Source organism: Lissotriton helveticus, chromosome 5_1 (genome assembly GCF_964261635.1).
Source record: "Lissotriton helveticus chromosome 5_1, aLisHel1.1, whole genome shotgun sequence".
Taxonomy (NCBI): Eukaryota; Metazoa; Chordata; class Amphibia; order Caudata; family Salamandridae; genus Lissotriton; species Lissotriton helveticus.
In genome coordinates this window covers 1,844,418,546-1,844,490,634 of record NC_136065.1, presented here as the reverse complement: position 1 = coordinate 1,844,490,634, position 72,089 = coordinate 1,844,418,546, and the positions used below count along the sequence as shown (strand labels likewise).

At 45.3% G+C, this 72,089-nt stretch overlaps 1 pseudogene; it reads left to right on the top strand.

Annotated features, from left to right (window-relative positions):
* Positions 1-30,106: 30,106 nt before the first annotated feature.
* On the top strand, positions 30,107-66,215 carry LOC144752815 (uncharacterized; annotated as a pseudogene).
* Positions 66,216-72,089: the final 5,874 nt, after the last annotated feature.

Here is a 72,089-nt window from a genome sequence, read left to right as displayed (position 1 = left end):
CCGCACACACACACACAGAGCCCCCCTCACACACACACAGAGCCCCACACACACACAGAGCCCCCCCCACACACACAGAGCCCCACACACAGACACAGAGCCCCACAACACACAACGAGCCACACACACACACAGCGAGCCACACACACAGCGAGCCACACACACAGCGAGCCACACACACAGTGAGCCACACACACAGCGAGCAACACACACAGCGAGCCCCACACACACACAGCGAGCCCCACACAACACAGCGAGCCCCACACACACACACAGCGAGCCACACACACACACAGTGAGCCACACACACACACACACACACACAGCGAGCCACACACACTCACAGCGAGCCACACACACACACAGCGAGCCACACACACACACAGCGAGCCACACACACAGCGAGCCCCACACACAGCGAGCCCCACACACACACACAGACCCCCCCCACACACACACACACACAGAGCCCCACACACACACACAGAGCCACACACAGAGCCCCACACACACACACAGAGCCCCCCCCCACACACACAGAGCCCCCCACACACACATGTGTGTGGCTTAAAATGAAATGCAAATACTGTGTTAAAACTGTGCACAATAATGTATGTGTTTTTTGGACAATGTAAGTGTTTATGATAAAACTAAATTATAAAACATGCTGATTGTATGAAGGCCTCGTACCTGCAGTCAATGGGAACAAGGTGTGGTTTTTGGGCCTAGTGTGTATGAGTGCTTTAATGCAGGTTTCACCTTTTATGAGTGTCAATATGTAGCCAGAGGTCCACGTAAAATGAGTAATTTTAGTTTAGGGACTGAATGTTCTTGTAAGAACCCCCGATCACAGGGTCCTCACTCCAGACCTCAGTGTTCTCACTCCAGTCCTGAGGGTACTCACTCCAGACATCAGCATCCTTAGACTGAACGCTCGCAGCCTCACCCACAGCCCGAATGCCCCACTTCCAGCAGGTGGAAGGCCTCATATAAATACGAAATCAGAGTTCTCTCATTCAGGTGACCTCTGTAGAGAGGCGACGGAGTGAACCACAGCAGTCATTCACATCTGCAAGCATGTGTAACTGACAAGCTAGATAGATAGATAAATAGCTGCCCTTTGAAAACACTGCTCGCAAACTCACAACGACAGCAAACACAACTAGAACAGCGCATCTGCTTTGCTTTTCCAAAGATGCGGCCCTGGTGCAGTCACAAAAGCATCTTTAAGATCGCAAGGCCAATGAAACAGGCAGTTAAGTACCAATATCTCTAGACTCACTCACTGGCACTTTCGGGTGTTTGAATGCAAAGTCCTCTCTTGCCCCAGTATATGTAGGAAAACTTCTTAAAAGGTTTACAAGAGCTGCATTTTGACAGTGATTCCAATAGGCATCGCTGGGTGGAGAGACAAAGGAGAAGGGTCCGTTTTTTTCAGATTTATATAGCGCGATCTCGACCCTATAGTACAGGAGGCTTTACTTGAGCACCAGTTACGTTACACGTGGTCACCTTCATTTTTGTTAGGCGCAGGAAAACTTGCCCAGAATCAGAGGATGCTGAGCCGACGCTGAGGCTCGTAGCCAATTCCCCAGCTCCCCAACTCCAAACTCGGCAGCTCTAGCCGTAAGGCTATATCCTCTCTCTTTTAAGATCCTTCCTGTGAGTACAATTGCCTTCATGCAACTTAACGTGTCGGATGCAGCGAGGCTGCGGATGGTCCTGCGGCTTCCACTCTGGTTAAGAGCCCTGTGCTTCACGAGAACGAGGGAGAAAAAAAGGTTGACGGGCACAGTGCCTGATAACGGATTACACTGGGAGTGAAAAGCTGACCCGCCGTCAGCAAATGTTAATCATTTATACACCGAAGTGAGTGTAATGTTTCTATAGGGAAATGACTTCAATCAGGTCGGTGCAAGGAGCAGTTTGCATAATCGTATTGCATATACGGTTTGATCGCTCTCCAGCCGTTTAGGGCACTAAATCAAGGCCCGGGAAGCTGCAGGTGCGGTTTTACTCCCATGACACCCTAGGGGCTGGGGCATGGAAGCAGCGGGCTTGGCGACTGCGGGGCATCTCTGATTATGCAGCCGTCTGGTGGCGCAGCGTCGCTCTGCCCTCGTGTCGCAGATTCTAGGGCGGCGGCATAAACGTTTTCCCGATTTTTCCCCTCATGTGTGTTTATCATCTGCGCACCCACTGCGGTGAGACGAGGTTCCTTCGAGCATAATTCTTGGATAGACCCACTTTAATTACAGAGCACGTTAAAACCGCCACCAAAACACGTTGCGCCCGCCCCCCTCTATACCTTTTAGCCAATTTCGCCTCCATGTCTCCATTGTCCGTGGGTGGCGTTGAGACAGCCAGCAGAGGGTGGTAAAGCGGTGGGCACCGCAGGTTCTGGCATGTAATAGCAGGGAAGGAAAGAGGACACGCGAACCAGGAAACAAGAAAAAAAATGGCTGCTGCAAAGCTCCGACATTTTCGCGATTCGGGGCGTGTTTTTTGTTGAATGACGGATGACGTCACAGATAGAAAGAACGCAAAAAAGACACCCCCCGATTCGCAAAAAGACAGGGATTAAAGGGAGTGAAGCCCCTCTCCTCCAATGGCTGGCCTCCGTTTAGGAAGCAAGCCAATGGAGAAGAGGGGCGGGTTAATGCCCCGCTCTAGGAGACATTAATTCTCTGACCGAGAATGCGCAAGCGCAGCCTGCGGTTCTCGACCTAAAAACAGACTAATCGGCATCGATGCATCAATTTACTTGCGCCTGTACTAAATGTCCTTGCAACACCATGGATGTGCTGTATTTACAATACAGGGCTCCATGGTGCAAGGATTAACAGATGCATCTGTTGGCGCAAAAGTGACGCATTGCTGGAGTTGGTCATAAAACTGATGCAACTCCAGCAATGCGACAAAACTCATAGGCAAATCCAATTGTAAAAGCCCTGCATCATTCCTTACGCCTGGTCTGAGCAAGTGTAAGGATTTTGACGCAGTCAAGTCGTAGAGTGACAGTGAAATGTTGTACATTTTAATGTGCCAATTCTACATGCCTTTTTGGCGTGGGAAAACCTACTCTGCATACATTATACCTGGTGCAGGTCTAATGTGATGCAAGGCTCTACATACTGACACATTGAATCCAATGCGTCAATCTGTAGATATGGTGCAGTATGGCGCATGGTAAATCAGTACGGGAAAAGCAACACATCTGACATGGGACAACGTGGGAAATATTACATCTTAAAACTGTATACAATGAAATGCTTCATGTACTATTCACATACAGCTACAAATCAGATGTTTTAGAGTTCTTGAAAAGTATGGCTATTTTTCTCGAGCTTCTTGCTAAGTTTTTAACTTTTTGGGAAGAGTACCATTTTTATGTGCACTGGTTTCCATCTTGCGCTGATGAAATATTTTGAATCTTGTGGAAATATTTTTGAATGGTAATCCTCGTCGCATTTTAATTGCAGATGGCGCTGCCTAACCCTCAATTCTTACTCCAAAATGTCTGCATCCCAGATGTATATAGCAATCACTGGGTCTAGCGAAATTACAACTGTAAATACGATTCGGTAAATAAAGACAATATTTAAGTATGTTTGGCTCCAGAACAGTAAATATTCCAGCAAGATGTCTTAGTAAGGTAATGAGGCCAGCATAATGAAGTAGCGACCAGACCATTGCAGCTACGGACTGGATTCCGTTTGGGACTTAAAAATATCATATTCGATTCTAAAAAAAATGGATTAACGTCATAGCAAAGAAGCTATCCGTAGAGGCAGGCGAGGCAATGTTGACTAAAAGATCTCATGCTTGGATGCTGCTTCAGAACCATAAGACTCTAAAAGCTCAGCCATATTTTGCATCAGGATACCCTAAGGGGGATATTATCAAGAACGGCGTTAAAAATTATTGCTGGTTTAGCTGCAGAAAACGGCCGCTAAAACGGCGATAATGGGCTTGATAATATGCCCTGGAGAATTCCAGTAAAAGTCGATGTTCTGGTGTCAACATGGGCTTCTATTGGAATTCTCCAGGGAATATTATCAAGCCCATTATTGCCGCTTTAGCAGCAGTTTTCTGCCACTAAACCGGCTATAATTTTAACGCCGATCTTGATAATATGCCCCTGTGTTCTTAAAATGGAAGTTTATGACATTTCGTTTTGGTCCTTTAGAATCTTTGTTGGACAGACTTAGATTGGTTAAAAACCAGTGATTCAATCAGTTGTCGTGCAAAGAGGATATAGTTCACTGGGTTTGCATATGCCCAGTTCTCATGCAAGACAGAAGACACATTTTACGGGTGGCATTCATTGAACACGGTATTCTTTCTTGCCGTCACTCTATTCTTGCATGCTTTAATCCAAAGGACAAAAATATATAAAATATTTATTATGGGTTGACGGCAAAATGAGAACATTTTAACTGTATACTTTTATGTATTGTCTGCTTACTTAGTTTCTTATTTGTGTGTAATGATTTAAATTTATCGCACATAATTAATACTTGTCTCAAATGTGACTTTTTAAGGGAAAACACTGTCAGCTATCTGGGATGTGCTCTGGTCACTCTTTGGGTTCTGGTGACCTACCACATGGCTCTGCAAACTTGCAACGTTGACCCCACATGGCTCTTGCAAAAAAAAGTTATAATGTGGTTCATGAACCAGGAGGGATGGTTTATCAACCAGGAATTATCCAATGGTGGTAAGCAGTAGCAGCTGCTACCGATCCAGCGTTGGGTGGCAGAAGGAGGAAGCGGAGAGAGGTGGGAGGGAATGAATAATACATTTTAAAATGTCCACTTACCTGGATGTGGCCGGCCGACACCATTTTTCAGTCCCCTCTTCTTGGCTTCTGTGGAAGCAGGAAGCACCCAGGCTCCCATGAGCGTTGTGATTGGTCTGAGCGCCATGGTTTCGGCACTCAGACAGGGAATGGGACCCTGGAAATGTTCTCCACCCAGGCTGGAATGCAGCCTGAGTGGAGAATATGAAAGTGCTCATGAATTTTTCAGTCAGCCCCAGAGAGACGGCCAAACATTCATGCACAGTTAGCAGGGTGCCACCACTCCTCCCCCAGCCTCTAAACAGCCCAGCCCCACCCGCCCTCAAACAATGGAGCCAGTACATTTAATAAACTAACTTTTGGGGAACAGTTTAGCGGAGTTGTTTCAACAAGCTTCTCTCTCCTCAGAGTTTTGAGGAAAATAAAATTCTTTCGACCTGAGGATAGTTTTAGGACGGAAGTTACAGTGCTCATTTTGTCCCAGCTGGACTATTTTAATAGTCTATATTTGAACATTCACAAAAAACATCTAAACAGACTCCAGCTGTTGCACAAATATGGCAGCCAGGCTGCTAACCGGTACACCTAGGTTTGTCTCTATTAGGAAGGAACTTAGACAGCTTCACTGGCTCCCAGTGAAACAGCGTGCACAATTCAAAGTACTTTGCATGGGTTTTAAGTCTCTGACAGGCAGGGGCCCTGAATATCTAAGGAAACGCCTTCAATGGTATGTCCCCGGGAGAACATTGCGATCTGCGGAGGCAAAGCAAGTGGCCGTCCTCCGAGTTAAAAAAGCCAATTGGGGTGGCAGAAGTTTCATCGCTTGTGCTGCTAAGCTTGGAACAACCTACCATTACATCTCAGGAATGATACTGAGCACCTCTCTTTTAGGGGGGGTACAAAACTTGGCTGTTTTCCGTATAGCCATGTTGTTTTTTGGTAACCCGTTAGGCACGGCTCAGCGCCGGGACACCTTTGGGTAGAAGTGCGCTTTAGAAGCTTATTAACATAACATAACAACATAATAAATAAAACGGTAATAACATTAAGTTACTATCATTTTATTTTTTTGTTTTTAATTGTTCACTAAGTGAGCAGTGGGGCGATGCTCCTCTGCCTTAGCCGCCATTGCTTCAGCCACTGCTCCAATGTTTATCCTTGTGTTTTCCCCGTTTATTTTAGGACATTCTATTACCAGCTAGTGAAATGTTCTAACAGCAACATAGCCCTTCTGCTTCAGGCTACACCAGTTGTAAAAGGCCCTCTCTCCAGGAAGAACGATTTTAACTATAGTTATAGCCCTTGCCAGCGGAACGTAATGCTATATTATATGATGGAAATAGAAAATTACTGAAATACCCTTGAACACGTTTGCAAATGTAAAAAATGCATCTAAAAATAATTATGATATGGTATGGAAAGAAGTCAATATGTTTTACTTCCACAGAATCTATGAAATGAGTATTGGAAATGTGGAGTGGCATTTCTATTGATCCTCTGGTTGCAGAGTTGTCTTGGCTGTCACTGTTCTAAGATGGATGCCATGGGTTTGTGTAAGAACTTGGACTTTTACTTCGATCCTGCACATAATGTTTCAAGAGAGTGTGCAGGCATATGCATATGTATGCATATGGTATTTCCGTAGCACAAACCTAGCCAAAAAGCAGTCGAGCTCAGCACAGGTTCAAAGACAAGCATAAAGTCAACAAGTGACATGAGAGGTGGCCAGTTTGTGGACTGTTCATGCACTGTGATGTAGTGTTACTTAAAGTGGTGAGTCTTCAACTCTTTTGTAGATTGGACCAGCGTCGGAGAGGTCCTTATGGATATGGGGATTTTGTTCCCGATCCTGCATGCATAGAAGGAATGCAGGTTTGTGGAGCTCTCCTGGTGTTAGAAGAGTAAATGAAGTGTGTCAGATGGCAGCTGGGGGTTGAGGTGCTGCGGAAGAAGGGAAGGAGGTGTAGCACATATGGTGTTCAAGCTCCGGCTGTGACATAAATTAGCAGGAGGACATAAGGCTTGGGGCATTTGCAAAGTCCAGATGCTGTACGTGGATAGTATGCAGAAGAAGATGGGACACCAGGACTGTTCATGTTGATTCAAAGCCATGCCTGCTGCTTCCATAAGATGAGATAGGGCAGCAGGCTTAGGTCGTCTCCTAGCCAAGGATGGCCTTTCCAAAAGACGAGATAGGGCCGCTGTCTGGCAATGTTTCCTTTGCATGATCTGCACTTACATAAGATGAGGTAGGGTAGCAGCCTTCCGATGTCTTCTAGCCAGAACTGGCGCTTCCATCAAGCGGGGTATACAGGCACTTCCATAAGGCAAGGTAGGTCAAAAGCCTTAGGTCATCTTCAGCAAGGATTGGCGCTACGATAAGGCAAAGTAGGGCAGCAATCTTAGGTTGTCTCCTAGCTAGGGTCGTTGCTTCCGTAAGGTGAGGTAGGGCAGCAGCCTTAGTTCGTCTTCTAACCAGAGCCTGTGCTTACAGAGAGCAAAGTATGGAAGCATATGATGATGCTACCTTGCAGTGGTGCTAAATTGCTACAAAAGGAAAATGCCCTTTTCAGTCTAGGGGGAGTTCTCGAGTAGGACATGTTTTTTTTCCTGGCGCCATGCAATTCCTCAAGCTGCTTCTGCTTTTAACTAAGGTGAGAGAAACTGAGAAGAATAACAGAATAACAGAAAGGAATGATATGGGGGTGTAAGCAAAAGTACACATGAAATGTGTCTTCTTTCTAGTTATCTACTAAAGCAAATTCAGAAAAATAAGGAGAAGCGGAAGGATGGAAGAAAATAAGTACAGAATCAAAGAGAATGGTGGAAGGGTGGGGAAGAAGGAAAACAGAGAAAGGAAGAAGGGAATGGAGGGAGGGTGAAGGGGAAAGATGAAGGAAAGACAAGGCAAGGGAAAGATGGCTATAAACCAGGACAGTAGGCAATAAAAAAAGAAGAAAAGAAAGAAAGACATAACAAAACAGAAATAATAATAGAAAGGTTGAAAGGAAAAGAAATAGAGGTGGATGGAATAAGAAAAAAGCATGAAAAAGAAGTGAAATGAAGGTTGACATGAAGGCAGACAAGCAAGTAAACGGATGGATTGAAGTAGGAGATTAAGAATGTATAGACAATGTGAGAGAGGGAGGGGCTGGCGAGAAGGAGCCAGGTGAAAAATAGGTGGGGAAGGAAAATAGGAAGAAAAGGGTAGGAAGAGGGTTGAACCAGAAGAGTGATGGGAACCAAACATCCAACGAAGATCAGAGGTGTGCAGAAACAGTAGTTTGACTGGTAAGGAGGAACAAGTGACATACAAAAGTTATAACAAAGTATATAGAGTATATAGAAAGGTCAAGATTCAGGCAAGAGAGAAGCTCGGAAACTGAGCAGAGAGGTAGTGATGACAGGGATGCCTGCCGATTGAGTTGAGAGCGATACTGATAGAGATTGCGTAGGACAGTCTCTGCATTATGGTACCTTGTCAGAAGGTGGCTCTCCATGGTGCATTTGGGCATTCTAGTCATTAACTTAGCCATGTGTGGCATAATAGGTTCATTATAGTCGTTACAGAGGCCCTCGCAATAGGTGGCCGATGCTTGGCATACTGTTGACATTCTAGTCAACAGGCGTGCCCTCCTTGGCTTACCGAGGACATTGTAGTCATTAGCGTGGTCCAAGCAAAATGCTGACCTTTTTGGCACAATCTGGGCTTTATAGGAACTTTAAAGGCCACAACAAAATAATGTTTTGATTATTCATTGCATTAAGTTGGCCTTAGCCTACGGTGACCCTCTTTGGCAAATTGAGGGGTTTTATGTATTATTGTCACTCTAGCATAAGGTATGTCTCTTTTGCTTATTGTGTTGTAAATGGTGGAGAGCAATTTTGGCATTTAAAGTTGACTTAGCAAGTTCTATGTTCATCTGTACTGACATTTTAATTGAGGTAGCGATCATGGCTACTTAAACATGTAGGAATGCTGTGTGTATCATGCTGGGAGAGGCTGTTTACGTGTAGAACTCATAGGTTTGAGCCAAGGTACATAATAAGACATTAAAGAGTGCAATGCTACAGTTTGAAATCTGCGAATGTTGGGGATTGTCATCACGTGTTATTCCTTTGAGGCTACAGGTCAATAGTTCGATTGTTTGGTTTTTGGATCTAGTGAGGGCAAGCCTAGGAATGTCTTGAGGTCTTCTGGTTCATCTGAAGTCTTGGTTATGTTACTGCATGCCACCTTACATATTCCTCTGTAGGAGATCTCAGATCTGATTTTATGGGGTTATGGATTTCTTATAGCGGGGTTGCTTGCACCAGTAGTTGGGAAATGCATATTTGTGGGTTTCCTTAGATAATTTTCTTCTTCTTTTGGCCATCTTCAGAGCTCATGTATAAATGAAGTAATACATAACGAGGCGCTCTGGCGAGTAGTTGCTGCCAGAGCTTAAGGGAGGGCCAAGTTGATGGTCAAATTGGCTACCTAGAATTTCGTCTTAAGGGAGGTCTGTAAATTCTGGTAGGAGGTCGGTGAGGAGTGAAATCATTTTGCTCCTTTTGCTCGCCTCGTTTAACCCATAAAGTTTCCCTTTATGGGCTAGAGGAGGGGGGTTGCCAAGTCTTCCTGTGAATGGAAAGATGGTCTACTACTTGAGCTATGTCTTAGAATTTGGTGTTCAAGTCTGTCAATTCTTCTTTCATTGTTTTGTATGTTCTTCTCTCCACATTGTTTTTTCATATGCTTATTGAGTTCTTAATTGATATAATTGTATTATACAACTTGTGTCGTTATCCCTTTACCATGCCCTTGCTTTCATTCAGCTCAGTATATCAATATGTGTCAACAAGCAGATTTCAGAGTCTCTATGCCCAGTGTACGGGCATTATGTATGACTAGTGCAGATCTTCGAACAGAGTGTGCTTTCATCAGGCACTCCTAGCAACCTTTTTTCCGTATGCTACGACGTTGTCTTCTAATTCTTTTCCGGGTTAGCTTCCCAGTTTGCCCTGGATTTATTCAGATTTCTTTTTGTCATCGTACATTAGGTTCTATAAAACCATGTAACCAGTTTGCAGCCAGCTCCCATCATAAATATGAGTTGTAGGAGACTGTGTTGAGAAGGTAAAACGTCCAGACAGCCAACACGCTGGTCAATCGTGAGCGTCTATTTAGGGACGTTCTGTGCATCCGACAGGACAGGCAGCAGCCAGCAACTGACAAAGCAACTGACAACACCCCCACATTCCAGGTTCTACCTTAGACACAGTCGTCAAGGTAGCACCTGCTCCAGGTTCTAACACAGAACCTAACAGAAGGCTTCTTTGTTTTTGTAACCCGTGTACCATGTAGTACATGTAATGTTGTCTCACAGGTTAGAAGCCGGTACCCTATTCCTCTATCAGCGTCTGTAATGTTCGGAAGCGTTTTGCTTAATAACAGCCCCCTAAGTCCCACATAAGTATTCAGATATCTGCCAAGTTCTTCTTCTCATTGTGGACTTTACCTTATATATTTTGACTTTCGATTGAGGGCAAATTCATGAAAGGTTCGAGAATTAACATGATGTTGATTCTAAGCCATAGTTTGCTTGTTCTCCTGTTTATTTTCATAGGAGATAGTGAGTCACAATTTTGTCTTTTAGTATTGGAATTAAGAAAGGTGGATAGGTCTTTCTTGGAGAAGATCACCCATTGGTTAGAACAGAGGTATTATAACCTTCTTTGTAAGAAGTTTCTTTCTGTGGTTTAATATTTGACATTTTGAGCAAAATAGTCAAATAAGTTGGATTGTAATTTTTGCAGTGCTCCCAGAAGGATTTCATAGTCTTTCCCAGGTTGCACCGCCGGTCTGACAGACAAAATGTAAATCATCTTTAAAGATGACTGCCCTGGCTCAAGGGCAGTTGTAAAAGAGCTGTTATTAAAAGTTGCAACTTTTTTCAGCATTGTGTTTCTGCGTTATTAGGTACTTTTATACAGTTTCGATGCTGTTGCTCATTTATGTTGCCTCCGATGTTTATTGAGGGATTCTTCTTTAAGAAGAGTACGTTTTTTTGCCATTGATATAGTTTTTTGTGAAATTGCTATATTTCTTAACGTTGACCACTCTTGGAGTAAAGCTGTTTTTCACAGTTTTGTACTGGGTTTACTCTGGTTATCGTGCATAAAAAGTACATATTATTAAATAGAGCATAGGGTGAGTGTGGTAGTACAATACATTTTGGAGAGTTTGCTGGTGAGCTTTGATGAGCTTGATGGTTTTCAAAATGACTTCTTGATCTATAAAAATATTTTAAAAATGAAATAAATAACAATATATCTGGATTCAAAATGGCCATTGGCCTGACTATAAGATGGCTTTATGTGTGGATCTTTGAGAACAACAACCAGTTAGAAGTATCTCTTTACATCAAACCATCTGCACGCAATACTTTGCTTATGTACGATAGTTTTCATCCTCGTAGCCAAAGAAATAATATTCCTTTCAGCCAATTTTTAAGGCTTCGTCGAAATTGCTCTGATTTGAACAATTTTGAACATCATGCAGGAATAATGAAAAATAAATTTATTGACAGAGGCTATCCCAAGCGACTCATTCGAGACTCTTACAAGAGGGCCAAATATTACAACAGGGAGAACATCCTGATACCTAAAGAGGAAAAAGTGGATGACAAGCTCGTCATGATTTCTACTCATTCTAATTTTAATGACAAACTAAGGTTTGTGATTAATTCGCACTGGCACCTTCTTAACCTAGACAATACGTCAGATAAACTAGACAGACCTATTTTTGCGTTCCTGACGCAACAAGAATCTTAGAAATTTCTTAGTTAGGGCATCTACTTCTGATTCTATAGGTCGTGTCCAAAAAAGCATTACAGGAGCCAACCCAATTTTGGGTAGTCACAAGTGTGGCGGCTGCCACGCCTGCGACCAAGTGATCTGTACCCCCGAGCTCAAATGGGGCAAAAGAAACATCAAGTTCAAAGAGATGTTTAACTGCAAGTCCAGTAATTTAATATACTTACTTACCTGCCCTTGCTTGAAAGGCTATATCGGAGAAACAGGTAGGGAATTTCGTCTACGGTTCTCCGAGCATAAATCATGCATTAGAAACTCCCGGAGGGGAGCACCTTTGGTGGCCCATTGGAATGAAATGGGTCATAAAATTGAAGACCTCAAGTGGTTGATCCTTGAACGGATTCACTGTCCCAAAGATGGTAACATCGATACCCTTAGAGGTAAGAGGGAAGTTTTTTGGATTTTTACCATGGAGACGGCTGTCTCCGGATTAAATGAGTCGATTCCCTGGGAAAATGCAATACAGTAGTCTTCTCTGATTCTGATATAATCATTTCCGGTATACTCTTTATTTTATTTCCGGTACACTCTTTATTTTATTTTGTCCTTATCGTGTTTCCGTGTAGCTGAGGTTTATATAATATGTTCTTACTAAAAATAAAAAGAAGTGTTTTTTCTTATTTAGAATCCTTTTTTGTATCTAGATTCAAATTTAGGATCTTTTTTTCTATGTCTACTAAGAGGTTCCCGTGATCGTTAGTCCTCCTTCTATCTTCTTTCACGATTGGGAACTCGACACTCCGCTATGGCGCCCTCTGTTGACAGTCTGGAGGCGCGGATTATCGTTCTAGTGGTGCCTGACCGGCCGGCAACAGGTGAATAGTATTAGTCAATTGTCAACGGCATTTAAAAGTGAGGCGTAACCCCGGACCTTTCCTCTCACCCGGACGCAGTAGGCAGTAGACCGTTAGGAGATCTTCCTCGATAGCTCACAAGTAAGTTCTTATATGGAAGGATATACGTCTCGTTCTATCGATTGTGGTTGTATAATTCCTAGCCGTTATTTTCCAAGCTAACAGTCTGCTCTGTATTTTACAGAGAGTTTTCCAGAGTATACGACCTTATATTGTCCCGAGTCAGCCTGACCTTGGCCGTTCATCGCATTTAAGCATTTCACGGGATTCGTGACATCTTATACGAGTAAGTCCCTTTTTGGAGCATGCTTGCTTTAGAAACGGTTTGCTTCATCGTGTTCTGTTTCACCTTTCTGCAACTACATGAACCCTTATTCTGGTTACAGAAATTTTGCATATACGGATTTTAAGACTACTCCCGACCTCCTTCGGGTCCTCAGATTATCGGTCTGCTGTCCCTGGATTTATACATGTATATTCTGGAACCATGGAGGTAATTGTGCGAACTTACTCTTATTTATTCTACCTATGTATAGATTCGTTTTTTTACTTACAGATTGTCGTTAAAATTAGTTTCTTTAAATAATTTTGATTTCATGTCCCTTGTTAATATGTACTTTTATGTTTGGAATGGATAGAGACCAATCGCTTTTCCTCTCTCCTTCACAGCATCCTGTTGTTTGTATATGTTTAAGACCTACGTGGTTATAGACGTTTCTCACTACAACTCGCCCTTTGAATTAGTACTTGGGTTCCTACAAGAGGTGAGCAACTTAGTTTGTCGTGAGATCGTGTTTGCACTTTAGGTACTCCGAGGTATCTCTGGCCATATATAATTTGCAGAGTTAGTCCATCAACTTTTCCAGATTACCATCTGTAGATCATTATTTACTGTATGCCCACATCTCGGAACTGTGGCTCATCCTTCAATAGATATTCGGCTTGAGATGTTAACCATTCCTATATTTCTACCTCACCTATATTTCCTTGTTTTGCAACGATATATTAGATTATGGTGTGCCTGTATATATATATATATATATATATCTATATTTTTAAAGTGTAAATATGAACATGTGTTTTCTGTATGCCTTTGATGACAAGTTTCCCTCCCCCCTTTTTTTTTTTTAATTTTAATATGAATTTATATCTTTCGCCCTTTTGCCCGCAGAAACGCTACGCTTTGTAGTTTGTTGCCCAGCAAAACTGAAATGGAACTGCAATAAAACTCTACTTGCGCCCTGATGAAGGAATCTTTAATGTTGGCACTTTTTCCGAAACGCGCGTCGGCGCTTTCCCCTGCTTGTTGTTCCTAAATGTGTTTACAGTTTTCTCTTCTGATGTATATGATGATGGTTGAGTGTGTGTATGCCTGAGAGTATGAATGACTTTTTGTATATAATGTTTTATTGTCTTTTGTGCTGGGCTAATATTGTTAAAGAAAATAACTTTTGATGTCTATGAAAAATCTTCTTGAATAAATGAATGCTTTTTTACTAAGAAATATATGAAAATAAAATGATTTGATACTTTATAGCGTTTTTGTGGGCATTTGTAATTATTTGTATGGAACTTCCCGCTCATGTTCTTATTACGATTGAACTCCCTGGTGGGTTGTTCCCCTTTATCCTTTCATTAGGTTCAGGGTTCCCTTTTCTGTTACTTATACTGACTATAAGATGGCGCCTGGAAGTTTTAAAATTGAAGGTACCTAGATTCTTGGAGACATATCCTCTCTTTTGTCAGATGTACAACCACACCTGTGGTAAAATGAGTGTGGGGTGGGGTACAAATGGCCCAGCACATTAGCACCCAACGTGATTTCAGCTGTTAGTAGGAAACCATAAAACTCAGCCGGCAGCTAGACCTCTCATCGATTGGCTGTGTCAGTGGGTGGCTGAAGGTAGGAAGCACCGCCCACCAAAAAGTTGTCTGAGCTGGATGGAAATGGAAAAGTGGTTGTAGCGGGAAGAGGGTGTAGCAGATGAAGTTATGCAGCTGATGAATGAATGTAGTTGAGTGAGATAAAATGTGAGTAACACAGATGCGGCCAGAAGAAGAAACGTAATAGGTGGGGAGAGCTGTAGAGCAAATGTGACCAATGCAGTGAGAGCAGAAGCAGCCAGAGAGCAGGCGTGATAGGCATGCACTATGGCTTGCTGTCCTGCTAGGATGGGTTGGGGCAGAGTCTCAGCAGGTTATGTAATGTGTCTTTGCTAGTACAGAGAGGCATGCAGCTGAATGTGAATGGGCTGCGTGAAGAGGCCAGCCACACGAAAGCCCATACTCAGCAAAAGGTGCCAATGTAAGGCACTAAGATGGATCTACAGGTTTATCTCCAGGTATCTGCAGATCTGTTTCCTTAATATGGGTTTGAAGACCTTGGCATTAACCTACTTACAAAGGCAGATTGAGCTTTAGCAGAGGAGATGAGTTGGCACATGGTTTTGCACTAGAATAGCAAATCCTAAACATCTTATGGAAAAAATATAATGTCCTAAATAGAAAATGTCACCCCTTTGGAATTAATAAAACAAGACCTGCAATGGAGTCATACCTTGGTAAACAATATGTAGGTCAAGATATTTATGTTGGATCATATTTTTGCTGTCGTTATTCAGATATACCACCATTCTAGGCTCAGGGGGTGGGGGTAGCTATTCCTTCCCCAGCTGTTATGAGTTTTCAGAATGTTCTAGTGTCTAGCTTCGGAACTCGAGTGTAAAGTGACACCGTGGATGCAGAATTTCAATTAAAAAGTAAGCATTAAAAGGCGTTTTTTATATCATTATCTGCGCTACGCGAGTGGGGCTGTAGCAGAAATCCTCTGGCAGTGCAACACTTTTAATGCATTACTTTTGAGAGCAATACCTTTATTGCTTGTGGTGGTTAATCTGTTATATTGCATATGTACAGTAAAGTCACCAATTATGCTGGGAATAATCTTTTACGGTACTATACTACTCGAGACTCGTGGTGATGTAGAATACACGGAAAAAGACACATCGGAACTATTTGTATTGGAATACTCTTACACCTTGTACACTAATCAGTTCCAATAACTTTTATTTGTAACCATGAAGATAGACATGTACAGGAATAATATATATATATATATATATATATATATATGTTAATACTGATATTCAAGCTGTATCCTAAGCCTATCTCATGGCACTGTATATATTTATGCTAATACTGCTATACAAGCTGTATATCTAACCTACTTCATATGATTGTGAAACGTTCTGCTATACAAGATGTATCTCTAACCTACCTCATGTAACTGTGAAGCGCTCTGATACCCAAGGGTCACGTTCGCGCTATATAAAACTCTTTAAATAAATAAATAACCTTGGCATCACGACACATGACTGCTCTACCATGCTACTAGGGAGTCCAGGAAGGATAGGTAGTGTCACTTTTGAATCTCCTAAGTGCCACCTCTTACCATGGCTGTCAATCAGTAGGAGTCAGGGGTAGCAGCTGCTGTCCTCAGCTTACCCCATTCCGACCCTGTCGCTGTCTGCGCTACGCCTCATCTCTGCGGCTATGACGTCTGTGGCAGGAACAGAGTGTATGCAGCCGGCAAGGCATGTTTACTTCCTGCAGTTTTTACTCTTTGCCCATTCTCGGCCTCAGTCAGACAACAGGAGGTTGCTAAGCGGCGAAGAGTAGAGCAAGAGGTCTAACCCTGCAAGGTCATCATGTGACATGGGACGTCAGTCGTATGTAGTTGAACCTACAACCAACTTGGGAGAGGAAAAAACCTGACAGTGAGGCCTCATTGACCCACCTACCACCATCTATTGATAACTCCAGGGCAAGTCAGCGAGAGTGGTATTCAGACCATAATTAGCAAGACCCTGGATCTGAGGGAAGCTTACTAATGAGTGCACTGAGCATGCTTTACGTCACCTCCTCCAGGCACGGAGGCATTAATTAGACCGGTGATGGCTGGGGTCGGGCGAAGTGCTCACACTTCTGCAGAAGCAGCATTTCTCAGAGCAGGCGACCAGAAAGGAATTCATCAGGAGAAGCAAATGCAGAAAATAAAAGATATATGAGGCGGGTATTTGAAGGTGGCCACGCGCAGCGGCTCACCCCTTGTCAAGCATGTTCTCCACCTGAGCCCTTTGAAAGGATGCGCAGCGGCCACCATAAGATGAGCAAATTACTTGCTCATTAATCCAATTATAAGAGAGAACAGATTTTCGCACATGTCGTGCGAAGGGAATAGAGCTCCTCTTACTTAGAAAAAATTAAGGAATTTCTGTAACACTAAGTAGTTCCTTAGGGTGACGCTTGCCATTCCCTGCCCATCTCTCAGTCAGTGAAATAATTGAATGATTGTAAGTTTTCCTACTCTATTGAGCTATTCTTTTATCTTACTTTTGTGGTTTTATATAGCAGTGACCAACTGTTTGTCAAAATCTCAGAACTGTTGTTAGTGCATGTACAATAGAAAAAAATATTCCAAAAAAGCTATATGACTCTTAATACATTATTAAAAAATGCTTTTAAGTTCTTTCGTAGCTATTGAAATGCTCCCGGATTTGGGGCCTTATTTATGAGGCATTGCGACAGTTTTGCACTTCCGTTGCATCACTGTTTGTGACGCATCGGCGGCGTAAAACATGCCTCCTGTTGCACCCTATTTACAAAGTGACACATCTAAGCAGATGCGTCACTTTGTAACCCCTGCGCTACATTATACCTGCGTCAGTTATAATGTATGCAGGGTGGGCGTTCCCACGTAAGTAAGCCTTGTAGAAGTGGCGCAGTGAAATCTGCGAGATTTCACTGCGCCACTTCTAGGGTGCAAATGCGCCAATGTGTTAAGCCTGCCTCACAGCAGGCGTAAGACTGACACAGGACCTTTCACAAGGGGCTTGCCCCATGTGAAAGGACACATTGCTGGAGTTGCGTCACTTTTGTGACACACTCCAGCAGTGCGTCTCTTTTGCACCTACAGATACAACAGAAATACTCACGTATCTGTAACTCCATGCAACATGATGCATCATACAGTAAATATGACGCATCCATCATGTAGCAAGGAGGGCGCACTGAGAAGTTACGCAAAGCTACTTTCATGCAGCGATGCGTCACTTCTCATAAATGAGGCTGTGGGGTGGGGTGATCTTCTTGCACTCAGAAACTTAGCCAAGAAGCCTCAAAGAGGTTTGCTAATAAAACGTAGTAGAGGATTAGAGAACCACATGTCACCTTTAAAGAACACATTGCCAGGAAAACTAATAGTGAATTTTACCAGCTTACTCTTCAGATAAAAGTCTCAGAAACTGACTTCAGAACAACAGTCTAAGCCCCCGTCGTCTCTCACGTAGTCTGAGGGCAATTTCTGCACATCAATGCCTTGGCTTTGCTCAAATGCGACCTACACTACACATCGCTTCAAGTTTCAACAGTACTCCAGTGCTAAAGCAGCTATATTACCATTCCTTTTAGGTCCTCATCTTCTTCAAGACCAGCTGCTTCACCTACTAAATCATCGGAAACCATATACCAACGAACCTTGCCAAGAAACATACCACTCAAGTGCACAAAGCCACACCAGGTAACAAGAGTCGTCTTCTCCTAATCCCAAATGGCATATAATTTCTTCAAGTGCTAGAGGTCTAGAATGGATATTTGTTCCTTCCCCTGGTCGAATGCATAGAACCTACAACAGTCCACTTACAAGCAGTGGTCGAAGTGCATTAAAAAAAGTATCGGAGCTGTGATGCTGCGCACAAGCGGGCGGAGTGAGTGAGCGTCTGGGCATGGCTAAAAAACAAAATATTCTATAACCTTTTTCAGTCTTTCACCTTCCAGTAATTACATATAAAGTAACACACTGCTAAATGAAAATTAAATACAAATTATGTTAATCAGTGGGAAATGCACTATCGTCCATTATGAAACCTCTATTAGTTAATGCACTGCACCAAATCCTGGTTGGTGTAGTGGAGAATAGTGACGTGTATGTTTAGTGCTACAAGGTCTTAGTCTGTGACTGAAAGCACTATGAACATGCAAGTAATTATTTTAAACTTGCATTACACACAGTATAAGATAGGCTGCTACAGAATGCGCAAAAAGGTTTAACACCAGAACCTGGGCGTCTATGGGAATTCACAAGGGCATATTATCAAGCCCATTATCACTGCTCTAGCGGCAGTTTCCTGCCGATGAAAGCAGCGATAATGTATCGCCCTTTCTTGATAATATGGCCCTCAATTTGAAGTGTCCTCACAACATGACATCCTACAAATAGCAAGATTTAGAATTTCTACTCAGACTCCTGATACAATGGAGTCCTGATGATGCTCATGTTATGCCAAAGGATCGACTACTAAAGCAGACTTCCTGTATTATAATGTATTATTCATTTTCAGGAACAGTGAAGTTATGGTTCGAGATACATTTATATTTTTGTGCATCACATGTGTTTATCACACTTTGCTTGTACTCCGAGCATGTTTGTTCACTCAACTGCTCTTTGGGCTTATGTACTAACATTAGGAATAGCGATTGTATCTGACTGCAAATAGGAAATGGATATTCCTAACATATGAAACTTTTTATTTGAAAATAGCCATTCCTGGTGGGTTCCAAACCGACCTACCTCATGTATGTTAATGAGGTAGGTCGTAATTTTTGTCTCACTAGGAATCGCTGCCATCACAGGGATGCTGGACCACTTGGGTAAACAGACCACCATGTCTGTGACTGCTTTTTTTTTTAATGCAGCTTGTTTACTTGAAGAAAAACAGATGTGTTTAAAAAAAAAACAGTTTGATCCATTTTTAAGAAGAGGCAGTGACACGTAAGACCCTTGCCTGCTCTTAAAAAATATTTTATTTAATATTCCCAAAGGGCAAGGGGTCCCATTGGGGCACTTTCCCATTTGCAAATGGGCTACCCCCTATTTTGAATTGGTGGTAAACCGCTATATGTATCAACAAACCATTTTGCATTTCCTAAATAGCGAATTTTAAGGAATCGCTATTTAGGAAATGCAAAACGGTATGTATGTACAAAATCGCTTTCCAATAGCGATTCCTTAGCATTCCTTAATTTGAGATTAGCAAATTGTCAATCGCAAATTACCCCTTCATTTCCATGGGCCAGGAGGCCCATAGGAATGAAAGTGCAATTTGCAATTAGCACTTTGCTGATCGCAAATTAGGGATGTTTCCAAGGGTGCAGGGGTGTCTCAAGAACACCCTGCTGCACCCCTGAAAAAGACATTTGGGGGCATATGGCGCACATACATGCCCTAAGGGCATGTATGGGCGTCATATGGCACCTTTGGTTTTTATCAAAAAAGATTTTTGATAAGAATTCGCAAATTACCACCAACTAGAAGTTGGTGGTAATTTGCTACTCCTTAATGGCATTTTTTGCATTTTATTTGTTTGATACATTGCATTTAAGGAATCGCAAAATTTGCAATTCCTTAAGTGCAATCGCAAAATAAGGATTAGCAAATTTTGCTAATCCTTATTTTGCATCAAACTTGTTTGATACATTCCATTTGTCTATTTAGCATTCGCAAAGGCCGAAATTCGCAGAATTTCGGACTTTGCGAATGCTAAATAGCTTGATACATATAGCGGAAAGTATTGCTGTTTTGCGACAGGAAAAAAAAAAAAGATGAAAGTTGTCCTATTTAATGTAGGGAGCACTAACCTTGTGGGAGAGGAGCTGGCCTAACGGCTAGGGCGCTCGACCTCGGACCTGGGGATCTGGGTTCGAGCCTCAGTTACGACACTTAAAAAAAAAAACACCTGTGATTCTGGGCAAATCACTTAATCTCCCCGTGCCTTAAATGAATGCGTGTCCTCATATAACGTAACTGGTGCTATGTAAAGTGCTCTGATACCTGATTCAGTTCGGGTCTAGTTCGCGCTATATAAAACTCTGAAAAAAAAAATTTCAGTTGCCATACGTTAATAAGGGACATCCCTTGCAAATACTTGTTCAGAATTGGGTCTCAACCCAAATTGTGATTCGATAGGAAGCTACTGTATCGCAATTTTGTATTTGTATATTTAAAAAAACTATTTGTGGTCACAAACATTGCAACCTCAAAAAAGCTTTGTAGATCTGGCCTCTATGTTCTTAACAAATGGTTAATATTTTTTGATTTCTATGATACATTATTAATACAAACAAATACTGTTTCTGCGTATATGTTTCGCCCCTTCTTTGATATGAGTCAAGAGCAGGTCCTCATCAAGGACACGTTTTCGCCGCTCAACAACATATGCTGAGCAGTACCCCATTGGTAAAACTTCCTTCTGCTACTGGGTCTTCTCAGGGACATAGTAAATGCCTGCAGCTGCAGAATTTTTGAACACGTGCTTGATGGATGCTCAGTGACACGAACGAATCAATTTGTAAAGGATGTGTCCGAATTAAAAGGCATCAAGGCTGCTTTCTAATGCGTTGCATGTTTTGCAAGCGTGGTTGGCTGTATTGATAGCACACGGGTTCGTATGATTCCTCCAAGGGAGTAGAATGGTAGGAACAGAAAGATGACATACTCAATATCACTGTGCAGATGAAATACGATACAGAGCTGGTTGTCACCCAGTGCTGCACACACTTTAGTTGTTCATCACGATTCCTTCTTTTTTCGGATCAGCAATGTCCCCCGCAGTAGGACAGATATTCACTTGAAAGAAATTGGCTGTTATTTGAGTGTTTTCATCTATCATTTGTTTCTTACTGTGTTGTCTTTGTTTCTTGAGACTCTTGTAATGATTTTTTATTTACTAGTCGACAGGAGACGGTGTTCATCCAATAAAACCTTGATTGCTGATACCACATTTTCATCTGCAAAACATGATTGAGAATTAGACCAAAAGAGCTCACATTAATACTTGAAATAAAAGTGTGGATGCTTTGGGCTTGTTAAAATTCAGTTTTAGATACCTGCCATTTTCTTATATACATGGGCGTCCGCAGAAATTTTTCCTGGGGGGGGCAAAATGTTAACGTCATCACCATCCTCCGACATGTGTGCCAGGTGGGGCACAAGAAACACTGGTGCGCAGGAGGAGCCATGGGGGGCAGGAAGCAGGCCGCACCATAGGGTTGTTGCGCCACAGCCATCTCTTTCTTTTGTGGCACCCCAAAATCCATACCTGCTCTGGTCCCTAAAATTAACCCTAGCACCCCAAAACCCATACCCACCCTGAACCCTAAAATAACCCCAACCCCCCAAAACTCATACTCATATAAGAACCTTTAACACCCTGAACCCTAAAATTACCCTCTGGCACCCCATAACCCATACCGCCCTGACCCCTAAAATTGTCCCCCTGGCACCCCAAAACCCATACCCGCCCTGAACCCTAAAATTTCACCCCTTGTACCCCAAAACCCGTACCCGTCCTGAACCCTAAAATTACCCCCCCTGGTACCCCAAAACCCATACCCACCCTGAACCCTAAAATTATCCCCATGGCACCCCAATCCCTAACCCACCATGAACCTTAAAATTACTCCCTGGCACCCTTAAACCCACACCCACCCTGAACCCTAAAGTTACGCCCTGGCACCCCAAAAACTCAACACTACATTCTGATTGTGTATCACGCCATCTCCTTGCTCAGGAGGATCTGCTGGTCCGGTTCTGCTCGCCCTTCTCTGGAGCTGTTCGGCCTGCCCTGTCCTCTTCTGGACTCACTGAGGCTGCCTCCATGCACACTGCCTGGACCTACTCCTGTCTGGCTTGGTTCTTTCTACTTTGGACCCGCTGTCTTCACTGGCGGAGTTAGGACACAGGTCTCACTTCTCTGAAGCTGCTCTCCCTCACCCAGACCCCCACTTCCCCCCCACTCCCCCTCCACTTGCTCTCTCATCTTCCTTCCACCCTACTTCTCGGTCTCTCTTTCCCCACTGCTTCACTCTCTCTTTCTATCCCCCCTCTTTGTTCACTCTCACTCCCCAACGTATCCATCTCCCCGACCCCGCCAAGTCTTCCTCTGTCCCCCTCTCTCTTACTCCTCCTCATGTTGGTGATAGGGAGCCCGGGGCCCTCTCTGAAAATGCGAGCTGGAGGTGACGTTAAGTGTGAAAGCACCAAGGTGTGAACCGGGAGAAGAGGTGGGGAAGGGGTGGGCGGCAGGTAGTGGGTCAAAGGGGGCACTGGCTCTCAGAGAGGTGAGATGGGGCAGGGAGCAGCATGAGGACAAAAACAACACCAGAGCAAAAGGCAGACGCTCCGCAGGGAGCCTGGTGTAAACTGAAGAAACGTACACTTCTTAGCACTACAAAGCAGCCGAAGGGCGCCTTTCACTAGAACCAAGAACCTGACCCATCGCGAACAAACAGCAGCCACCGGAGAAACCAGTGTTGTCATGAAAGCAACAAAGGACAGAGTGACAGATGACTGCCGCCGAAACCTGGAAGTACAACTTACACCTTTAACAAAAGGCAATTCCTGATGCAAGCACCACACGCCAGAACACTATAAATATATAAATCTCCCATCAATGCACACCTTAGAGTGAATGAAAAGATGAGCAGCAAACTAAGGTAGTGACTGACAGACACTATGCTGGTCCTCTCGTACTGGGCCCTATTGATACTTACTATGTCACCAGTCACTCCAGCGCGGAAGAATTCCTTATTGATCGCTACTCTGACCGCCCCCATGTACCTCACTGACTTGTGTAGACTAATATGTTTTGTCGGACAAAATGAAAAATATTTTGAAAAAATCTGTGTTTTACGTTCTGCAGCTATTGTCCTCGTACGTTTCTCCCAGAGAAAAAGGGTGGTTTCCTTCGACAAGGATGATATGGAGAGTGTGCACGCACACCCTCCTCCTGCAAAACTAGCCCCTCCTCGACCCGGCAACCACCAGTGCTCCAGTATGCAACAGCCTTTTTACATGTTGTGATCAGCTGGATCCTCGGTTTCCAGCTACACTGGGAAATGTTTTTTGTGCGCGACACTGACCCTGGAACATCTGATTGGTTCCCTCACAGACCTGGGGTACTTGAAGCACCTGCTGCATTTCTAGGTTAACTTAATGTTGGATTCGACAAGCAGAAGGCAGCAGAGGGACCAGTGGAAGCAAGGAAGCCCCTGAGGAGCGCATATTTCCCAACCAGGGCATTTCAAGTGGTGAAGGAACAGACTGAATATTAAGCGCTAGAAACCGACTAGCTTGCCAGAGGCTTCTAACAGTGATCAAGGCACAAAATGTCCTATCCTCGGGGCACCAACGTAGTTTTAATAAGTAGTCCATTGTGCTGCTCTTTACTTCGGGTACTGGACCTGTGCTATCCTGGAAATCTTCCTGTCCTGAGGTTTGGGGTGTTAGTTACAACTTGTGGCACTCCCTTGCCTAGAAGGTCTATGTATGCGAAGGATCTCAGAATAGGGGGCCTCAATTTTGCAAATCTCACACCACTACATTTAGACCCTACATTCTTCTAAGCACCTACTGGCTATTTAGTTGGCTGCCTGAGTCAAATGTATACAAAAATAAAAACACATATTATGGCCATTTACAACGCTTTACTGTGATTAAGAACAACTCTGGACAGATAGACAGAAAAAGAGATTCAGCCCAAAGTTGAAAAAGGATGGAAGGATGGCCTTTTTTGTCGTGTTACAAAGTACCTAATTGTGGATTCTTGACCTTTTGTACTGTATTTTTGGTAATTAGGGAAGGGGATGATACATGAAAATAAAACAGATGTTTCTACAACCATTTTTACCCTATACCTCACAAATTACATTTACCCCTTGTACTGGTGTTATTTAAATTGGTTACCTTTATCAAGCTCAAGGAGTCGTGGAGCACGTATGGCAATTCTAAAATTAGGTCCGAGTGGAAGCTTGAACTGCTTGGTCATCACTGTCCCACTGACCCCTTGTTTCTGACGTCACCAGATAGTAACTTAGTGCAGGTGAGGAATGCAGACATCTTTTTGGCAGGATGCTACAGAAATATCTTCCCCAGTCTACTCAGGAGCACCTGCTACGCTGAGTTTGTGTTCCGTTTTCATACTCATTTCTGTGTCATTGCATGACTCCCCGAGTTTTACTGTTTTCTCTCTCTGACCGTTTTGACGACAGCGCGGTCTCAGACACTAGTGCACAGGTTGGGAGACCCTTAAGTGTGTGTGAGGCACTGCCCTAGTTTTGGGGCCCGCCAGTGGTGAGAGGTAGCTGCGAAAAGTGGCTCTGCCGTCAGCAGCCAGGTGCTTTCCTCACTTTGTCTGTATAGGGTCCTCAGAGAGGTCTGAACTCCCTGAGGCCACATTCACCACGCAAGCGCAGACACAGCATCTTAGTCTAGAGCACACGGGTAAGGTAGGCCCAGCCTTACTCCACCAATCACACTCTACGCTGTGAGTAGAATATGAGGCACTCAGCATGGATACCCTAACAGCAGGGTCACTGTAATTATGAGGCAGGGTTGAGTAAATTATGCATCAGGAAACAGCAAAATATGTGGCACATTTTGTGACAGTATAACTTCATTTTGTCATTTTTAAACTTGTTAACACTGTTTGGGCATTATTTGCACCTCATTAGTTCTAGTTAAACACCCAAATATAGCATCAAGCTACAGAAAGTTGATCATTCAACCTTTGCAAAGGACTTTCCACCGGCAACATGTGTCGCTGCGTTTTTACTAACTTTTGAACCGTTTGAGCTAGAAACAATTTTTTTCTTAAACTCTGCAGATTATGCGGCATATGTTGGATTATGCAACAAATGCAGCAAAAATACAATTATGCGAAAATCGCCACACAATTGCATGATTCCAGTGTCCCTGCCTATCAGTCACATGGATGTAAACTTTCCGCTGTTTGCCTATCTTTACCATTGGGCGGAAGAAAACGTTGAGGGACCCAAAAATTATTTTTAAAGAATACATCCCTATTTGCGTGGGAAATCTGTAATGTTGCGGCAATGCGGGCGAGTGCCCAGAACAAGTTCCTCTAACCCTCAATGTGTAAGACTCGGAAGGGCTGTATGATCATTTCTACTCATGGATACATCTTATATATGCCTGCTCGTTGTGCCTCCTCCCTGCTCTGGACTACAATGGTGACTAAACATAGACTCAGCCCCTCTCCTCTTAGCATCCACGCTTCCTAGCCCATCTGGATATCCCCCTCTGTACTGACTTATGTCTAACACTTCATTTCCATTAGTTTTCTATTTGTGTTATCTTTCTCGATAAATGCAACTTATTAAATCAAAAATCATCCATTGATGTCCACCATTTTATGTCGGAGCGGTGCCTATGTAAAAATATACTCTTGTATTCAAATGTGACTATTCTTTCTGCTTAGTAATTTACTTAACAGCAACTGCTCTAGGCAGTCCATCACTATAATCCAATAATTATTTGAAAGGACTTTGCCTCAATCTTGTTATTGTGTCAGAGCGTGCTATAAAGTCCGAGGTCTCCTGGCGCTTCTGACTAAATTATAAGATAGAGGGGGGGGGGTGCAGAGGGTACTCAGAAGGATCTAGAAAAGAGCAGAGTCTCCAGGTGTTGTCTAGATGTGACGTGCGATGAGATGCACAGGAGTTCACCTAGAAGAGAGTGCCAAAGGGACAGTGCAGGAAAATGAAGCCCGGGTCTTGTCCTACTGAGCCCTGGGATGCAGACGAGCTTCAGACTAGAACAGAGAGTGCGAGCTCGAGAGGAACAGTGGCTGGAGCACCATGTGTAATGCATAGTGGCATGGGGGTCTGCAGGGGGTAGGGCTGTCTTTACCGCTGGTGGCACCCAGTGCGTCAATGTTAGTTGGCGCCCCCAACAACCACCTCCACCACGGATTCTCTCACTAGCACCCTTTAACAGTGACCAAGTCTCCATACCCACTCTCTCTCAGATGCATTGAATTCATTATATCGCGCTACTCATACCATTAAAGTATGTCAGAGCACTTTGCATCACACTCACATTACACAGACAATCAATCATACTTGTGTCAGTGTATAGGAAATGTTACATAAGCCAAAGGGCTAAAAGTGAAGGAGTCACATGTCATCCATATTGGTAGGCAGTATAGTTTAGGAGTGCTTGGTGTGGAGAAGCACAAACTCAGAGTCGAAAAAGAAACAGCATAGTTGGGAGTTTTCTTTAATAATAAGAATCCATTTCTACCCAAATTAACCCTTTTTGCAACATTAATCATTGTTCTATACTTAGCAGAGTGTATGCACTTTTATGATGAAAGTTAATACCTCACTATTCTATATTAGGACTTTAAGTTCTAAATTGCAAGTAGCAAAAGGATGGCTCTTTTAAAAGCAGTAACCTACTGATCTATTTACATTAAATGCACTCTGTAATGAACTTGGTACACGTTCTTTGCAGTAGGCATATTTACCCTCTGTACTACCTTTACATAAGTCAAAAACCTCAACTACACAAAACTCTGATCTCTGGCCAGGAAGAACATTAATCACAGAAGTTATCTTGACATTTTTGTGAGGCCACGTAATTGCAGGAGGAAAGGAACGTGCAGCAGGTGCTTTTAAAATCATAATTAAGTTGTAAACACCGCGCCCCCAGGAAGCCAGCACCGCCCTAGAGCCGGCCATGGCGGGGGGGGCAAGGAGGGGTGCTCCGGGGGAGGGCAAGCGCCCCTCCTTGCCCCCCTGCGGACACCCATGCTTATACAGCTACTAATGTCTGCAGACTTAGGGGCCGATTATGATGGCGGACGGACCTGAGTCCGTCCGCCACCATAGAGTAGGAGGGTCCCTCCGCAACGGGCCGCCAAACAAAAATCTGTATGCCTTTGCACGGCAGAAATGCCGCCGTGTAAAGGCCTGTTACTCCAGTCATCCTAATATGGCTGGCGGTGTCTGACAGACACCGCCAGCCATGTTAGTGCTTTTCCGTCACGGACCGGAGGCGACCGTGGCGGAAAATCTGCGGACTGAAAAACGATCCCCCAGCCATCCTAATCTGGCGGGGGGTCTTTTTCAGTCTGCTGCCATTTTCCCGCATCCTCCAGGCCAGCGGTGGCTTCCGCCGGCCCGGAGGATGCGGCAAAACCGCCATCATAATCGGCCCCATAGTGTATTGTGTCCTGCTTGTCAATTATGAGATGTGACAAATGGACAAAGACACACACCGTGCCACATAGGCCACGAGGGATGAAATGAATGAAAGATGCACAGCCAGTTTCTATTGGAACTTCTTTGGCTCCCCTTGTCGGACCACACCATCTTCAAAAGCAGCTGCTTCATGTACAAAGCCATCATGACCAGCACCCCGGGTTTTCTTGCAGACAAACTCACCATCGCTTGTGGTTCTCTGCACACTTTCAGCCAGGGCACCATCAGACTGCACATTAAAATGCAAAAAATAGAACAACAAGGGAGTAGGCCTTTTAAATCCAGGCACCCAGGATATGGAACAACATCCCTCTATCCATCAAGTTTAGCCCAGGACTGCCCCAATGCTGCTCTAATTTAGGAAAAAGTTGAGGACTTATATATTTAAAGAACACTACATCACAACACATTGACCGTCCTCAAACCAGCTAACTTTCCTATCACTCGTTGACTTTATGCTTGTCTTTGACCCTGTAGAGCATTCATTAGCCTTTTGGCTAGGTTCTTTGGTATAGCACCACCACATACATACATGGAGGGAAAATGTGCTTCTGAATTCTTTATGTGCTTTTGGAAAGAGCAAACAAGTATGTTAAGAAAAATCAACACTCCACTGTAGCAGGTTGCATTATTATCTGGAAGGAGGCCTGATTTAAAGTTTGGCATATGGGGTAGTGTACATTGGGATCGAGGAGGACATTACCTGGCTCATCCTAAGGGTACTCCGTATAGTATCTTTAGAGATGACCATAGGCCCTCCGGTCAGCTCTATACATTGAAAGGAATCGCCATCATGGTGAGTCCTTTCAGTTTACAAAAATGTTGGTGCACGGCCGATGTCAGTTTTAATGGCTGTATAATAAAATTAAAAACTAAGAACCCCCTCACCCTGGAGGTAAATCCAAGGGCATGGGGGTCATTATTGTTCTTTTCCTCTCTCTTGCCACCAGGTTTTTACTGGCAGTGAAGGCCAGAAAAAAAAGACATTAAACTGTCCACCCTAAATAGGGCAAATGATGTAATCTCACAACTCCATCAGACCGTTGGAGAAAGTATTCCATCAACAGAGCCAACAGGGGCCCTCAAAATAGAATTCTGAAGGTCTGCCGTCTATAATTGAGGGGGGCAGAGCGAGGGTTTTGCGGGCAGGGTACCCCATTGCGTTAGAAATAGAGTACCCTTTCTGCCAATCTCTAAATTAGGCCCAAGGTCTTTGTTGAAAAGTACTATCAAAATTAGATGGTAAAAAATTGACTAAAGCGTGCTCTCATTACAACATGGTGTGCTGTAATATATGTTGACACTCAAGTACACAGCCACATTAATATTTAAAAGTGTTGCTGTATGTTCCAAACTAGAGATAAGTATTACCAACCGCTGTACAAACAACAGAATTCTAACAATGAATAACCTAATGAAATGTACAGAAATTGAACCAGTCAGCAATATGCCAAAGGGGAGTATGTGCCAATGGTGGCTCATTCTACACTATGGCAATAACAATAAATAATATTAAGGTATACAGTTGAATGTGCTTAGTCAATTAGCATTAATCTGCTTCAGAAAACCAGAAAGACAAGCACAGAGGATAGCAGCATTAGTGGCCATTCATGTTGGTTGTGCAGGCTGTGGTGGTGCCCAGTACAATGCCTTGTGTTCAGATAGTTGAATAAGTGAGGTTGCAGGTTATGATGCCGTGGACAGTCATTAGTGCACTGCATTATAATACGGCAACCTTTTCTGAGGAACACTGTAGGAAGCTTGCTTAGTATATGGTGCACACTTATGTAAGTATAACACCCTGCATTAATCCAGACAACCGTTATGGTGATTTTAGTGGTCTTAGACAACCTTAGAAAGCTCTCTAAGTGGTAGCTGTGGAGAGCAGCCTTCAGGCTTAGTCCAGAAAGAGTGTAAGGCAGCTTGTTTTACCAGTACTAATCATATAGTGTAGGTTAAGTGAAAAAGAGCCGCACAGTGTAGTTATAAAAATATGTATTTATTATAAACACTCACTAACACATTGGAATATCTCCTCCCCGGAGATATAATCACAAGAACAGGTAAGTAGTACAAATACACAGTAGTGTCCATGGGGAGACCAAACCATATACTAATAAAGTGGAGAGCGAACCACGAACTAAGTCGAGACTGGACTGAGAAGATGTAAAAGTGTTGGGGACCCCAGGAAGCACCAAGCTAAGTACATAGGAACACCACAGAGGCCGTGTGCAGCGTGGGAACACGACCGTGTGATCAACACAAGTCAATGGGGAAGCTGTGGTTGCCGTTTTCAGGAAGATGGACCTTTCTCAGAGTACCCTGAAGAAACCCCATGGAAGATGAAAGGTTGGAGAGTCACACCACCCGGGATACCCCGGGAACCAGGATATCTACACCAGGGAAGTCGGGTGCATAGGTGCGAAGTGACGTCGGGAACCACCTTAGACTACAATGGACGACTTCAGTAAAGATGCCGCTGCTGAAGAAGCTGAAAGTGTCTGGGGGAACTCAAGGATGGATTCAGGATATGAGGTACCTGCAAGCTGAGGGGACAGAGTCTATGCTACTCAGGAGGGACCAGGAGGCACGAAGATGCATGCCCACCGATGTCGGAAGATGCAGGGGAGTTGATGGTGACCTTGGTGCTGTAGCTCTCCGGACAAGGCTATGCTGTGGAAGACCAGAAGCTGTTCCATGTGAGATGTCAAGAGGCAGGGGGTCGGTGTCCAGCTGGAGCACCAGCAAGCCTTGGCAGCTCCAACAAACATGGTAGACGAAAAAGGTGCAGTGTCAGGACCAGCAAGGTCCAAGAGATTCACCAAGTGAGGGTAAGTCAGAATTGGCCCGAGTCAACTGGAGAGCCCACTGGAGCCGAAGAAGACCCTCGAGAGGACCCACGGGCTGAAGGGGCAGCAGCCGTAAGAGGACCTCGAGCAGCTCACCAATGATGCAGGCCCACGGTACAGAGGATGTGGTGAGGACAGAGATCTTGGTATCAAGAGATGCTGGAGCTTCTTGTAGCTCAAAGATCTCTGGAGAAGAGAGTCAACAAGCCTTGACAACGGCAAGTGGATGTGTGGCTCAGGGGTACTGCTACGGCAGTTCTGACGAGGGATAATGGTTTCAAACTTGCTACAAAGCCAGTGCAGGCCTGAAGGGACTTGCTGAACCACCACCTGTATTGCTGTCGGAACTCAGGAACAGCAGACCAGCAGATCAGTAGACCAGCGGTGGGTGACTCCATCACTCCAAGGGAGATTCCTTTGGGTGTCTTGGATGTCTACAGGACTATAGAAGAACCTGTATGGAGCACAGGCAAACATGACGCAGAAGACTGGCAGGACGAGGAGACCAGGAGCAGCAAAAGTCTTCCCAGTTGCAGTCTTGGTTCCCAAAGTAAAGTCCTACAAAGTCCAAAGTGTCCGGACGGTTGAAGATAAAGCGGTTTCGGATCTGAATCTTGTCCCAGGATGAATCTAAGGAACCACCTACAGGTAAGGCCTTAAGAACTCTAAAGAAATTCCTATATGCCCTTCAAAACCACCCAGACCTAGTCCCACAAAAGTATTTCGCCTCTATTGAGGCAACCCAGAGAGACCTTCTCTGGACTGGTGTGCCTCGTATCTCCCTCCAGAAGCTCACGTTGAGCTGGTTTGATGGGGGGACAGCACTCCCAGATATCCGGAAATATTATTGGGCGGCGCATCTGTCAGCCATTAATCAGGGTACATATTGTGCAGGGAATGAACCAGGGTACGAGATGGACAAATGGCTTCTTCTGGGAGGAAACTTCCAAGCGGCTCTCTACTCCAGACCGGGAAGGTACCGACTAACGGGACCAACCAAACACTCCGTCCAGCTGTGTCATATAGTCCACAAGAAACTGGGATGGGCTGGCCGACTTACCCAGGCAACCCCACTGTGGGCTTCAGAGAAGGTAGGCACTCTTAGCTGCACGAAAGGATTTAGAAACTGTGATCTCATAGGCAAATCTCGTATCAAGGATTTATGGGGCCCAGAGGGAGTATTGCCATTTGATACCCTTCAGCACACATATGATTTAGCCCGGAAGGAACACTTCCGTTACATGCAGGTCTGACATGCACTACAGGCCAATATTCCTCCTGAGACGCAACTCCCGGAGTCCTCACCACTAGAAGATAGACTACTGGATGGCCACCTCCAGGAGAAGGCCATATCGTTCACATACAAAAAGCTCACTAATCATACCCCGGATCCACTACTAGCCCTTAGAGAGTAGTGGGAGGCAGACGGATTTGAGATTGACGACGAAGAATGGCTCGAGGCGCTAGCATCCCCAAGGAAATAGCAATATCAGCTAAATTGCGATTGATCCAGTTGAAGATCCTGCACAGAGTATACATCTCTGGCACCAGGCTAGTCTTGATGGGGCGCAGCGACGAAGGGCTCTGTCGAAGGGGGTGTGGGGAGGCGGGAACCTTTCTGCACATATTGTGGGAATGCCGGGAGGTACATGCATATTGGACACGGTCGCTTAACTGTATGAGGGCAGTGTGGGGGGTGGAATTGCGACCTGAGGCGAAGAGGTTCCTCCTTAACATTTGGGAACCCTCAGACCTCCTAGCGAAAGGCAAACTGTGGGCCACACTAGGCCTGGCGATAGCAAAGAGGAACATTGCAAGGATGTGGGGGGCCACCACACCACCAACACTCGGGCGTGGCAGAAAGATATGGACTGGTGCATGGTTCAGGAAAAGACGGTGTATGTGGCTAGGGGGTGCCAGAGGAAGTGGGTAGCTGTGTGGTCCAAATGGAATGAATATAGGGGAAACATATGTGAGCCCCCCATGATTATGACTGTTGACGAGCTAATTGATTGATGATCACGGTACTATAAGAAATGGACTCAGACTCATGATAGATACCGATTCTGCAGATTTTTAATTCGTGTGTATTCCTGATATGTATAACTTGTACTGATGCTCTGCCCTGGGTGTGACCACACTTCATTTTGATTTGCTTTGAAAATAAAACATTTTTTTATTAAAAAAAAGATCTCTAAAGAAAGGTTTGTGACGATTCAGGGGTCCCTCCCACAGGAGGGGCTGGACAGTGGGGAGAATACTCCCATGTCCTTTGTCCAGTTTCACGCCAGAGTGGGAGCCAACGGCTCCCTGAACTGGCTCCAACTGGAGTATGCAAAGAGGGCACCAAATGTGCCCTTCAAAGCAGTCTAGTGGCGCTGGCAAGCACCCTCAACTTGGCCCAATATAATAAGTCCTGTCTGGGTGTGGTCACACCTCCCTGTGACAGGAAACTTATTGTCCTGCTTTCCCCTGCTCAAGCGTGGCTCAGCAGCAGGAGGGTAAAATTGTGTCTCTGGTTGGCAGCAGCCATAATTTGCTGTCCAGGTCTAGAAGACTGGTACCAGGAGCACTGAGGGCTTCACAGAGGGGCCCTACAGTGCATGGAATCATACCCAACACCATCTACGGTGTTGGGGTATGATTCCAACATGTTTGATACCAAACTTGCTAGGGTTCATTACAGCCAGTTTAGAGCTAGCCATCGCGTAATGACGCATGGCCGCTCCATGTATTGTAATGGCTGATGCACTTACAACCCGGGAGAATGGACTCCGAGGATTGTAGGGGTGTCCTGCTCACACAGAGACACCCTCCCACTTATAACCAAACACCCTGCCTTCAGGATTGAAAGGCCTGCCTTAGAGGAGACTTATAGGTTTTAAGTGCAGTGACCTCAGATATAAGAAAACTTATATCTGTTGTAAGTGATGCTAGCACCAGCTTACACAGGCTGCCATTGCAGGCCTGTAGCCACAATTTGAGTGGTCACCCATGGGTGGCATAATACATGCTTCAGCCCATGGGGGACCTCTGGTGTACCTATGCCCTGGGTAACTTAGTACCATATACTAGGGACTTAAAAGGGTACACAAGTAGCCAGTCTGGGGTGTACCTAAGTATTCACCATGGTACAATTTAGGGAAGAAGCATAGAGACTGGGGTCCTGGTTAGGAGGATCCCAGTCAGACTAGTCAGAAAAACATAATGACACCAACAAAAACTGGTGGTAACAATGAAAGCAGATCCTACTTTCCTACCAACACTATTCAGTGTCAAGACCCAATGGCCATGTCACTGAGGGCATGTCGTCACACTATGAATCTTAATGTTAGTGAACAGTAATACTGCTGGCCTTCTTGAAATGTTTATTGGTATAACCGCTCCGCTACACTTGCATCTACTACATCACTACAAAAGAGCATAGATTACTTGGAATCAAACGCAGACTGATGCACACCATATTCTTAAAAATTGTACAAACTGTATGATGAAGTGTAAATCTAATTGAGATGGTTTGGTGCTTAGCTCTGACTAGTAAAGATTGTATCGCAAAATGTCAAGTCCAAAATATCCTGGGGCGCAAATATTGAGAACTGAATATGGCAAACAAAAACACAGTGAAAGTAAGTGGAGATATGCAAGTATAGATTTAATAGTCTTACCCAGGGCTTTAAGTGGGCCGGGTCTTCAGGGGTCTGAGCACCGGCAGTTTTTTAAAAAGGGGCCTCGAAACGGGTCTCTATCGGGCTCTGTTTTGTGCGCTGGCACAGCCGGTCTGTTTTTTTCCGGACTGCAGTGACAGCAGTTTGCTGTCACTCCAGTCCGGAACAAAGAGCCAGGGCGCAAAACAGCCCGATAGAGACCCGTTACGAGAGAGCAGGCACATCGATGTGCGCTGCTCACACTGCTCACTTCTCACTAGTGGAAAAGTTACGGCATGACGTCATGCCAGGTGAGGGTTGTGGGGGAAGGGAAATCCTTTTAAAGAGTCATTAGGTCTCGCCTAGACGAAAGCAAAAGCGTAAGCTTTTGCTGTCTAGGGCGAGACAACTTATGTAATCACTTTCGGGGGAATGTGGACTGCAGACTGTCACAAGCGTCTCCTGCCGGAGATTCTACCTCGTGAGCGCGCATGTCGCCGTGCCTCATTTTCCCATTCGCAAACAAAGCCACACTCACGCATGCGCACATACACTGCATACACACACGCACCCCCCCTTAAACAGACACACGCTGCATACACACACGCACCCCCCCTTAAACAGACACACGCACGCACGCACAGACACACTCAAACAGACACACGCGCGTACACCCCCACCCTCAACCCCACTCACCGGGCTCCTCTCCCCTTACGCATGGGAAGGCACTGTGCTAGAAGGTGCGCGGTCTGAAATCACCGCCGCCTCCCACAGCGGCATTGTAGGGAAATTAAAAGTTGCCTCCCCGTAAACACCGCCGCAGCCTTCGGGCGCCTCACAAATCCCGAGCGCAGCTCCTCTGACGTCAGACGAGGAGCCGCGCTGGGATTGGTGCCTGTGGGGCCGTTGCCTGGAAACGGAAGTGTCGTCGACGCCGGGCGGGAAGGGCTTCTTCGCTCCTCACCCGGGCAGCGCCTGCAAGGATCTAACACATCACATAATGTCCCCGTGCTTACAAGAAAATAAATATTTCCTTGTGTAATATAACTGTTGCTCGCGTAAAGCGCACCGTTACCTTCGGGTCGAGGTTGCGGTATATAAAACTGCCCCAAAAAAACATAATACGCGATGGTGAACGGACTCACTATTCTAGCAAACGTCACACTTTATTTTGCTACGAAAAACATAAACGCAAAAGATAAACGCCGGAAGTCTTCTTGTCTCGACCTAAAACGCCTTTTCTACTCTCGCGAGATATCATTTCCATGGGACGATTTCGCCAGCACAAAAGTCTGCCCCGTGTCCCGGGAACTGCGCTAAGAAAAGCCAGAGAGCTTTGCGGAGCCTGATGGAGCCACCGGCCTGAGGCGGCCATGGAGCCGGGCCTCCCGCTGCTGCTGCTGGGGAGCTGCGGCCTGCTGCTGCTCGCTGCCGGTGAGTCTGGTTTACGGGCCGGGGAGTGGGGTGCTGCTATGTTTAGACTTAAGGGCGCAACAGGGAGATGTCTGCGGAAGCCCCTTCCCGCGCCTGTTGTGTCACCTTACAGCACTCGCAGGAACTTTCGGGCGAGTTTAGAGCCCCTCACTCACTCGTTGTGCTTCCCGAGGCCACAGCCTTTGTCCCGGAGCCGCGTTGTGCGGCTCTCTGGCATCTGCCTGGCTGCACTGATTACCAAGGGCAACTGCACTCTGTCACGATGAGACCGACATTTAGGGTTTATTACAGCACCTTTAGCATGTACACTTGCCTCGCACCACCTACCCGTGTAAACAGCGCATGCACAGACTGATGGAAAAGTGCATGTATAGAATGCATGTGTACGAACTGCTAATGGGCCATGCATTCAAGTATAGGGTACTAGCCACAGCCGAGTACCTTAATTGTACAGTCCATGCATTCGTGTACAGCTAATACAATATGCACAGACATGTTCAAACGGCAAAAGCTCGTTATTTACAAGCACAGTGTGTCATTTTTCTATGTGATGCATTTACTGACTGAGCTATTAAATGTGCTTGTTGAACCTCCGTTTCACCGCACTGATTGCTCATGCTTTGCGTATGCGCAAGTATCGATTACTGTAACTGTTTGTATACGTACAGCTTGCTACTTCATATTGAACATGCACAGATAACTTTCTCTCTGCTCTTACACTAATGTGCTTGGGGTGGGGGAGACCAGCCCTATTGTGCATCAGGCTGGGAGGTGAGACATTGGAGGCAATATTTATTAACTAAAAATACGACAGCTCGCTGGCTGCTAGAGGTGCAGCTATTTTACAGGCTCTATTTACCGCAAGGCGACATTACTGGACATTCCACCTCTTCGAGCCCATTTTACAAAAAGTAATCAAAATGAACATCCACCACCACATCCACCACCACCACCACATACACCCCCACCACCACATCCACCAACACCACATCCAGCACATCCACCACATTCAGCACATCCACCACTACCAAATCCACCACCACAACATCCACCTCCACATCCAGCACATCCACCTCCACCACCACATCCACCACCAAATCCACCACATACACCACCTTCACATCCACCATAACCACATCCACCACCTTCACATCCACCACAACCACATCCACCACCACCACCACATCCAGCACCACCACCACATCCAGCACATACACCACATCCAGCACAGCCACCACCACATCCAGCACAGCCACCACCACATCCACCGCCACCACATCCACCACCACAACATCCACCACCACATCCACCATCACCAGCACATCCACCATCACCAGCACATCCACCATCACCAGCACATCCACCATCACCAGCACATCCACCATCACCAGCACATCCACCATCACCACATTCACCACATCCACCGCCACCACATCCACCACCACCACATTCATGTGTGTGTGTGTGTGTGGCTCTGTGTGTGTGTGTGTGTGGGTGCAAATGCAATAGGTCTGACATTTACGAGAGATTAAGCTATTGGCACTGTAAATGACAATGACATTTATTTATCTGATTTCAAAACCAACACATAAATAGAAAAGTTGTCATTACAATGCCAATAGCTCTAACTTTTGCAAAGGCGAGACCGTTGCATTGTAAATGCTTGTTTTCTTACTGGATTTCCCTTCTTTTTCTGAAATGCAAGAGCAGTAACATTGTGGTAGGTTCACCAGGGCTTTAATTGGAAGCGTTTTCAATATTATATGTAACAAGCCATGGTTGCAGCTTATTTATCTCATGCAACTAATAACAATTGACAAAGCCAATAGTCCTTACTTGTTGTAGGTACGATGTTACTTGTTGTATCACATACCTGGATGCAATGGCAGAAACAGCAAAATACAAGTCGGGCGGCACACTATGCTAAACACACATTTTTAGCATAAGTGTTTTAAAGCCACGCCCCTAATTACACTGCCAAGCCCCTTTGAGAGACCCCCCAGTTTTTTAATCCCACTTAAAGCCCTGGTCTTACCTCCACATCTATGTACCTGGACGATATATATATCCAGCGGCGGCTGGTAGGTAACAGTGGCGGGGAGGAGTGGAGTTTAGAAAAAAAAATTACTTACCCGGTCATCGCCGGTCGACACACGCCGCCTCTCCTCCGACAGAGGAACAGGAAACACCTAGGCTCCCAAACTCCTGTAGCCAATCACGGCAATGCCTTACAGCGGCATCTGATTGGTCTGAGAGCTGTGGTTCGGCACTCAGACAGGAAATGGGAGTAAGGCAGAGTCGTGATTGGTATGAGAGCCGTGGTTCGGCGCTCAGATGGGAACTGGGAGGCTGTGCATGTTCTCCACCCAGGCTGTACAATACAGCCGGTGGAGAACAAGCAAAGTGCGCATGACGGTTTGACCGACCCAAGGTGGCTGGCCAAACCGCCATGCTCACATAAGGTGCAGCAGCAACCACACCTCCTCCCTCTCTCTCCAATGCTGTGACAAGCAAGCCCAGTCCCTCCCCAACCTGGCTGGCTCGTTACAGAATTTTTAAACAATAATGTAAGTTTATTAACGTTGCATTATTATAATTTTCTTCTTCTTTTTAGGCTCAGTGAGGCGACGCTCCTCCGCCTTAATGGAGGAGCCCCCCCCCCCCCCCCGTAACTGTCAAAGTACAAATATGTGATGTTTAGTAAACATAAGCACTCCATCATCATTTGAGGAAAAGTTAATATTAATTTGATGTATTTTCATGCCTATTAAGGCGAAATTTAACATCAATTCATATAAATATGCGGTCAATTTGTCCAAATTTTGGAAAGGAAATATGTCGATGTAATTTTGCGGGGTCCTTTTCGGCAACAATTCATTGTGATTTCCCGAGCATTTGCTTGATAGTTGGCGACGCGGTGCACCCTCTGACTTCATGCTGAATAGCAGCGCGCAGGGTGTATTTAAGCTTTAAAGTTTGCAAGCTAATGATGTCCTCTGCTATCCAACACACTGTGACCTCCACACTCCGTGTCAGTGAAGAAAATGGCAGGAAGCGGTATTCAGAAAAATAACGTGTATTGTCATTTGCAGACATGTGCACGAGATGGCGCACCATCCTAAATTATGCCTCGTCATATTTAATACATGCCTGAGATTTGAGAGCGTGCGTCATGATACTACCCCATGTCATGCCAAGAGCTCAAACGCAACAGGAAAGCAATATACATTAAAAAGCCTCGCGTCAATATGTTTTTGCTTTCAGATGAATCAAAACCCACGTTCCTCACAAATAAAGGGATAAATCTGGAGGGAGAAATAGTGACTGAAAATAAACAAGCTAAGATGTGACATAAGAAACAGATCGCTTCACACGTTTGAGTGGGCACTGTGCACAGTCGGACTAAAAAACATAAATACACACGGTGCAAAAGAAGAAGCTAAAGAGTTTAGAAAATAATAAAAGCAAAATTCACAGAGACATAATTATTGATGGCAGACAAGGCGTGCTTCCCTGCCGCTGTCAAACATTAAAGGCTAATTGCATTTCTCTGTACGAGGCATCTGTCCGTATCCCGCATCAGGGATTTCTGAATTGAATGGGGATGCATTGGGGAGGTGTGATGCGCGCGCCGCACACTGAATATCCTCCAAGCGCCATGCATTCCGCACACCCACCAACGGGCACACCGCACAGCCAGCTGCTTCACTCAGCTGTCAACGTCAAGTACAGCGCGTCACTGTCATAAAGGTTACCCCTGAAGTCAGGGAGTAGTAAAAAAAATGAAGTCCCCCCCCCACCACCACACGCACTTTGAACTATATATCCCGTTTGCAGAACAAGTGGCCCCAAAAGCTATCCAATTGTGGTTTATTGCTTTGATTTGCTTTGCCTTCTTCTTTCTCTCATATTCCTTTAATTTTTTCTTCTTTTTGTTTCTTTTTCTCTTCCATTCTTTAGTTCTGATAGTTGGTAGCGTGGGTCGAGCCAACGAATTATTAGCCTGATTCATGAAACGAAAATCGGCTCGCAAAGGGCCAGATTCTGAGAATCTGGCCCTTTGCGAGCGCAATTATTGCATTTGGGATTCATCATCCCAAATGCAATAATCGCTATTACAGAATTCGCTATTGTGCGAGGAATTGCATTTAAGGAATCTCTATTAGAGATTCCTGAAATGCAATTCATCAACCAATTTTAAATTGCTAATTCGCAATTTCGGGCCGCTATTTACCGAGAGGTCAGACCTCTCGGTAAATAGCAAAAACTTAGAAAAATGCTTTTAAAAGCATTTTTCTAAGTTGCATGTTGCACACACACATGTCCTTTGGACATGTGTGTGCGCAACACCTGTTCCAATTTGCATTTAAGGGGTGCTACAGGGTGTCCTTTGGACACCCCTGGCACCCTTTAAATCGCTATCTTATTTGCGAGTAGCAAATTGCTACTCGCAAATAAGGAATACTCCCCATTCATTCCTATGGGCCTTTCCTACTCGCAAATAAGGAATGTGTAGGAATCGCTATTTATTTAGCAATTCCTACATGAATACCGTTTTGCGAGTCTCTAATAGCGATTCCTTATGAATCTCTATTAGAGACTCGCAAAACGGTACCTTGATGAATCAGGCTGTATGAGGAAGCGCGAGCCACAGCCGGGCCTAGGGTCTGGCTCGGGTCTTACAGCCAGATTCATGAAGCCTAAATCGGATCGCAAAGGGCCAGATTCTAACCGCCTGATTCATCAAGCTAAATTGCTCTCAGAATCATTTCAGGGGTGGTACAGGGTGTCCTTTGGACACCCCTGCACCCTTGAAATCGCATCCTTATTTGCGATTAGCTAATCGCAAATCGCAAATAAGGAATAACTCCCCATGCATTCCTATGGGCCTGTAGGCCCATAGGAATGCATGGGGAGTTATTCCTTATTAGCGATTAGCAATTAGCTAATCGCAAATAAGGAACATGTAGGAATCGCAATATTTATTGCAATTCCTACATGAATCCCGTTTTGCAAGTCCTTAATAGCAATTCGTTATGAATCGCTATTAGGGGCTCGCAAAACGGGAGAATGATGAATCAGGCTGTAAGAATCTGGCCCTTTGCGAGCGCTTTTTTTGTATTTGGGATTCATCATCCCAAATGCAAAAATCGCAAATTTTGAAATCGCTAAATTGCTAATAATTGCATTTAAGGAATCTCAATTTGAGATTCCTTAAATGCAATTCATGAACCATTTTAGAATTGCGAATTCGCAATCTGGGGCCGCTATTTACCGCGAAGTCTGACTTTGTGGTAAATAGCGAAAACTTAGAAAAATGCACTTTAGTGCATTTTTCTAAGTTGTATGTTACACACACACATGTCCTTTAGACATATGTGTGCGCAAAACCAGTGTAAGTCACCATTTCAGGGGTGCTACAGGGTGTCCTTTGGACACCCTGGCACCCTTGAAATCGCTTCCTTATTTGCGATTCGCTAATTGCTTATCGCAAGAAAACGCAGCAAATTTTGCGATTTCCACATGCATCCCCTTTTGCGAGTCTTTAATAGCGATTCCTTAAAAATCGCTATTAAGGACTTACAAAACAGGAGCATGATGAATCTGGGGGTTAGTGCCTATGCACGAGCCGAGAAAATATTTGCTGTGTAAAATATGCATGTCGTGAAATATGATAAAGTCGAAATTCTGAAAAAGTGTATTTTCTTAACATGTAGAAGCTTTGAAATTAATGTCACATAGCACTGAGAAGTACGTTATTAGAAGTGATAGTTTTTAAACATGAACCATCAGTGAACTAAGAGGCAGGACAATTGTCATGTAAACCCTAGAAGTGGCCCACATTTTTATAGAACAACACTGTAGTCTAGTAAACCAACACAATAGGTTTGTGTATAACTGGTATTCTGAACCCACACTGAAAGGGCTTTAATACGTAATAATGGAAAGAAAAATAGTTTTGGTGAAATGAAATATTTAGCTAAGATCACATAATTTAAGCAGTGAAGCTGTAATTTATCCAGATTTTTGGTTTCACTTAGTATAATCAGCCAGTAAATAGGTATTATTTATCTTTCGTATGTTAAGGCTTTGTTTTCAAAAATGTGTGCATTTATCTCCAGTTTTTATATAGTGCGTACTCAACCTGAAATACTGGAGCAGTTTACATGAGCACAAGATCACCATTCATTGTTTATGAGGATGTGGAGATTTGGGGGGAGAATTACCAAATCTCCACGTAATGCAGCGCAGCCTCCTGCGAGGCTGCGCTGCGTTACGTGACAGGGAAGGAGCAGGAGAGCGCCATATTTACAAAGATATGGCTCTCTCCTCCCCTTTCCCTTACGCCGGCACTGATTACAGCTGCCATGTGCCACACATTACTTTAGCGCCATAGCGTTGGTGTGTGTGTGTGTGAGTCTAGCACAGGTTTTGTACAGGAAGGGTACCCTTCTTGTTCAAAATACTATGCCTAGGCACAAGGGAAAGCTTTTCCCACATTTTATGCGAGCTGCACAGTGCAGCACACATGCAAAGTCGAAAAAGGAAAAAGAAATTAAACAATTACTCGTTCCTTGCACAGTTTTCTCACGCTAAACCCAATATACTGTATTTGGTAAATTGGGTTTCAGGGTATCAGGTCAGACATGTTCGAACAAAAGGTAGGGGGATAGTTCCTTTTGGAACGACGGGCCCTTACACACCATTATAGGGCTTGCTTTTCGTTGGTCCGGCACTGCAATGCCCAATGGGCACCTTCAAGGGGGCTCTTTATCAGAGAGTTTTTGTCTCAGTGCCGTATGTGAAGTGAAGGGCGCAAGGTGTACAATTGATGAAAATAGGCGTAGGTGTATAATACGGAGTGACTTATAATAGACTAACAAATTCTATGAAAATCAATTTTATCGGTGAGTATGCTTGTCCAGTTAAAAAAGTGGTTAAAAAAGTGATTACAAGGAACTGCATACCCTTAATTGATTATATTTACCTTGAAGCACATATGCTGGACTTTTATGCGTTGTTGGTCCCCTCTTGTTGTGATTTATTTTTGCTGTAACCCAGTGCAGAGGTGTAACCACTTCTGCACTGTACCCATGTAAAACTAAGCAGTTCGCACACCCCCCGAAATCAAGAAGGAGGAGTGCTTTTTGAGAAGGGAGAAAGCCTTCTGCTTTTCTCTATCGGGATTCCACTCTTATCGGGTGACTACCTAATTCCATGTCATCAAGGACAACCTCTCCAGTTGAACTAGTCACCTACAAATCAGTGGTATAAGGTGCTTTAGTCTAATCAGTTCAATGGGAAATACATCAAGACTACATCACCAAGAATGCATTAGGCTGCCACTCACATGCTCATGACTGGAAACAGTGCCTGTAAAGACATGATGGGAGGTTGTCAACCTACATATATGCAGATTTATACCATGGCCTTCCACTGCGAAAAGTACTAGCAGAAACCAGTCAATATGCTCGGTTTGAGGGAGGTAGGGACTCCATATAAGGAGTGGTTTTCTCCTGTCTGGTCACTGGTGCTGGAATATATAGCCAATCCCAATTCACACTAATTATTTTTCCTCAGCTCGAGAACAAAGCCATCTATTTGACCTGATTAAATAGTGGCAACATCTTTGAACATGGTACAAACCCATATTGGAGCTGGACTCTTGCCACTTTCATTCATTCATTAAAATACATTTTAGCCTAGAAAACATTTACAGATGTGAACTTTCTGGCCATAAAGCTATGGCTTTTTTTCTTTCCAAGGCACAGACCAAGGCTGAAGATGTCCACCAGTGAACATCTACAGGACATCTAGTGAAAGGACCCTTAAAACACCATCCAGACTGTCAGAGACTCCAGTGATGCCATGCTGGTTGTTATACTCAGACTCCATTGGTTATCTCACTCAAACAAAAACTGTGCAATGACTACCAACTCACGACAAACATAGAATAACTCTAGTACTAAAGGCCTAGGAAATTTTGAAAATGTGAACAACAGTCAGAAGAAACAGGGATAAATAGACTCAACATTAGGGCTCCTGGTTTTATAGGATTTTTTTCCTGACATTTATTTTGTATTTATCCATATTTATTTTAGGGTGATCTTTTTGGTATTTATCCATTTTTATTTTGTGTTGTGAGGATAAATAGATTCCTAAAATAATGCCTGTCACATTTTCGTAAATTAGACAGCCAAATATAACAAAACAGTACACCCACTTATAAATATTAGCATTATATACAGATATATGCCAACAATGTTCTATATTTTTCCACTTTTAAAAATAAATACTGACAGAAAACACATACAGCTAGATTCATAATTGAAAATTGCGCTCGCAAAGGGCCTGATTCTGAGAATCTGGCCCTTTGCGAGCGCACTTTTTGCATTTGGGATTCATCATCCCAAATGCAAAAATCGCTAATACAGAAATCGCATTTTAGCGAGGAATAGCATTTTAGGAATCTCTATTTGAGATTCCTTAAATGCAATTCATGAAACTTTTACAAATTGCGAATTCGCAATTTCTGGCCGCTATTTACCACCAAGTCTGACTTCGTGGTAAATAACGAAAACTTAGAAAAATGCACTTTAGTGCATTTTTCTAAGTGGTATGTTACACACACACATGTCCTTTGGACATGTGTGTGCGCAACATCAGGCTACATTTCCATTTCAGGGGTGCTACAGGGTGTCCTTCGGACACCCCTGGCACCCTTGAAATCGCATCCTTATTTGCGATTAGCAAATTGCTAATCGCAAATTAATGGGGAGTTACTCGCAAATAAGGAAGCTGTAGGAATCGCAATGAAAATTGCGATTGTTACATGAATCCCGTTTTGAGAGTCTGTAATAGCGATTCCTTAATAATCGCTATTACAGACTCGCAAAAGGGGACTTTGATGAATCTAGGGGATAGTTTTCTACATGTATTTTTCTGTAAAACTCAGTATGAAAGAGAAAACTGCGAGCCTTAATTTTATTTAACTTCAACATGGCTTACTGTAAGAAAAAGCTTGTCCGACTGCCCACTTCTTTTCTCATATTTATTGACATAATTTTTTGTGGTGAGGGACGGGGGAATTCTCTGGAGTTAAATAATGTCTTACACTACCCCTTTCCCAAATGTCCCAAATTTCCCTTCTTTTCGTATTTTTGTGAATCACGACCATTCTTCAAGTGCCATATTATATGTGCACCCATGATGTCTTTACCCATCAGGCATCAAATGAACAGACAAATGAAATAAGTATTACGTTTCAGGTTAGTCAAAGCGGACACTTGATTTGAGAATACTGGCCGATATGTATGAACCCATTTAGCATTTCTTAACGGGTTGAATCACTATTTCGGCCCATTAAGAAATGCTAAATGGCCTTTTCAGATGTACAAAGGGCCAAAACCAGTCGCAATTTGCAATTTCTACCTGCTAGAAATCGCAAATTGTGACCGTGATTTAGGAACTGCAAATATGAATTACCTATTTGCAATTCCTAAAGCACGTGTGCATAGGATTTCCTAAATGTGAATCGGACATTTAGGCAATGGTATTATCATCAACTTGAAGTTGATAGTATCCATGTGCAAAGTTAAAAAATGCATTTAAAAAATATTTTTTAACGTGGCATGAAACACACATATGACCCTAGGGCATAAGTGCAGATTCATGTGCACTAAGAAATTCGAGCTGCTTCCAAGGGGGCCGAATGCCCCCTTGGCTTTGCATTTCTTAAATTGCAATTTCCCATTAGGAAATCTTAATTTAGGAAATGCAAACCATTTCCTATTTTGCACATAGGCGTGTATGCAATGGCATTTCCTATTTGCGAATCACTAAGGGCCAGATGTAGGTCGGTCGGTAACGGCCAAAAATCGGTATTTTCGGCCGTTACCGACCGGTATAACAGATTTGGCATGTAGGAGCACAATTTTACAGAATCGGTAAATTTACCGATTCGGTAAATTTACCGACTCTGTAAAATACCGAATCGGTATTTTTACCGATTTGGTAAATCTCAGATGTAGGTGGGACTCTTCAGAGTCCCAAAGGCCCTACAAATTCGGTATTTTAACACCCAATCCAATTGGGTGTTAAAATACCGAATTCAGGTGTGCATGCACATGTGTGCATGCACACCTAGCCATGTGACAGGCAGACATGCCCTTAGGGCATGTCTGTGTGCCACATGGCGCACATGCCTATTTTTGGGGTGCCAGAGGGTGTCAAAGTGACACCCCCTGCACCCTTGCTAAAATCGGTATTTACCGATTCTGTAATTACAGATTCGGTATTCACAGCCCATAGGAATCAATAGGAAATACCGATTCGGTATTTCCAGATTCGGTAAATACCGAATCTTAAAGATTCGGTATTTACACATCTGGAAATACCTACATCTCCCCCCTTCATATTTACCACTTCTTAAATACCGAATCGGTAAAATTCGGTATTTAAGAAGTGGTAAATAAGAATTACCTACATCGGGCCCCTAAAAGCGCTTCCTACTTTGTAGGAATCGCTATTAGCGAGTCGCAAATTTAGTACATATCCTTTAGCATTTCTTAAATAGAGATTCCTATGGAGTCGCTATCTAATAAATGCAAACGGAAAGCTTTGTATATATGGGCCATAAAGTCTTAAGATTGTCACATGAGTATAACCACAAACATATGTTACAATAGAGTTTCCGGAGAGTTCAGGTCGACTTTGCTAAACTTATTATTGTGATACTGAGACCACAACTCCTGTTGTGCCATTACAGCGTTGATAAGTGAAAATGGGAGGATTTTTACAAGTGAAGAGCTAGTTTAGTGCCTCAACTCTGTGAAGCCAGTTGGGGGTCCTAGACTCCTAGGGGAATGACTGTGTGGGAGCAAAATGGTACCCCAAAAATGTAGAACCCCCTTCAAAATTGGCCTAAATAATTTCTCCCACTGTAAACTGAATCAGAGACAGTGTTAAACCTCAAGTTCATGAGGCAATATGTCCCCACCTTCTGGCACCTCCCCGAACATCAAATCATCAGAGTAACACAAATTATTAGGTAAAGGACCCAACACAATAACTGAGTTTTAGATAAATGAAAAGTTAAAAGGTTTGACTACAAAAATTCAAAATGAGTGATACAGAGTAAATGCCATGTAGGCTCACACATGCAAAGTAATGCAGAGTATGCAAATATCAGACAATATTCTAAGTCTTAATGGACAGCAAAATGAGTACATAATAGGACAGCATCCCTAGTAATACTGGAAAGTATAAAAATCTTCTGGCTCACCCCCAAAATCAAGGTCTGTTTTTACACAAAATTCTTGCATAGAAAATTCGTTTCTGCACATTTACCATGGTGTAAGAAAATTTATAATTTCTTCAGCAAATCAGATTGCAAGGAAAATAAACGTCATTACCTTAACACCTAAGCACTATCCGATTTCCTTGAATACATTTTCAACACCCTCTATGCTAATATCAGCCGAAGTTGTGGAAAGGCGGGATTTTACCTCTAGAGTCTGCTTACCATTCTCCAGAATCCCGTCACAGGTCGACTAGACCTTTTTACCTGTCATAGAGTGAATTAGGCATTCCTTTCATATGGAAAATAAACGAATTTTAGAAATCCCAATAGCTTCCCCCAAGAACCACTGACCAAAAACTAAGTTTGAAAGTTTATTACATAACCAAAAATAACTGCAGGTACAAACACCTCAGCAAGAGGTTCAAAAGATACACTGGGACTAATACAAACATAATTCTACGGAAAAGTCTCAAGCGACTGATGAATAATACAAGAATCAATTCCAGAATCATCAGACTGAACAAAATAGCTATAACCTGGGTTCTAGTACTCATTGGGATAATAGACATAAGTTCAAATTAGTCTGTCCCTACTCTATACTAGGTGACATCCCTACTTAACAACAGTCCATCCTAGCAAAAGGTGTCAGCCGTGGTGACTTCCAAAGAAGTTCACTCACGTTCTCTTGAATCAGGTGTAATTCTCAATCCTAGCTAAGCTCCTTGCCATCCGACTGCTCTCTCTAGCTCCTCAGCCCATCTCCTCTGCCTCCACCCTCGGGGTGCTGTCCCTAATACGAAACCCCACAATGTGAATGACACGCCTTCAGGTACGCCCCTCTCGGAGGTGTTAACTTCGAAACTTTCCAGTATGGCTCTCTTCCATCTTTGTCCATGCAGACATCCTTGGGTCCCAGACTCTTCATCGCTTCTAGTTGCTTCTTCAAATTCCTGATCTACTCCTCCATGTCTGAGTCTAGCATTTCTAACTCTCATACACAATGGGCCCTTCTACTCTATTATCTACTTGGTGATGCACCTGCAAAGGAATATACGCAAATAGCCTTACAGTCTAATAATGTTGCAACATCTTCTAAAAGCCTCTTTTATAAAACATTTCCACATCTATACGCTAAGCAAAACTTTCAACAGGCCTGCACCAATTCTATGAACTAGGCCTCAGCTTGATTTAAAGGCCCAACAGTTTACATTAGCAATCCCTTGTTTCACTAGGCCTCCAACCTTACCAGCAAATACATTTTCTACTTTAAGCTAATTGTCAAATATAAAAGGCACAGTTAACTTCACTAAGCAGATCTAAATGCACAATAGTGCTCATTTAAACGCACTTCTTATAAGTGAAAGATTTCATTTTAACGACATTTCTAGGTTATACAGCAAGTGTGGATGTAATTCATAACCGTGGCTCTTCAGATTTCTAATACCAGTTCCTCTAGTTCTCCATCCCACATTACATCTAAGCATGATTAAAGTCCTCTATATATGCGGGTGCTGACTACTTGTACATATGATGCACCCCTACAAATTTCACTGTAAATGGCGCTCTCTCAGTTCCCCCCTTTGATGACCCGTGTCATCACCACCTTACATCATCCTCAGGGTAAGAACCGCTCTAAACCGTGCTCGTGGCCATTTTCCCTCGCTTGAGCATTTCCAACGCTCTCAAGCTGCGGTATTGACTGTCCTGCAGCCTCTCCATTCGCATCTCTTGCTCTCTCATTGATCTCGCCAATCTATTGGACTTGTACCACTTGTACAATCTTACCAAACCCCACAATCCAATCACACATGCCACTGCTATGATAAGGGGTTTCAGTACAAACCCAAGGAAACTCTTCCCCAAATTGGCAAACCAGTTTCCAACTTTCTCAAATCCTTTGCCAACCGTCTCCCACGCATTCTCTTGTGTCAAGTCCTCAATTTCATAATGGATTGCAGTAATGTTGCTTATATATTTCTACATATCTTTAGAATTGTCTGGTATATAAGTGCAACATTCTTGGACCTTCAAACGTTTACAGACCCCGCCCTCTTTTGCTAGAATGACGTCTAGGGCAAGACGGTTCTGTTAAACCATTGTCCTAATCGACAACATCTCACCCTCAACCAGCACTAATGACTTGGCTGTATTCATTGACAATTCATCCACTACAGTTGCCAACCGCCGTATCTTTATGTCATTCAAAATGACACCCAACATAGGTATCGCTGCTCCAAACACATCTCCCACAATTGCTCCAGCACTTTCCCCTCGCTTTCCCCTCCTTTGAGGCCCTCCCTCTAAGAGTGCAAAATCTTCTGTATGATAAATCTTGGGAAAGATAATTGCTAGATAGCAAGTTCCATACCACTTCTCTGGCAACCTCACATACGCATTCCTTCCACAAACAAAATATACAGTAGGAATCACTTGCACCACGCTCTTCAGGAAATCTTTGGTGTAGTATTCCAATGTGAAGGTGTGTTCACACGTAGTATGACCCACTTACACATTTTCATAATACGTCTGTGGTCTGTGAAGACACAACTTCCCTTTCTGCACTTCATCTAGAGCTATTGGACCATAACTCCCTCTAGACTTATGCTGCTTCTCTTCCTCCGTCCAATCTACCTTGCCTTGCCCTGAATCTCTCAACTGTTTTTGCTTCGTGTACCTATCTTCCACCTGTTCAATGAACTTCTTCTCCGTTTCAGATAATGAGCAGGTCAAGTTGTGCCGGTGTGCATACGGTGTGTCTAGCTCCTGGGTGGGAATGAAAATATCCAAGTCTGTCCTCTGATTTATAATAATCCCACTTGTTCAAATGCTTGTAATTCGGGACTTCTGGTAACACAGCATCATAATTCGAAAAGAAATATTCAAAATGATTTCGCCCATAAAGTATACTAATCAGCAAACTACATGAAATTCCATATGTCAAGGGAAGGTGATGGTATCTAATACCCTCATCTACTGAAGCTGGCAATTGCATACACACATAACAGTCCTTCGCATCCATCGCATCAATGTATTCATACAATAGCTTTGCATATGCATTCTGTCCAAAGTTTCCCTTAGACAGATCTGTATGTAGCCTGCGACTTTCTGCAGCTAGCAAAGCCTTCTCTCTTCGCTCTCTGTCTTCTTTCTGGCTAGATGTGGTAGGTGTCAGTGTCCCCTCAGTCTTCGCTAACTGTTCGTGTGGTGCAAAATAGGAAACTAAAACTACTATAGCTATAAGGAGTATCACTCCTCCTACCAGAGTGCCTACTATGCACTTGGCTCTACGATTCGGGTTTCCAGGCGCCATGGTCTCAGCACAAAGTAATTCGTTCTCGGAAAGTACCCAAAAGTCTCTTTCTTTGTTATTTGAGTCTCTCAAACCACCTCGGAAAGCAGAAATCCCCGTTTTCAGTTCTTCTTTTGCTTCTACAATAGACAGCCCTAACCCTTCTCCGTCCTCTGTGGACAGTCCCTACATTTGTTCTTCTTCCACTCGGCTCTAGGTTAAGTTAAACAGCTATTTACAAAGTCTTTTCAAGTCTTTTCAAGTCTTTAGTAATCAATGATGATACTTGATCCGATTGCCTGCAGCACATAGTCTAAAAGTTCCATGCGGAGCACAACTGCGTCATAAGCTGGTATATCTGGACCAAATGTAGGAAAGATCAGTCTATCCAGAAGTAAATCACGTATCTTGCTTAGGTAAGGGGGATTGGGAATAGTGAGTGTTAGTACGCCTTCAATTTCAAGTCCAGGTACTAACAGTATCACTTCCAGCTTAACATTTGGGATCGTACTGGTCACCGCCACTGACCTCACCCTCCCGGACCTCAGTACTCCTGGCATTTGTGAAAGGGTAGGTCCACTCTGGAGTGGCGTATCTTCGGCAAGGTACTCTCACCCTCCTTGACCTTCTCGGACCCCTTTGCTCCGCTCCTTGTTCTCCCTCTTCCGGATCTGATTCTTCGGACACAGGGGCAAGATTTATTTCAGAAGCCAATCTCACATTCATTCACCTCCGTCTCTCGGGCCAATGATCCTCTGCACTTCTTGCCCTTCTGTTTCTCGTTTGCACACCCTGTTCGTCTCCACTGTCAACCTCCTCTGTACTCAGATCACCTTCTCCGCCACTTCCTCCTTCTGAGGCAGATTCCGTGTCACTTTCGTCTTGGCCGTTTCCTGCCTGATCACGGGAGTCCCCAACTTCCACAGGCACCCCCACAGCTTGACTTGCCCCCTCTGATGAATCCTCTTCTTCGTTATTATTTTCATCTATGAGAGGAGCTGTTCCCTCCACGGGTGCTGGGACTCGTCGGGTGTGCGAAGCATGGACCCAATTTGGCAATCTGCCACACTTCACAGCAGTAGTAGTGACTAGAATCAATTGAAAAGGGCCTCTCCAACGTACATCCAGGGAGCTCTTCCGCACGTGCTTCCGCACCAGGACCCAGTCACCAGGGCACAGGTCGTGACAAAGGTCGCTAGAAGCCGGGATTTCAGCAGCCTGCACCTGAAGAGACACAGAACGTATGAAGTCAGAAAGTCCCCTGCAGTAATCAAGGATCAGGTCATCTGTGATATTCAGCAAAGCAGTTGTAGGAATAGATGGCAGCCTCATAGCCCTCCCCATCAGCACTTCATGAGGTGAAAGCCCTGTCCTCCTGTCTGGGGTACTACTCATACTCATTAGTACCAACGGCAATGCGTCTGGCCACTTCAGGGATGTGGATGAGCACACTTTTGCCATTCGGGCTTTAAGGGTTCCGTTTATTTGCTCCACTATGCCAGAAGCCTCTGAACGGTAGCTACAATGGAGTCTCTGGTCTATGTTCAAGGCAGAGCAGAGCATCTTCACAACATCGCTATTAAAGTGCTTTCCTCTGTCCGATTCCAAAGAGGTCGGAACCCCGAATCGTGGCACCAATTCCCTCAACAATAGTTTCGCTACTGTGAGTGTATCGCACCTACGAGTGGGATATGCCTCAACCCATCTAGAGAACACACACACAATCACTAAGACATACCTGAGGCGATTGCACCTTGGCATCTCAATGAAATCTATCTGCATCCTATAGAAAGGTCCGCCGGACCTCCCAATGTGACTCAATGTAACAGGTGTTCTTTTCCCAACATTCAGCTGTTGACTGGTTACACATCTCTGACATACTGCTTCCGCAGCCTGTCTAAATTTTGGATTGTACCACGTTTGTCTGAACACACGCACCATCGCATCCCTTCCCAGATGCACAGGACCATGTATCTATCGTGCCATTGCACTCACCAGCACATTTGGCAACACAGCTCGTCCATCAGCCGAAACCCACATATCCAACTCTCCCTTGACACAGCCAGCCGATTCCCACACCCTTCTTTCATAATATGACGCTTGTCCCTGCATGTCTCTCAACTCCTCCCATGTGTCTGCCACCTCAAGCATCATGCTTAGTTCGGTTCTTTCCCTTGGCCCCTCAATAGTTTGTTCGGTAAAGGAGTATCCCTGCTCCGCACAGTATCGTGCAACTTCATCAGCATAACGATTCCCCATTGTCACAAAATCCGTACCTTTGGTATGGGCTGTACATTTTACCACAGCTATCTCTGCAGGACCTTGCAGGGCCTCCAGCAATAACCTGATAAATTCGCCATTCCTGATTGGGGAGCCCGATAATGTCATATAGCCCCTTTGAGACCGCAATTGACCGAAGTCGTGAACCACCCCAAACCCATATTGGCTGTCAGTGAATATGGTGATCCGAATCCCGTTGGCTGTCAAACAGGCACGCGTCAACGCAATTATCTCAGCCACCTGCGCAGAGTGTACTCCTTCCAGGCAGGCTGCTTCAATTATTCCAGAAATAGTACAGACAGCAAACGCTGCTCTCAACTGACCAGTATTGTCTCTTACACATGAGCCATCCACGAAGTAAATTTCATCAGGGTCTGTCAATGGCTCATCAACAATATCCGGTCTAGGTTTGGTGCATAGTTCAGTCACGTCAAGGCTATCATGGTCTTCCCAATCATCTTCTATATCATTTGGTAATGGCAACAAAGTAGCAGGGTTCAAGACAGAGCACCTCCTGAGAGTCACATTTTCCGCAGCAAGTATAACCTGCTCATAGCGTGTGAGCCTGTTGTTGGTCAAGTGCTGCGTCTTGGTCCTGGTCATCAACAATTCCACAGAATGAGGTACATGCACTGTCAGAGGATATCCCATCACAATGCTTTCACACCTTTCAATGCTGACACCTGTTGCAGCAACGGATCTGAGACATCCGGGCAACGCTGCGGCTACTGGATCTAAAGTAGCCGAGAAGTAAGCAACTGGTCTACAGACTCCTCCATGATCCTGCACTAGGATTGCCAAAGCACACCCCTCTCTCTCACTGCAAATGATTTGGTGTAATCAGGCATTCCCAGAGCCGGAGCGCGACACAAGTTCTCTCTCAGCTCGAGAAAGGCCATCATACAATCTGTGTCCCATGGTACCGGATCACTCACGTCCTTGTGCGTCAGTTTCTGCAATGGTTTCGCCTTCAGGGAAAAGTTAGCAATCCACTGTCGGCAGTAGCCAACCATACCTAAGAACATCCTAACCTCTCTTTGAGTCAAGGGCACAGTCATTCTCATGATAGTCTCAATCTTGTCAGGCGACACCTTTCTCTTTCCCTTCTCTATTCTGTGACCCAGATACTGCACCTCTTGCAGGCAGTACTGTAACTTGCTGGGGGACACCTTGTGTCCATTCTCTCCCAAGTGGTTCAACAAGGCAATGGTGTCAATCCTGCAAGCATCTTCTGTGTCTGACGCAACAAGGAGGTCGTCTATATACTCCACAAGAACAGAGTTCTGCGGCAGTACCAGACTCTCAAGATTCCTTTTCAGCAACTGATTAAAGATCGATGGGCTCTCTGTATACCCTTGGGGGATACGACACCACGTTAAAACGCGACTCTCTATTTTGAACGCAAAAAGAAATTGGCTCTCCTCGTGCAATGGGATGGAAAAGAAAGCCTGACACAAATCGATCACAGAAAACCATTCAGCTTGGAATGGTATCTGAAACAGTATCACTGATGGATTCGGTACCACTGGACAGCATGGAACAACTATGTTGTTAACCTTTCGTAAATCCTGCACAATCCTGAACTTCCCACTTGGCTTCTGCAACCCCATTATCGGAGAGTTACAGGGACTGCCCATAACCTCCTTTAGGATTCCCTGTCTAATCATGGACTCAATCACGGGTCTTATCCCTGCAATTGTTTCAGGAGTCAACTTTACTGGGGTGTCCTTGGGAATTCAGCGTTCGGCCTCACTTGAATTCTAACTGGCTCTACTCCTTTAATCAATCCGATTTCCTCCCCTGTAAAGTCCCACACCTGTGGTGAGACTGAATCTCTCAGGTCCCAAGGGAGTTCTTCCACCGTCAAAGCAGGGTACAGTTCAATGCACACATGCGTATTTGCAACCTTAAAATCTGCATCGTCATCGTTTGTCTGCAACTCAACTCCCTTGGGGGTACAATAGATGGTGCAATTGAGTTTACACAAAAGATCCCTTCCCAACAGGCACACAGGACTAGAATCACACACTACGAACTGGTGTCTATCTCTGAAACTTCCGATCTTCACAGGGACTGGCTCAGTCAGGGGGTTTGTCATTCTTCTGTTTGCTACTCCTACAACTTGTATGGTCTGTCCTGAAAGGGGTAAGTTGGGGACTACCGCAGACCGCACAGTGTCAACCAGAAAGGTGGTGGGATGACCATCTACATCTGCCTCTACAAACGGTCCTCTCTGATCTACCTCCAGTACTGCTCCAAGAGTACAGCCCTCCTCCCCATCCACATACCGTCCGGTCACTGGGTCAAATTGGTAACACTCGTCCCCTTCCACTATGAAAGGCATCTGCTTGTATACCTTGTTCCCTGTTGAAATCTTCGGTGGCTGGGGAACCGGAGCCCTAGGGGCTGACGTCCCCCCTTTCGTCATCTGGAACTTGGTCACTGTCACCTTTCGTACCGGAGGGGCTTGTACTTCCTCCTCCTCCTCCTCCTCCTGTACCTGATTGTCTGGGTTATGGGGACACTCGCGTCTCCAATGCCCGACCTCATGACATTGATGACACTTGGTCGTCTTTTTCAGGGTGGCTACATCTATCCTTGGTCTCGGACCTTCCTCATTGTCCCTCTTCTGTCCCCCCGACTTCCTCCCCAATGTGCCATTGCCTGACTGACCCTGTTTTCCCGATTGCATCTGTACTAACATCAATTTGTCCTTCAGCTTCCTTGTCTTCGAGTCTATCTCATCACTGCAATACCTCGCATATCTCAAGATCTCATCCAGAGGCTTGTTTTGCCAACAGATTAAATGTTGCTGTATCATAAGGCAAATATCAGGCCTCAGTCCCAGAACAAATTTGGATACGAACTGTCCCATGTCCTTTGGGTCCATCACATCTAACCCACTGTACTGCTTAAAAATCTGCAATAGCCTCTCGTAATATTCATGCACTGTTTCCTTTGGTTCCTGCCTAGTCCGATCTATTTTCACCCAATCAATGTCCTGTGTAGGTACTTTGGTCTTTAGCCACGTGATCGCTTGCTCGTACTTTGCCATCACCCTGGGTGACGGTCCATTTGTGGCGGCATCTCGCTCTGGCTCTGCTGTGGGCCATTCCACACTGACCTTACATGCTATCCACAAATCACCTGGAACCACAATGTCAAACAGCATGTTCAAATCAATCCACAGCACCTTTAAGATTTTAACGAACCTCTCTACCTGCTTGTACCATTCCACTGGACTCTCACGCAACTTTGGAAATGTGTTCGTAAAGGCAGCCAGATCTCCCCTACTCCAGGGTACATGTACATAACCCCCATGAGCCACCTCCCGCAAGGGGTACGCTTCTGTATGCATCAATCCTCCTCCCGGGGATGTCTCAATAGCACTTCGTCTAACCGTCTTCTTCTTTGACCACCTTTCTTCCCACTTCTCCAAATTTGACCACGTTCGGATTCCCACAATCAGTTCCCTGATGTGAGTTTTTAATCCGATCACCCTCTTTTCTTCTAGATCTTGGTCCGAGTACTGCAACCTATGGCCACCCTGCAGCGCTTTTGTCTTTGTCAAATCCACAGCATACTTATTCGCTAGTTCAGAGAGTTTCTCATGGGCTGTCCTAGCTCTCCGGGTAACATCTTTAGCCACAAACAACAGCTCGTCTGGTTCATAGAGTTCTATTCTTTCTAGTGGCAATGTACCTTCCACTATTTCCTCCACTTCTGATTTCAGCCTCAGCACATCTAACCTTCTTGCCTTAATTGCGGCCCTCAATGTACCTTGACTAGAAGTCCCATTAGAGTCCCTCCCGCCACAGTCCTGACTCTCTCGTCTGTTCTCTTCAGGTGTGTTAGGGGGAACCCTTCTGTTTTCCCAGCCTTCACGGTCCCACTCTTGTCGGCTATCTACGGAGGTGTGGTGGGATGCCCCCCTATTCTCCACCCTTCCGCGTTCCCATTCCTGTCTGCTCTCACCAGGTGCGCAGTGGGACACCCTCCTACTTTCCTGGTTCTCGGACCCAAGCACATTCCTCGATCTATCGCTCTGAGTGTCCACAACGGTCTCCCAAGTTCTCAAATCTGGCCTTAATTCTCTCATCGACCTCGGCCTCGGTCCCCTCAGATCCATTGGTCCTCTCCAACCCATGTGCTCCTCTGAGGAGTCTGCTGATGCTACCAAAGGAGTGCTTCTTTCTACGGGCTTTGGCAACTGCCTCCACCCATCTGCCACGTTACTCCTGTCCTCACTGAAACCTCTCTCGCTCTCTCTTTGTGGTGAGCTCTCGCATTCTTTCTGTTCTGGATTGTACACGGATACTATGGGACCTATGGTAACTGGTACTGTAAGAGCATCTGGCAGTTTCTGAGAGTTGACGCCCTCTTCTACCCGAACTTTTTGTACTGTAAACCTTCCCACTACTCTCGCCACTGGGGAAGGTGGAGGTACCTTTTTCCCTTCTTCTGGGCAAAACTTGTCCCCTAAGGTACTTGACTCACTCACCATTTTACCCCCTCCATCCCCGTCCGAGACTCCCCAGTTCTTTGCTGGTGTTTGCGTTCCTTCCAACTCGGGATTGTATGGAGGTGGTCTCTCTGTAAACAGCCTCTCTATCAGGCTGTCGTCTGTCTCACTGTCTTCATCCTCCGTACTTTTCCTCTGTGCATCCCCTGTCTTTTCCAGCAATGGGTACAACCTATCCCCTTCTATGGTCTGTACCCTCCACCTCTTGGCCAATGCATCCCATCTCGCGTCTTGAACCGCCCTAACTGATCGTTTCACCCTTTCTTGTCTCCTATCTCTGTTCCGTTCATGGGCTGCCCTGATCCATGCATTTAGTGCTTCGAACTGTGTTGGTCTGGGCAAGGGTCGCAACGCAGCCATAATCGCTTTCAGCTGATACAACACCTCTAGTCTAAACGTTCCATATTTAGGAAATGTCAATTCTTCGTTTCCATCTGTCATCTTACACCAGGTACTAAGCCACAATATGGTGTGTAACCCAACATTCGTTGCCATATAATAAGCTGGAGTATCCTCAGGCGGAGCCTCCTCCCCACCCCGAGGTTCTATCCTGTTGTCGCCCTTGAAACATTTCCGCAACAATTTAAAACATTTCATGATGGAAATCCACAACGTTTCCTTGTTTACAGCACTCGTTTACTTCCTGATGACAATCTACCAATCCCAGCGCGGCTTCTCACTAACCGCCCTATCCCAGCGCGGCTCCACGCTAGCCGACCAATCACAGCGCGGCTCTTTCTGACGTCACTCGCCTCCGTTTCGCAGCAGTTCCCCTCCTTTCTCCGCTCGTCTCCCGATCACGCATGCGTCCCAATCATACACTGAAAATGATTACTTCCGCCCAAGCAACCACCTCCCTGACTGTACGTCCACAGTCTGACTGTAATTGTCACCAAAACTGGCAAATGTCTGTCTGCGAACGACCGGACAATCGCCTCAGCTGATAGGTTACAAACTCACTGCAACTTCCGACCAGCGTCCGTTACCCACGCACTCACACATTCGTTCCCCCTATCTCGGTCCTGCGGGCGATCAATGGTACCTCATGACCCCCTTACAATGGTCGACAATTACTTTGAGTGTTCGATACACCCGAACCACTTAAACTCCCCTCGAGCTTAAGATTTTCTCCGGTTGCGCGCGCTCACAACCTGTTCTCTTTCACCCTACAGGCACTCAACTCCGCAAGACAATACAACATACAACACAACATAACCGCAATCTAACAACGCATGAGCCTTTTCATACTCACTCTCCTCCGACCTGCTGCTTTCTGCCGCACTGTCACTTTTCGTCAGTTTCCATGGAACGCCATCCGTCCGCAGCTTTCTGGACACTCTTCATTGCTTCTCTATGGGCCTCGGGGAAATCTCAACCTACTTCTAGATTACCCTCACTCCAGAAGATAAACCATCCTACTCTGCTACCAACTGGAAAGGCGGGATTTTACCTCTAGAGTCTGCTTACCATTCTCCAGAATCCCGTCACAGGTCGACTAGACCTTTTTACCTGTCATAGAGTGAATTAGGCAATCCTTTCATATGGAAAATAAACGAATTTTAGAAATCCCAATAGCTTCCCCCAAGAACCACTGACCAAAAACTAAGTTTGAAAGTTTATTACATAACCAAAAATAACTGCAGGTACAAACACCTCAGCAAGAGGTTCAAAAGATACACTGGGACTAATACAAACATAATTCTACGGAAAAGTCTCAAGCGACTGATGAATAATACGAGAATCAATTCCAGAATCATCAGACTGAACAAAATAGCTATAACCTGGGTTCTAGTACTCATTGGGATAATAGACATAAGTTCAAATTAGTCTGTCCCTACTCTATACTAGGTGACATCCCTACTTAACAACAGTCCATCGTAGCAAAAGGTGTCAGCCGTGGTGACTTCCAAAGAAGTTCACTCACGTTCTCTTGAATCAGGTGTAATTCTCAATCCTAGCTAAGCTCCTTGCCATCCGACTGCTCTCTCTAGCTCCTCAGCCGCCCATCTCCTCTGCCTCCACCCTCGGGGTGCTGTCCCTAATACGAAACCCCACAATGTGAATGACACGCCTTCAGGTACGCCCCTCTCGGAGGTGTTAACTTCGAAACTTTCCAGTATGGCTCTCTTCCATCTTTGTCCATGCAGACGTCCTTGGGTCCCAGACTCTTCATCGCTTCTAGTTGCTTCTTCAAATTCCTGGTCTACTCCTCCATGTCTGAGTCTAGCATTTCTAACTCACATACACAATGGGCCCTTCTACTCTATTATCTACTTGGTGATGCACCTGCAAAGGAATATACGCAAATAGCCTTACAGTCTAATAATGTTGCAACATCTTCTAAAAGCCTCTTTTATAAAACATTTCCACATCTATACGCTAAGCAAAACTTTCAACAGGCCTGCACCAATTCTATGAACTAGGCCTCAGGTTGATTTAAAGGCCCAACAGTTTACATTAGCAATCCCTTGTTTCACTAGGCCTCCAACCTTAACAGCAAATACATTTTCTACTTTAAGCTAATTGTCAAATATAAAAGGCACAGTTAACTTCACTAAGCAGATCTAAATGCACAATAGTGCTCGTTTAAACGCACTTCTTATAAGTGAAAAATTTCATTTTAACGACATTTCTAGGTTATACAGCAAGTGTGGATGTAATTCATAACCGTGGCTCTTCAGATTTCTAATACCAGTTCCTCTAGTTCTCCATCCCACATTACATCTAAGCATGATTAAAGTCCTCTATATATGCGGGTGCTGACTACTTGTACATATGATGAACCCCTACAAATTTCACTGTAAATGGCGCTCTCTCAGTTGTTCAAACAAACATGAAACCTTTAACAAAAAGGCTTTCTTTGAATTAAAAGGTCCAGTGAAGAAATAGAAAATGTAGCTACATGTAAACATATTACACCCGCACAATGGAAGACTCACAGCACAAGAATAAAACTGTGGAAATAAATTTTTTATTTTGACTTCATCTTGGATGTGTGCTGTAGAGCCTGTCGGGAGAGGATGTACGGGGGGGCACAAGTGAGGAACAGAGATGTCTTCCGTCTTGTTCAAGATGACGTTTTACAGAGAAATGTGACCTAACTAAAACTCATTAATAAACACGGTTCAAATGCACTTGTATTAATAGAGCCCATATATGGAGAACTGTGTGTAAAAATGAATATTATACATTATTAACGATGTACACAATTATAAACCTACAACATTCTCCTACAACTGCAGTATTAACGTTTATTTAATCTGTCAGCAAGGAGCCTGACACATATACATTGCTGAATCTTAACACATTCTTTAAATGTGTTGTGGAGTAATGGAGGGCCCCGGGGGAAGCGAAGACGCAGTCTAGTCTTCCCCCGGGATCTTTCGCGCAGGGAGGGCCAGGCTGTGGGTTGGGGTGTGGTTGGGGGGTGGGTATAAAGAATGCAGGGAGAGGGAGCACTTCCTCTTCCTGCATTCTGGCATTGCTGGGTGGGGGTAGTTAGTTTTTCTGTGGGAGTTTAGTAGCAGTTTCCAGGCCGGTTTGGGAGCACCGAGGTGTGTGGACGGTGTGCAGCGATCGGTGGTCAGCTGGTCAGCGACTGTGGGCTCGAGGCGGCGTCAGTTTCTGTTGGTGGCGGTGTCGCTTTGGTGCGGAAGGGAATGGCGGAGGCGGTGCGGGAGGCGTTACGTGTGCTGGGGAGGGCCGGGAGGGCTGACTTACTCCGGCTGGGTGTCCTGGAGCAGGCGTGGGTGGGCCTGGTGCGTCCCACACGAGCGGCGGCCACGGGGGTGTCGACCGTGGTCATTGCCTGCCAGGAGGACCCTGCTCCGGCAGGCAAGCTGGTGTCGGGTCGGGGGCGGGGCCTGGGGGCACAAGGAGCGCAGCGCGGAGGCCGGCATAAGAGCCAGCCTCCGCGTCCTAAGTCAGACGGGACCGGGGGCCCGGTGGGAGGGGCCCGGGGGTGCCCGAAGCGGGCATTGAGCGAGGAGGCATGGCGAGGCCCGCCTGGGGGGGCGCATGGGGCCCCCTTACGGCCCGATCTTTTTCCTGGCTTAGGGGAGGAGCTGCCGGGCCCCGATGAGGCCTTGGGCCTGGAGCTGCCTGCGGGGGAGCCTGGGGTGGGGGACCTGGGTGCCCCGGGGCATGGGGAGCATGGGGCATTGGATTTTGGGCAGAGGGAGGTCAGCGAGGGTGAGGAAGCGGCTTGTGCGGTTTTGGGTGGGCCGGTGGATTGTGGGTCCCTTGATCTGTCGGTGGGGCCCAGGGCCAGCACCCCGGTACTGCGGGGAGCTGGGGGCGCGCTTGACGGTCCTGTGGCGCGGGGGCCTGGCTGGGGCTGCGGGGGGGCGTCCCTTGGAGTAGCATGAAGGGGTTGGGGCCCAGGGGCTACCGCCCTCCGTTGCTGGGCAGGTGGCAGGCCATGGACGTGGAGGCTAAGATCAGGGAACAGAGGTTGTTGGTCCAAGAGGCGGACGCCAGGTTGGGCGAGTTGGAGGTCATGCGGGCGGGTGCCCCCTGGGGAGAGGGTTTAGTGGGCCCGCCTACACCTACATCCGAGGAGGAGTTTTGGGCGGAGCAGGAGGAGGCCGAGAGGAGAGACGGGGCCCGGGGGGCAGGCAGGGTGGCACGGGTGTCCAGCGGGGGCAGTTGGGGACAGCCAAGATGGCGGTGAGGCCCGGCAATGCCAGAGCCCGCCCGGGTTGGAGCGGCCCGGGGGTCAAGGGGGATCCCAGCTGGCGGAGGTCAGCAGACGGGCGGGAGGCTCGGCAGAGCGCAAGACGGCTCCTGGACGCCGCCTTGAAGCAGTAGGGGAGTCGGCGGCGGCTCTCCCTCCGCGCGGGACCCGGCTTCGGCGTCTGGTGTGGATGTGGGGGTGGGGATTGGTGTGCCAGTACAGAAAGGGGTGAAACGGGCTGTGCGTGAGGTGGAATTGAAGCCTGTAGAGGACGAGTGGGAGGTGGAGTTGGACTACGGTGCTGAAAGTGATGAGTTGGTGGAAGGTGAAGTGAGAGATAACGTGGACTGGACGGCAGGGCAACAGTGGACTTGGTGTCTTACAGGCCCCCAAGAAGAAGACCGGGAAGGCGAGAGGGTCGGTGGTGAAGACCAGCAGCACGGAGCGTCGGCCGGGACCGGTGCCCACCACGTTGACAGGTGAGGGTGCCTGGTGGGCTGCTTGGGAGGGGCCAGAACGATGGCAGGAAGAAGGCGTGCAGGTCAGTGGGAGTCGGGGAGGGGTCTGTGCGGGATGAAGGGACAAAAGGGGTTAAGGTGGTGGTGCTTGCGATATCAGGTAAGCGGGTGGTGACGGCAGGGGTGCAGACAGACAAGCCGGGTTTAGAGGACCGGTCGGAGGGTAAGGAGGACAAGGAGGAAAAAGGGGGGGACAAACACCAGAAGAAGTTGCCATATATGGGCTTGGCTATGCCTTTGGGGTCCCATTTGTCCGAGAAGATAAAGAGTAAGATTTGGAGACATGAGTATGTCGATGTTTTCAAGCTGCTACACAGGGAGGTACAGGCCAAGGAGGGCTCCAAGGAGGAGGAGTGGGAGCTGACCAGGTGGCCTCGGGTCCCGGTCAATATGGACAATTGGACGTCGGCGTTTTTAATATACGCCAGCATTTACTGCGAAAAACACCAGGATAGGGCTATCCCTTTGTTCAAGTACATGGACATTATCAGGAAGGCGCAGTTACAGTTTAGAGGTTTCGCATGGCTAAGCTATGATGAAGAGTTTAGGGCGCGAGTCAGTGTGAACCCCGACAAGCCATGGGGTGAGATCGATCAAGAACTGTGGATGCAGTGGATGGCGTTGACGCATTCGTCCGCCTCCACGCACACGGCTAGTGGTTTGCCGGTGCCTTATTGGTCCTTTCCAGCGCGGCCCGCCCAAGCTGGGGCGGGAGGGGTGGTTACCCCTGCAGGACACACGGCCCCCAGGGTCAAACAGGGATCCAGCACCACAGGTGCCTGCTGGAGCTACAACAAGGGATATTGTTCGCGATACCCTTGTAAGTTCAAGCATGAGTGCTCCAAGTGCGGCGGCCGGCACGCGGTCACTCAATGCCTCACCCTGGCCACGCCTTCGGAACAGTGGCGAAACTCCAATGCGAAAGGTAGGGGACAGCCTGGCGCGAAGGGCGCCTACTCCGGTTAGGGTGGAAGCGATGGCCCACTGGCTTGCGTGTTACCATGACAGGGAGGCTGCGTTGAAGCTGCAGTGGGGTTTCACGGAGGGTTTTAGAGTGGGCTACCAGGGACCGAGAGTGCGTCGGTGGGCAGACAACCTTAAGTCAGCGAAGGAATTGCCGGAGGTAGTGGCGGCTAAACTGCAGAAAGAAGTGTTGGAGGGCAGAGTAGCGGGCCCCTTTGGGGACTGGCCCTTGGAACATCTAATTGTTTCTCCGCTGGGTGTGGTGCCTAAGAAAGAGGGAGGGGAGTTTAGGATGATACATCACTTGTCCTGGCTGGAGGGCCAGTCCGTTAATGATTTTATAGCGGAAGTAGACTCCCGGGTCCTTTATGCGTCGGTAGATGATGCTATTCGCTTAGTGCGAATGAGCGGGCGGGGGGCGGAAATGGCCAAATGTGACATCAAGTCGGCCTTCCGCTTGCTGCTGATTCATCCAGCGGATTTTTCTTTGTTAGGTATGCAGTTTGCAGGGGCCATCTACGTGGACAAGGTCTTGCCCATGGGGTGTGCCATATCCTGTGCGCTTTTTGTAGTATTCAGCACATTTTTGCAATGGGCTTTTAGTCAGATTAGCGGGCACAAGGCTGTGACACACTACCTGGATGATTTCCTTTTCATTGGGAGCGAGCAGTCGGGGGATTGTGGCAGGGCCCTGTCACATTTCCAGGACATGGCGCGGACCTTTGGGGTTCCCCTGGTGCCAGAGAAGACTGCTGGGCCTAGCTCTTGCCTGACATTCTTGGGGATCGAGATGGACTCTGTTTTGTGGAGGGCTTGCCTTCCCCGGGAGAAGGTCTCTGAGATTCAGGCATGCCTGCTGTGGGCTATCGGAGAGAAGAGGATTGCGCTGCGCGCTGTACAACAGCTGCTGGGTTTCCTGAACTTTGCATGCCGCGTGGTGAGAGCAGGGAGGACTTTTTGCAGGAGACTCGGCATGGCCATGTCGGGTGCGGTGTTGCCACATCACAGGGTCCGATTTCCATGGGGCTGCGGGCTGACTTGCGGACTTGGTGGACCTTTCTCTCTGACTTCAATTGGGTGTCTCTGGATTTTGTGGAGGAGCGGACGGTGTGGCAGATTCAGATCTTCTCAGACGCAGCAGGGGCGGCGGGGTTTGGCTTTTTCTGGGATGGCAGGTGGTGTGCGGAGGAATGGCCGGCGCACTGGTTGCAGCAAGGGCGGAGCATTGCTTTTCTGGAGTTTTTTCCTCTGCTGGTGGCGCTGGATGTGTGGGGTGCGGAATTTCGGAACAGGTCAGTGTTGTTTCATGTGGACAACATGACGGTGGTGGAGTTGGTCAACCGGCAGAGGGCAAGAGACTTGAGAGTGTTGCGGCTGTTGAGGGGGTTTATGCTGCACTGTTTGAAGCTGAATGTGATTTTCAGAGCCAAGCATGTCCCTGGGGCAAATAACGACATTGCGGATGCTTTGTCCCGTTCGCAGTGGCAGCGTTTCCGGAGGTTGGCGCCTGGAGCGGACCAGCACAAGACCAGATTGCCGGCCGGCGTTTGGGCCTTGGGGGAGGGAGAGTGTTAGGACTGGTGGAGAGCTCTGTGGCGGCATCAACGAGGAAGACATACAGGCTGGCATGGGATGAATTTGTTTCTTTTATGGGGGGCGACTGGAAACGGCTGGGGGAGTACGTCCAGTGCTTGAGCAGGGAGTTTTGCGATTTGTTCTGCATTGTATTGACAAAGGTTTGTCGGCTGCAATGATTTCAGGGAAACTGGCGGGATTGTCTTTCTATGCCAGTTTGTTTTTTGGTTTTGATTCTACTGAAGATGTTGTCATTGGAAGGATGCTACGGGGTTGGGGCAGGGAGAACAGGGGGGAGGAGTGTTGCGGGAAGCTGTGACGTTTGAGTTGTTGGTTCGTATTGTTGAGGTGTTACCTTTGTGTTGCTATGATGGGTTTGAGGCTCGGCTGTTCAGACTGTGCATGGTGTGGATGTTTTTTGGGGCTTTTAGGGTTTCGGAGTTGTTGGGAAATAGGTCTTGTGGTGGTAGGCGCTTTGAGGACGTGCGTGTGGAGGCAGGACGTTTGGGTATTTGGCTGAGCCAGTCTAAGACGGATCAGTTGGGGAGGGGTAAATGGGTTTGGCTCTGTGAGAGTGGTTGGGAAGGTGTGTGCCCGGTGAATGAGTGGAGGTCGTTTGTGGGACAGGTGCGGTTGTCGGGTGGTGAGATATTCTGCCATGAGTCCGGTGCCAGGGTCACGGCGGGGCAGCTGTTGGCAGTTTTGCATAAGGCAGTGAGCAGTTTGGGGTTGGATCCGGCTGGGTTTGGGACACATTCTTTTCGAATAGGGGCGGCTACTGCGGCGGCACGTTTGGGATGGTCCTGGGATCGGATACGTCGGATTGGTAGATGGCGATCACGATGTTGTGAGCGATATATCAGGAAATAGGTGGGGGCCCAGGGGGGGATGGTAGGATGTTGAAGAGACGTTATTCCACAGGATGTGTATTAATACCTTTTTCTATCGTAGGTTGCGTGGGAGGACCAGGAACCAAGACGGTCACATGGATTGTGGGGCATTCCTTTGTGCACTGGGCCTCGAAATATGTGGAGCAGCAGGTGTACGGCCGTAACCTGGGACTCAATGGACTCCATCATGAGGTGCACTGGTGGGGTAAAGGGGGAATGCGATGGGGGGCACTTTTGCCCTGGCTCGCGAAGATGGTCCCACAGAGGGGATGCCCGGACTTGTTAATCATCCACTTGGGGGAGAATGACTTGATTCAGCTGTCGGGTTTGGCGCTCTTGCAGCTGATGCAGAGGGATCTGGAGGTCATGAAGCAAAAGTTATCTGGGGCCTGCATTGCTTGGACGGAATTCATCCCCAGGAGAGTGTGGAGGGGTGCGATTAAGCATGGGGCAGTTGAAAGGGCTCGAAGGAAATTGAATAGGGCAATGCGGGTTTTTTGTGAAGCAAAAGACATTAAGGTGATCTCTCATCCCGGACTGCGACTGGAGGAAAGGTTGCTTTTTAGGGACGCGGAGTGCATCTTTCGACGCTTGGGAATGCGTATTACATGATGGAAGTGCGTGACGTTGTCAGCAAGTAGTGGAATGAAGCGATCTGGTGCCGTAGGGATGTGTGAGGGTGTGGAGTCGAAAGATGCACGAGAGAGACTGGGGGTGGGGCAGGTAACCGCCCTAAAGGGGGTTCCCTGGTTGGTGGTATTTGGGAGGGGTGGGGGAGTCACTAGCGGGCGCACCCACCTCTCGTGGGGGGGAGGAGCGAATGATGGGAGGGGCGACTGGTGGCATGAGAGTAGTGCCAGGATGTGTTGAGAGATTGGAGCTAAGGTTGAAGAACGGAAGATGGAATGAAAGGAGAGTATGATGAGGAAGTTTGGTGTTGGGGGGAGATGTAGTTGATGTTGATTACTGTTGTGGTTATGTTGTGCAGCCTGGTCCTAATAAATGGCCTTTTACGCTTAACAACAGTGTGGCCTGATTATTGCGCGATGGAGGGCCCCGGCGGAAGCGAAGACGCAGTCTAGTCTTCCCCCGGGGTCTTTCGCGCAGGGAGGGCCAGGCTGTGGGTTGGGGGCGTGGTTGGGGGGTGGGTATAAAGAATGCAGGTAGAGGGAGCACTTCCTCTTCCTGCATTCTGGCATTGCTGGGTGGGGGTAGTTAGTTTTTCTGTGGCCACCCACCCGCCCTACAAATTTTAGGGTTTTGGGGTAGGGTTGGCAGAGCGTGCCAGTTTAGGACGGGCTGCGGTTTGGCGGTATTTGGGAGGGGTGGGGGAGTCACTAGCGGGCGCACCCACCTCTGGTGGGGGGGAGGAGCGAATGATGGGAGGGGCGACTGGTGGCATGAGAGTAGTGCCAGGATGTGTAGAGAGATTGGAGGTAAGGTTGAAGAACGGAAGGTGGAATGAAAGGAGAGTATGATGATGAAATTTGGTGTTGGGGGGAGATGTAGTTGATGTTGATTAGTGTTGTGGTTATGTTGTGCAGCCTGGTCCTCATAAATGGCCTTTTACGCTTAACAACAGTGTGGCCTGATTATTGCGCGATGGCCAGTACCACCAATGCTTCTAAAAGTTAAGGCAGCAGCCTGGGGCACCATCTAGTGGAGGCACCAAATTTCAATAACATTTCAGGAGAAGTTGCCTTTTTACCATGTATAGTTAACTTTCCACTACTGAAAATTGTATTTTACCTAAAGGGCTGAAGCTCTATACATCATTCCCGGTTGGGGTACAAGAATGTTTTGGGCCAAAAATATGACCTGGGCATTTTACTTGGAGAGTTGATGGAGGGGAAAAATTAACTTAAATCATAGACCCCTGGAACAATTTAAACATCGTTATCTGCAATGTGAATATATCTTAGCCATAGCATTGAGTACTTCTGCAACTCATACCGATTATATATCAAATTATCAACTACAGAAACAATGTGGCCTAAACAGCGAGGACCAAAACATAGAAGAGGTAATTGCCTATAGTGCATATTGGAAAGCATAGATTTAATATTCTAAACTTAAAATCGATGTACTTTAAAAAAATGAATAACTACACTATTATAGCAGCGATGTAGTCCTTTGTTTATATTGTTTACATTTTGTTGCACTATATCATGTGATCTAAGTAAGCAACTTGCTGACCCGTGACCAAGGAACCTTCGGGTTTCGAAACGCGCCGGGAGTTGTTTGCCACATACTTTATGGAATAAAGTACGCTGAAACATAAACTGGGGCTCAGCGCAATTTCTTTGAAGAAAGGATTGTCAGTGCTGGATATATATATATATATATATATATATATATATATATATATATATATATATATATATATATATATTCACTGAAAAACCCATAGGTTTCAGGCCTTATATAGTTAGGAATTAGCATTTAAAAAAACCTTTGAAATTCACTGAAAAAACCATAGGTTTCAGGAGTTATATAGTTAGGAATTCGTTTTTAAAAAACCTTTGAAAAGTTTTAGTGGTGTTATAGTTAGCTGGACATTTTACTCATACAAAACCAATGAAATTGCTCCTATATAGTTAGTTGTACTAACTATATTTCGCGCAACCGCAATCCACTGCTGATGATGTCACATATTAGATCATTCATGACATGGTCAGTGACATCACTGATGACATCTCAAATGACATCACTGATGACATCATCCAGTGAATGTGGTTTGCTTCGTTATTCAAATATGCATTATATATATAGCAATTTACATTGAAGAATGAGTGGATAAATATAAATAAATATTTGGATGGAGGATTTAGTAGCAGTGTAATTGACTGTTTACTTGACCAATTTATAATGTCTCACTATATATAGTGGATAGTGACTAAACTGTGTGAATATCTGTATCACTTTGTCAGTTGTTGTGTAAACTGATTCTACAGTTGGTTACTAGCTATGTGAAAGTCTATATTAGTTATTGATTAGTTAACTGAGTATTTGTATGGGAGTGTGAAAGTGTGTGTGGTTCGGTGGGGGGGGTGTGACTGTCCAAAGATGTGTGAATAGTTGATTCAGTAGATATATGAAGTTAAAACTACATGTTCTAACAGTTTGGGTGAGGGAATCTCTTTATGGGTGTGGTGATGAGCAAATATATTTCTCAAAGGTACAGGTCCAACAAACTAGAAAAATAAAAGGCAGTGTATGTGTCAGTTGTTGTATATAAATAGGTATACATAAGACACAATGATTGTGTTAGTGACTGTATGGATAACTGTATACTTGTAATAATGATTTTATAATTCACTAAGTATGACTTACTATCTAAATGAATAGAAGTAGTGGTGTTTGTATAAGTGTTTTGCTAAGTAAATATGTAAGTATGATTCATTGTTTGCATAAGTGAGTAGGATGACTTCATATGTGAATAGGATGCGTGCTGTTGTTTAATGTCGATATAGATGTATAAGTATTTTTGATAGTGTTCTATTGTTCATTGACAGCATGTATGAGTGAATCCATAGGTAAGTGATTAGATGTGTGTATACATCTATGAATCACTGAGTGGATTTTTAGATACTTGTATTGCTGTGACAATGGATTTAAATATGATACTCTATTTTACAAACAGTGATGAAAAATTGTAATAGTGTATGAAAAGGTGTATGTGATTGTCACGTGGATGATGTCATCAGTGATGTCATCAGTGATGTCATTTGAGATGTCATCAGTGATGTCACTGACCATGTCATGAATGATCTAATATGTGACATCATCAGCAGTGGATTGCGGGTGCGCGAAATATAGTTAGTACAACTAACTATATAGGAGCAATTTCATTGGTTTTGTATGAGTAAAATGTCCAGCTAACTATAACACCACTAAAACTTATAGTTTTTTGAGTGAATTTCAAAGGTTTTTTAAAAACTAATTCCTAACTATATAACTCCTGAAACCTATGGTTTTTTCAGTGAATTTCAAAGGTTTTTTAAAATGATAATTCCTAACTATATAAGGCCTGAAACCTATGTTTTTTTCAGTAAATTTCAAAGGTTTTTTAAATGCTGATTCCTAACTATATAAGGCCTGAAACCTATGGTTTTTTCAGTGAATTTCAAAGGTTTTTAAATGCAATTCCTAACTATATAAGGCCTGAAACCTATGGTTTTTTCAGTGTTTTAAAAAAAATTGATTGGTTAACTGGCTTATTAAGTGTATCTTAGTGAATACATATATTAGCGAGTAATGTTTAAATATTTAAATATATGCATGAGTGATGTAATATGTGACGTCATCAGCAGTGCATTGCAGACGTGCAAGTTATAGTGAGTCCAACTAACTATAACGTGGGAATTTCAATGGTTTTATGCGAGTAAAATTTCCAGCTAACTATAACTGGTGTGAAACCTATGGTTTTTTCAGTAAATTTCAAAGGTTTTTTAAATGCTAATTCCTAACTATAACTGGTGTGTAACCTATGGTTTTTTTCAGTGAATATATATATATATATATAACATTTCTATGGCAAAATGAAACCCCTCATTTTGTTCCTTTTCAAATTAAATGTATTAAGTGTTACCACTTTATTCCAATCAAGATGACTTCAGGTGTGCCATACTTTTTTCATAAGTAAGACTGTTAGCGTTCTAGTTGTTCTTTAGAACACTCTGGGACATTCTGTCATTGGGCTATAGTTGGGCTACATCTGGCTGATATTTGGGCTACATTTGTTTGTTTTTGTCTCTGGTGGCCATCTTTGGGCTACATTGGGCCACATTGGGCTACATTTGGGCTCTAACATATATATAGCCCAATGTAGCCCAATATATATTTTTTCAAAGTTAATTTTCGTAAAAACCACTGGAGCACATATCTTGAGACATAGCAAAGGCACATCGGGCTACCAGTCCCTACAATTTTGCCAAGTTTGGTGGAAAACCATTCAGCAGTTCGGGCTAAAAGTGAGTCCAACCGCCCTATGGAAATTAACATGGGGAAAATATGTTTTGGTACCCCCCTTTTATCTCGGCCCCTGCTTGACGAATCCCCCCCAAACTTTCAGGGAAGGAGCGGAGCGCCGCGAGGCAAGGTTAAGGAAAATTTCAGGAAGATTCCTCAACCGGCGCCAAAGTTATTCCCAATAGAATGTTGCGATTTCCCTATGGAAAACAATCCTAACTATATATACCTACTGGCTATCGCCAGTAGGTAATATATATATATATATATATATATATATATATATATATATATATATATATATATATATATATATATGTACGCTCCAAAATCCCAGGAACATCAATCCAAAAGGAAGGTAGCACACTCAGGGGAGGTTTCACAAAGATTTAATAAGGAAACCAACAGCAACGACGCGTTTCACCTTAGGGCTTCGTCAAGTTGTGCAGAGAGCCGAGGCGCGCGTCCATTTAAAAAGGATATATATATGTGTGCGTGTGTGTGTGGCACTTTGGTATCTGCAATGAAAACCCCCCAATCAGCCCATAGGAAAGGCTTTTTTAATTTTTTTTATAACTTTGCCGCAGTTTCACAACTCTGCATGAACCTTTCAAAAGAAAGTTCTGTGCTGACATGTCAAGCAAAGGGCAAAAAAAGGGGAAGGTTTCCCAAAACATTGACTTTCTATTTTAATTCCTATAGGAAAGTTTGCTCTCTGATATAGTAAAAACAGCTGAATGGAATAAACCAGATTTGACAGAACATTAGATCTTTACTCAGAAAGTGTGCATTTTGTTATTGGATGAATATCCGTTCAGTAGTTTCCAAGAAATTAGCGTTTTAAAAGGTGCTAATTGGGCATAAAGGGGTTAATCATCAGAAAAAGCTAGTGATATCTGGACCGTTGATATCCAGATATGCTCTGAATGGTCAATTTAAAACGGACTGACCAAGTCCTCAGTTGGCCACAACATGAACAATATGTGGCTTCCACTATAGGGCTCACGGACATGATCCCTATGTCCTGAAAATGAATTAAAAAAACATATTGGGTGTAGGGTGATCACTCCCTGACCCAAGGGGGTTGTGGTGTGGTCCCATAGGCCCCCCAGTTGGCTGGCCACAACATGGACAACATGTTGTGCAGCCATTACAGGACTTGGGGATATAGTCCCAATTAAAAGCATTATAGCGAAAGCCTGTGTTTCAGGGTCACAAAAAGGAACACATATGAAGGGTGATAACAGCTTTTAGTCATAATGTAAATTGTCTTCGGTAGCACCATACTCATTTTGGGAACTGTGGTGTGTTCCATGGTGATTTTATCCTTTGAAAAAACGCTGATCCAATGCTGAAACTTGATGAACCATGTTTGAGAGAAAACGTTTTCTAGCATTGAGCTTACCGAAAAGTGCTCCAGAAGCTAACAAGAGGACACATTTTCAATAAGTTCATGCTACCTTCTCAGCGATGTGAGAACAAACTCTGATATTTCTTCTGAGTAAAACAACAAAGTCTCATATTCTGAGAACTTCCATCACCAG